Source organism: Chenopodium quinoa, unplaced genomic scaffold (assembly GCF_001683475.1).
Source record: "Chenopodium quinoa cultivar QQ74 unplaced genomic scaffold, ASM168347v1, whole genome shotgun sequence".
Classification (NCBI taxonomy): Eukaryota; Viridiplantae; Streptophyta; class Magnoliopsida; order Caryophyllales; family Amaranthaceae; genus Chenopodium; species Chenopodium quinoa.
In genome coordinates, this window is record NW_018742651.1 from 238,189 (window position 1) to 309,205 (window position 71,017).

At 36.1% G+C, this 71,017-nt stretch overlaps 6 protein-coding genes across 10 annotated transcripts in view; 5 read left to right on the forward strand and 1 right to left on the reverse strand.

The window, feature by feature from the left end:
• The window catches only part of LOC110722042 (CBL-interacting serine/threonine-protein kinase 1-like), an 8,139-nt gene extending 5,379 nt beyond the window's left edge, over positions 1-2,760 (forward strand). The window contains exons 3-12 of the mRNA XM_021901266.1: positions 290-361; positions 480-587; positions 896-976; positions 1,072-1,251; positions 1,341-1,553; positions 1,653-1,754; positions 1,864-1,980; positions 2,101-2,163; positions 2,270-2,344; positions 2,436-2,760. Of these exons, the coding sequence (XP_021756958.1) occupies positions 290-361; positions 480-587; positions 896-976; positions 1,072-1,251; positions 1,341-1,553; positions 1,653-1,754; positions 1,864-1,980; positions 2,101-2,163; positions 2,270-2,344; positions 2,436-2,534 (1,110 nt within the window). The 3' untranslated portion in view covers positions 2,535-2,760. The remainder of the gene's footprint in view (positions 1-289; positions 362-479; positions 588-895; positions 977-1,071; positions 1,252-1,340; positions 1,554-1,652; positions 1,755-1,863; positions 1,981-2,100; positions 2,164-2,269; positions 2,345-2,435) is intronic.
• A 1,750-nt stretch (positions 2,761-4,510) lies between these two features.
• Positions 4,511-6,369, forward strand: LOC110721999 (ubiquitin-60S ribosomal protein L40-like). Its single transcript, XM_021901223.1, has 3 exons — positions 4,511-4,846; positions 6,018-6,110; positions 6,298-6,369. Exons 1-3 carry the CDS (start codon positions 4,511-4,513, stop codon positions 6,367-6,369), a joined length of 501 nt encoding a protein of 166 aa, XP_021756915.1.
• Positions 6,370-14,573: 8,204 nt separating this feature from the next.
• On the forward strand, positions 14,574-24,313 carry LOC110722043 (transmembrane protein 120 homolog). Its single transcript, XM_021901267.1, has 11 exons — positions 14,574-14,916; positions 16,347-16,580; positions 16,673-16,751; positions 16,833-16,927; positions 18,119-18,223; positions 18,309-18,388; positions 19,864-19,954; positions 21,173-21,280; positions 22,540-22,626; positions 23,705-23,767; positions 23,886-24,313. The coding sequence occupies exons 2-11, from the start codon at positions 16,347-16,349 to the stop codon at positions 24,015-24,017; spliced, it is 1,074 nt and encodes a 357-aa protein (XP_021756959.1). The 5' UTR covers positions 14,574-14,916; the 3' UTR covers positions 24,018-24,313.
• A 4,052-nt stretch (positions 24,314-28,365) lies between these two features.
• LOC110722044 lies at positions 28,366-33,305 on the forward strand. Of its 5 annotated transcripts, none has more exons than XM_021901270.1 (8): positions 28,366-28,697; positions 29,768-30,921; positions 31,015-31,268; positions 31,360-31,572; positions 31,651-31,746; positions 31,829-31,930; positions 32,023-32,389; positions 33,018-33,305. In XM_021901270.1, the coding sequence occupies exons 3-7, from the start codon at positions 31,122-31,124 to the stop codon at positions 32,386-32,388; spliced, it is 924 nt and encodes a 307-aa protein (XP_021756962.1). In that variant the 5' UTR covers positions 28,366-28,697; positions 29,768-30,921; positions 31,015-31,121; the 3' UTR covers position 32,389; positions 33,018-33,305. The 5 variants fall into 5 exon arrangements, with proteins under 5 accessions (XP_021756962.1, XP_021756963.1, XP_021756964.1 ...); XM_021901271.1 differs by having other exon boundaries at positions 30,778-30,921; XM_021901272.1 differs by having other exon boundaries at positions 30,847-30,921.
• Positions 33,306-38,495: 5,190 nt separating this feature from the next.
• LOC110722045 lies at positions 38,496-41,764 on the forward strand. The gene is made up of 4 exons (XM_021901274.1): positions 38,496-38,674; positions 40,104-40,908; positions 40,993-41,136; positions 41,366-41,764. Exons 2-4 carry the CDS (start codon positions 40,150-40,152, stop codon positions 41,507-41,509), a joined length of 1,047 nt encoding a protein of 348 aa, XP_021756966.1. The 5' UTR covers positions 38,496-38,674; positions 40,104-40,149; the 3' UTR covers positions 41,510-41,764.
• Positions 41,765-42,653: 889 nt separating this feature from the next.
• LOC110722046 (probable GTP diphosphokinase CRSH, chloroplastic) lies at positions 42,654-47,873 on the reverse strand. The gene is made up of 4 exons (XM_021901275.1): positions 47,266-47,873; positions 44,907-45,839; positions 43,484-43,765; positions 42,654-42,964 (listed from the first exon to the last, which is right to left on the reverse strand). Exons 1-4 carry the CDS (start codon positions 47,641-47,643, stop codon positions 42,827-42,829), a joined length of 1,731 nt encoding a protein of 576 aa, XP_021756967.1. The 5' UTR covers positions 47,644-47,873; the 3' UTR covers positions 42,654-42,826.
• Between the last annotated feature and the right edge of the window lie 23,144 nt (positions 47,874-71,017).

Here is a 71,017-nt window from a genome sequence, read left to right on the forward strand (position 1 = left end):
AAAAATAATAATAATAATTTTATTGTTTTCCCGTGTGGGGTTAGTAACGGGCATGGAATAGTATCTAAATTTATGTGATTTAGCTAGGCTCGTTCATGAATCATTATAAGGTATAGTGAATACTTCATACATTATGAATTTATACATGCTCATTTTCAGTTGACTCAGTCTAATTATTTTTTAAAATGGATAAGAATCAGCATTGTGCTCTCAGATGTATCATATAATTTACATGCCCATGTCAAATTGGACATCAGACCGAGCTAAACTATATGGTGGTATGATGCAGGTCTTGGCAAGCAAAACAAAGATATATATGGTCCTAGAGTATGTGCATGGTGGAGAACTGTTTGATAAAATTGTAAGTGATTTCTTCTATCCATTATCAAAGCATTCTAGCTTATACTAGCATCCTAATTTATATTAAATTGAGTTTTTTTTTTTTCTTTGCTATTCCTTATCAAGTCATGATTTTGTAGGCATCACGAGGAAAACTCCCAGAAAAGGAAGGACGAAGGCTCTTTCAACAACTTATTGATGGTGTTAGTTATTGTCATGACAGGGGTGTCTTTCACCGAGACCTCAAGGTAAGATTGCTGGCTTATTAATGTTTAACGCCAAAATATCTTCTATTTGATGTGAAATTTCACTTCATTTGCTTAAACATGTATGTCACAGTTGAGTTTTTCCACAACATGTGATCAGTTGACATTGCAACTTGTTTATTTGTCATTTTCACTTTTTTGCTAGAGAATTAAGGTCCAAAATTGTTTAGAATATAGACCATCTATGAAGATTTTTGTTGGAGCATGATTATGACATTACCATTAGGCCTTCTGCTAGTTTGTTTTGATATGTCAACTTGCTTAATTGTGAGTTTCACTTTGTTTTGCAGCTAGAGAACATCCTCATAGACGGAAAAGGAAACCTAAAAGTATCGGACTTTGGCCTTAGTGCATTACCACAACACTTCGGGGTAAGTAGCTATAATGATTGATACTAGATGTCAAATTCTCTAATACCCCTCTTCAGCTCCTAAATCTCTGGTAGCTTTTCCATTCTTTTTTATAGAGTGATGGCTTGCTACATACAACCTGTGGGAGCCCAAATTACGTTGCTCCTGAAATTCTCGCTAATAGAGGATATAGTGGTGCTACAGCGGATGTTTGGTCTTGTGGTGTCATCCTCTATGTCATTCTCACAGGCTATCTTCCTTTTGATGACAGGAATCTCGCTGTCCTTTATCAAAAGGTATTTCCCTTTTTTAGATTATAAAATCCGTCATCTGACTCTAATTTATCTTTGGTTTTTTATGATGTTGTGTGTCATTGATGTTACAGATCACAAGAGGAGATGTTCAGATACCAAAATGGCTCTCTTCTGGAGCACAAAAGATGATAAAGAGGATTCTTGACCCGAACCCTGTCACCCGAATAACATTGGCTGAGATCAAAGCAGATCAATGGTTTAAGCAAGGCTATGTTCCTTCAAATCCCGAAGAAGAAGAAGATGATGTATATGTAGATGAGGAAGCCTTCTCGATGAATGTTGATGTAATGACTGATATCCCTTTCTTTCATTTGCATTTCCATAAAATATTACATTCCCATAAAAGATGCTAATAGCTTGCAATTTTAATTTGTATAAATCAGTCTGATGGAGAGAAAAGTCCTGGCCTTCCTAAACACATCAATGCGTTTCAGCTAATTGGAATGTCATCATTCCTTGACCTTTCAGGATTTTTTGAGAAAGAGGTGAGAACACTGATGAATCTTTCGCTTAATTCGAACTTAATGTGAAGACAGTCTATCCAAAAAAAAAGTTTTAAACAGGAGCTAATGGTTGCTTGTTAAATGTTTGCAGGATGTCTTCGAAAGGAAGATCAGATTCACTTCCAATCTTTCGCACATAGAGTTGCTTGAGAGAATTGAGGATATCGTAACAGGAATGGGATACTCAGTTCAGAAAAAAAATAGGAGGGTAAGTTCTGAACCTTATAATTTGACCCCTAAAAAATTCTTTTGCTAACAGAATAACCACATATTTGGTCGACAGGTTATTACAAGTATTTTTTCTGAGTTTCGAATTTATTTGTTTCAGCTAAAAGTGGTGCAAGGAAAAAGTGATCACAGAGGTCCAGGAAGCCTTTCAATTACAGCAGAAGTAAGTATAATTGTTGCTTACTGGACAAATCGATTCTGTCAAGCATATGAATAAGTAAACAAATCTTCCAACAATCCCTGCTCACTTTCTTTCCATGATGTTGCAGGTTTTTGAGATTAGTCCTTCGCTATTTGTCGTTGAATTGAGAAAAACTTGTGGAGATTCTTTAATTTATCGGCAGGTTAATATCTATCTCCCTTTGTATCATCAAGATATTTCCGTGTGTATTGCTTCCAAGTTATAGAACTAACAAACTTTCTCTGTTTGTGCAGTTATGTAATAAATTATCAAACGACCTCGGTGCATCAAGAAGCCAAGAGTTGTTAAGTGCAGCCATATTGAGTGCAGAAACTGTACCAGAGGTTTGCTAGACAACATAGATAGATGCATCTTTAGTGCCATTTTCCGAAAAGAGCTAGAGGAGTCCTCTTAGTTTCAATATTTCAGTAAATTGTAATTATGTAGCATGAATTGTTTTTTTTTTTTTTATACTTTGGACTATATATTCCTTGCAAAAAGAGAAAAAAAAAAAAAAAAGAAAAAAAAAGAAATTCAATGAAAATTAGCTTCGATTATTATATGAAGCTGTACATACTACACAGTTCATCTTCCATTTTCCTTTTATCTACATCCAAAGGCTAAACTAAGAATGGTTTTTAACTAATATAGAGAAACCACTAACTTACTAACCTTTGCTTGAGCAAAAAATACGAGAGTCCACTTCAACTTACCTTAAAAAGCCAAGTTTTCAGTTAATACACCATACAGTAAGCTGAACTACTGTAAGAAACATGCGACTGCATTATCGCCATCAGAAGCAAAGATCCAATCAGCTGATGTCCGAAACTAACTGCACTTAAAAAGAGCATTTCACAAGTTATTTACTGCTAGTATTTTTCCTCAAACAATGGCTTGAATTCAGCTTCACATGTGTACATGGGAGTAACGTACATACTCTGGCTCAAGCTAACTAGATATCTTAGGTATCTTTAACAACCTCCTCTGCATACGTCTCGCATCCAGATATTATCAATTATCGTAGACAGGTTATACAATGTCCTACACGTAAGTCACATTTCTCAATAATCCACAAAGGATTTACTCTGTCTCTCTCGGTTATGCTATGCTTGGATAACAAATTAGAAGGGAAATGGAAGGGAGGGAAATAGGAGGAAGGGGAAGGAAGGGGAAGTGGAGGAAATGATGAGCTCCATTTTCCCTCCAAATCTCTCCAATTTTAAAGGGATGGTTTTTATTAAAGGAGGAGGGAAAATGGATCTCTCCCTCCCCCTCCCCTTCCCTCCCCTAACATATTATCCAAACAAGGAAGTTTGTCTCCCTCCCTTTCCCTTCCTTTCCTTCCATTTTTTGTTATCCAAACATAGCCTAATAGTATAATTTAAACAAGTTGTGTGACAAATCTCCTTCACAATCAATCACCTTAATACCGATTTAGTATATGCAAGGATTTTGAATCAAGTGTTGTAACTAGTCTCACATTACCTACACCCCTCTCTCTGTTTGTTGGCAATAACTTCAACCACTTGTGAGACTTGTCTTCCACGTGGGCCAGCCAGAGCATGACACGTGTCACCCTAAAAGAGCCTAAAGTGGACCTACCAGGGTTTGACACGTGGCAAGCGAATACCCCTATTGGAATTGATGACATTCAAGGCCCATTTCCCTAGAAAGCTACAAAACGGCGCATCCCATCAGTCCTAGGTTTCCGTGACCTAGCTAAGGGCCCAAGGACCCTATATATAGGGAGATTGTCCCATTTTGGGGGCATGTTCAATCAGTACATCATTTATTACTCTCAAAACAGAGTAAACACCCGATCTCGGAGTCCTAGAAGATATTTACTTTTCCGCACATTTTTACTCCGAACACTTTTTAACTTGATCGTTGGAGGCAGAACTCTAACCACTGGAAACTTCCGTTGTTTTGTAGGTACAGGCGATCGGAAACCAGTCTTAGTGACGTAACTCTCCACAGGTACACAAAAAATGAAAAAAAACCCCAAAACATGTCCCATACCTATCTAACGAGGTGTATTGACATTGTCCGAGGCCGATCAAGTTTGCGATCATCTATGTACATCATCAATAATTGTATGTCATGCATTGCATAAATACTTTTTTTATTTTTATTTTTACATACTTCGTATATAACTTTTTTTATATATATAGTGAATTTATTATTTACCATTCTTCTAAAAACTTGAACTCCAAGTTCACCCAAAAATAAAAAGCTTGGCCCCCAAAATTAGGTCATAAAATCAGACTAATAAATAGCAGACTTCTTCACTTCCCAACATTCAGAAAAAAGAGATCATCAAACAAAAAAAATGCAAATTTTTGTAAAAACCCTAACAGGGACAACCATAACCCTAGACGTGGAACCAAATAACACCATACACGACCTAAAATCAAAGATCGAAAACCATGAAGGAATTCCAATACCCGAACAACGCCTTCTTTTTGGTAACAAAGAATTACATGAAGATGACAATGATGAAAGTGAAGAAGAAGGCAACACTTTAACGTATTATAACATTATGAAGGGCTCAACCCTACACCTTACGTCGAGGCTTGGTGGTGGTGCTGGCATATATTGTTTCTCTTGGCATTTAGTACCAAGAGATTTAGCGGCTTTGGCCTACCGTAGTAAGCTTAAGAAGAAGGTATGTCGCAAGTGTTATGCCCGACTTTCGCCTAATGCTACCAATTGCCGTAAGAAGAAGTGTGGTCATAGCAACCAATTGCGCACTAAACATGTTTGGGGGATATTTCGTAATCTAGGATGTTAAAGTATTGTCTCTTACATGTTTGATACATGTATCATGCATGCTAAGCTTATATGGTTTACCTTCTCTTGAAGATTTTGTAATTTGTTTGAAGTCTATGTTTAATTGGGAGTACAACAACATATCAACGCTTCAAGTTTGCATAATTAAAGGCCCTGTTCTCATCAGATTATTTTCAGTTTAGTTCAGTCTTAATAAGTTTACTTCAGCTCTAATAAGTTCACCTCAATTCAGTTCAGCTCTTAATTTCCTTCTCTCATATAAAATATTCAATTCAGCTCAGCTCTAATAATTTCAGTTCAGTTTCGCTCATTTTAGTCAATGAGAACATGCTTGAAATTCGTATAATTATGATACAACTGTGACTTAAATCACCAATGAGTTTTTTTTAATCTCCTTAATTTTTTTTAATAAACCTTCACACCTTCTCTTGTTGTATTCCAATTTTATAATTTTCCAAATCATTTTTGGTATATATAACAACGTTCTTGTTTATCAGTTAGGACCTAGGGCTGTTCATCGGTCCAAGAACGGACTAGACTAGACTGAAAATTTAAGAATTTTTTTAATGTTATGAAAATATTGTGTGGATATCCATTATCCTTATATCATTCCGGAATATTCTAGATCTAGTAGGGCTGATTGTTATCTAAACAAACCCTAGTTATTGTATTCTATAAATGTATACCCCTAATATATGGAATAATATACACAGATCAATTCTCTCTCAATTATTATATTTTCCATTATTTTTACAACATTTAAAAGAAATTCTAAATTTTTAATAATTTCATAGAAAACTCGAAAAAAGTAAGAAAAAACTATATTTTAACTATATTTTACATTTGGGCCTTTCACATATCTATTAGATTAAGCCAGCTTAGCCTAATTAGCTTAAAACAACTTAAAAGATGAAGGTGGTCCACCTTCTTGGGGTAGTCGTGGATTGTTAGAAGGTGGTTTATTGTTATCCAAGGGTGCTCCCTGGAAAGTTGGTTCATGGAATAGACTTAGTATTTTAAATGATTGTTGGCTTCCTAATATTAAGGTGGAGTTTAAGGAGTCGATTCTAGAAGAAATCCGTCCTGCTTACGTTTCGGAGCTGTTTTTAACCAATTTGACTGTGTGGAACCCTTCCATGGTTAGGTATCTTAGCTTTTTCCTTCAGTTACTGCTGATTCTATTCTTGGGTTAGAGAGACCAACGACAAGGATTGATGATTTTATTTACTGGAAATACACTCGGGATGGCTCCTTGTCTACCAAGTCAGCTTACTCTTACATTCTGTCGCAACACTTTGCTTCTCTTTCTGGTTTGCTCCCTCACAGCTGATGGAAATCCCTGTGGGGCTTGCCTATTCTTCCGAAATGGAAGATGTTTGTCTGGAAAATCCTGCATAATGCCTGTAACATCCTAGAAATTCCTTTCCTTTAAATACCCATTCTACTCTTTAAAATACGATTTAGGAATAACTAAGACATTACCGCCACCGTGAAACGGCTAAGGCAATTATCAAAGATACACAGCGGAAGACTCAGAATTAAAAACCGTTCCAACAAGTCAACTCAAAAGTCAACCAAACGAAAATAAAGTTTAAAACCAAACGAACAAAGTCAAATAAAATCAAACTACAACTTGGAACCATTAAAGGCCCTTATTCAAAAACTGTTCCAAAACCAAACCTTTGTGTTAGTCCACATAAAATATGTCATAAATAAAAAAAAAAAAACATAAAACACCTTGTAACCTAATGCAAACTAGTAAGATTCACTCTTCTCTCATGCCCCATCATGATCATGCTTCAATACCTGAAAAGTTTATCTCTACTTGTTTCCACTACTCTCCATTAGAAATGGGTCATCATAGGGCCAAGGTAAAGACATGGCCAAATACACAAACACACTCAATCAGCAAAACTGAGTACATAAGCGTAAATTAGCCACACTAACATGCTTTCATCTATCAACACACACTTACCTCATTGCACCTGTTCACAAGCACACACACCAATCAACAAGACACAATGACTAGACACTAATAAATTCATTTAGCGTTGATTACGCATCGAACGAGTTTCCTCCTCCTAACCTCCCCCAAATAAATTGAGGTTAACTGACACGGAAGCTAACCGTGCCAGCGACAAAACCACTAAAAGGGGGCTGAATTCCTGCGCATAATAATAAATAAAAGGAATGTACAACGTCCTGTACTCCATTAGAAGTTATGGTTAAATATAAAACCCCATAACTCCCCCCATTGTTCATACTCAAGGTATATACGTTCCAAGAGTTTTGGTGCATAATCTCTTTCACTTTACGTTATTTACATGTTATTGGACTTGGTGATGACTCTCAAAACATAATAAATCAATCAACAATAATTATTCAATCAATCAAACATACCAATTTAATTCTTGAATAATTAGTGACCACATATTATTTAATGTTGAACCCTTTTTAATTCTACCTCAGTGTCAAAGACACCTTAAACGCATAATGCGCCAAAAATCCTATCCCTCGGTGTTAAAAACACCTTAAGTGCACAAAGGCACAAACATACAATTTATTCCTTGTGTACATAGACACTTATATAGCTCCTTCCTCATGCTTAAAGCATTAATAAAAATTATTTGAACCATAATAAAATTCCTTTTCAATATTCCAAACATAATTAAACATGTAGCTTAATTAATCATGCCTTCTAACATGCCATAAATAAAAATGTGGTTCAAACACAACATGCCCAAAATATAATTTTCCAATCCATAACCATCACAAATAATTCATGCATCACAATTCAATCACAAACACCATAAATTTTACAATTCCATACATAAACCTTAGCATGATCCTACTTGTAATTGATTGAAATCAAACCTAGCATGATTCTACATCATCAAAATATGCTAAGTACGCGTACGTACCTTGAGTACGTTATTAAAACTGCCACGACTAGTAGAAATTGCTTACTTCAAAGTCTCCTACACATTAAATCCATAATAGAGTATTAATATCCACTCTAAACAAATTCCCAGCAATATATACTATTTTAAATCCTCTCATAATTTAATTAAAATAGCTGAAATTATATTTAAAACACCATAATTAAGTCCCAATTAATGGGTAATTAAAATTTCTTCAAGAAACATAATATCAAGTGTTCTACATAAAATTCCAGCACTTTATTATAATTAAAACTTGCTGTAATTAAGTTTTAAAACACTTAAAACAAAGGCCTACCCTATTATACACCATGATCCTTCAATAACTCATGAATCAAGAAACTAGGGTTTCAAAAATTGGGGCTTTTTAACTAAAAGCCAAATCTGAAAATTAATTAACACAATTACAATAACCAAACATCAAAATTAAATCTCCAAACTCATAATTTACAATTAGATTAAAGCCTAGATTAGTTTTGGGTAATAAAGATTTGATTTTTAAAAAGAAAAACCCCTTCTTTTTTTTCGAAAACAGTGGCTGCCGACAGCAGGCCGGCGCCACTGCCGGTGGTCGCCGCTGCTGCCGGCTGGTGCTGGTGGTCGCCGCTGCTGCCGGCTGGTGCTGGTGGTCGGCGGCCCACAGGTGGTGGTGGTGGCTGTCGGTGGTGGTGGTGCGCGGTAAGAAGGGGAAGGGAAGGAGAGAGAAAAAGAAAAAGAAAGAAGAAAATAAAGAGAAAAGGGAGAGAAGTTTACCTTGGGTTTTCTCCACTCTGGGCAAAGTTGAATTGCCTCATAAGAGGGATATTTATACCCCTTCTCTATCACCCCTTTTACCCTAAACTTTCCTCCTTTAGTTTTTTTTCCTAATCTCTTCCCTACTAAAACTTGTTAAAAATCATAATTTCTTAAAATAAAACCCCAAATTCTATTAATTAATTAATTAAACAAACTTTCCTTTAGTAAAATATTCCCAATTTACATGGGATAAATAATTAAAACATCATAATTAAAATGCTAGAATTATTTAAATACCCTTATAAAATATATATAATTTAGATAAAATACGTATAAAAATACGGGGTATTACAATGCCCTTCCTACAATGTCTGTGCTTGCTCTTAAGGGTGTTCCGGTTGATTCTGTATGTGTTTATTGCCATGAGTGTGTTGAATCAGTGGAGCATTTGTTTCGTGATTGTTCGTTTGCTCGTCGGCTGTGGAATATGGTCTCTTGGGGTACTCTTCCATCTCCTTTTACACCTTTACCTTTTGATAATTGGCTTTAGGGTGTTATCTCTGGCTATAGTTCTTCTAAGAATTGGTCTTATCTGGATTATTTTCTGGGGGTCTGGATTACTCCCCTAGTCATACTTTGGATTTGGCTTTTGACTGGTGTATGAGAAGCCGGGATGCTCGTCAGGTTACTGCATTCCAGATTGATAGGCCTCCTGGTTTCCTGAGCCCTCCTACTGTCTATGCTCTTTGTGGTGATTTGAATGTCAATTGTGACATTTATATGCTCTTTGATGGTGCATGGGAGAAGGAGAATCATAATGCTGGTACAGGATGGTGTTTTCATTCCTCGACTTCCCTTCACTGTGTTGGGGGAGGAGCTAGAGCTCGTATGGCTAGTTCTGCTCTCCATGCTGAATTGCAAGCGTGTCTGTTTGGTCTCCAGAAGGCTCGCTTGCAAGGGTTTTCGCAGATTTTGGTTCTTACTAATTGTTAGGTGATTCCAGATTTAATTCTGCGCCGGGGAAAAGAGGACATGTCGGTTGTTTGGATCTGCAGGAAATCCGTGATATTTTACCATCGTTTGCTACTTGTCTCATTCATAAGGTTTGCAGGTCATCTGTTGCGGAGGCTCATTCTCTGGCAAGAGCGGCTCGTTGTAGGGATTTACTTTGTTTTTCCTTTTAGTTTTTTTTTTTTAATTTTTGGTTTTTTCGTTGTTGTTTCCTTTGTAAAAAAAAAACAAAAAAACCTTAAAAGATGAAATAAGACCCCCTTTCATGCCATCTTGAGCCCATCTTCCTAACTGATAAGCCTCCAAACAAGACTCCCATGTCCAAATTCAAGGTATGTGTACTCCCTTTGTCTCTAGATCTTTGCCCAATTGTAAAAATTTAATTTGGGTCAAATTTTATAAATTTTGACCATAAAATACTCATAATTTATAATGAAAACATAATCATGGGAATCATATTGGATACCTCTTATTGTATATTTTATTAATATCTAGTTTTTATGATTTTTACACGTGTGAAAATGTAGATGAAACTATTTTAGAACGTTTGTTAGAGATCGTGAAAAATTAAATAAAGAAAATATTAGGGAAGGGAGTAGCCTTTAGCATTTTTGTACTTAATCTCTAAGCCGACATCTCTCCATTGTATTGTCCCCACGCTAATAGCTAACTTAGATTCAAAGATGTATTTTTGGACACACCCTCAAAGCCAACTTATGCTCAATTTGTTAAATGTAAACTCCATGGAGTTTTCACCTACTTTAGAAATGAACCTCATTCAAGTTGGTTGTTTTCACAGCAAATGTTCTAATTATCGAAACTTAATACTTCCACATTTTTAGAAGGATAGCAAGGTAAAGAGAAATTATAATAAATCAAGCTTCTTAGATAGAGATGGTGACACCTTAGATATCGAGTCAATGGGTGTGTTTTACTTAGTTTTCATTTATCTTATGTTATGTTAAGTTACGTTATCTTAACTTACCTAACTAATTAAACAAAATTATTTTAGTTGTAATTCTAACTACTTCCTCCGTTCCTAAATTATATTTCTGGTTTTTATTTTGAGTATTCCAAAATTACATTTCTCCTTTCTATTTTTAGTAAGTTTTTTTCCTTTCAAATGTCCCAAATCAACTCTCTTTTTCTGTTGTATATTTAATGTTTTCTCACTCTTACTATCCTAATCTAGAGCTGTCAAAAGCTTATCCGACCCGAAATATCGACCCTAACCCGACCCTAATCCTAACCCGTCTGAACCCGAAAAAAATGGTGACCCGAACCCGACCTAACCCGAGTTGAAACCAACCCTAGACCCGAGTTGACCCGAGTATTTGAGACCCGAACCCGACCATAACCTGACATAGAGAGGACCCGACCCAAATGTGACCCATAAATTATTGACCTGAACCGAACCCGACTCGAACCCGAAAATGACCCAAACCCAATTTAACCCGTCAAAACCCGAATTCAACCCCACCTGTTACTAACCCGACCCGAGGTCAACCCGACCCGTTCCTAACCCGACTCGAATTTAAACCCGACCTGTTACAAACCCGACCCGAAATCAACTCGACTTGTTATTATTCCGACCCAAATTCAACCCGACTTGTTATTGCCCCGACCCGAATTTAAACTCGACCTATTACTAACCCGAATTTAAACGTATTTTAGGCTATATGAGGTGAGTGAGGTGAATCAATGATAGTGATTTTGTCTAATTAAATCAGCCAAATGTTTTTTTTGTTTTTTTGTTTTTTTTCTAAATTTATCTTCAAAATAAACTTCCATATAACTACTTATAATCCTTTTATTGATCCGTTTTTTCAAATTTTAGTATTCACTTGTTTATTTTAATATTTTTTTTAAATGTTTTAAATTATGCAATTTGATTTGGAGCTTTAAAAAAAATTAAAAAAAATTTATTGACTTGAACCGAACCCGACTCGAACTCGAGAATGACCTGACTAGGAAATGACCCGACGTGATTATAACCCGCAAATTATTGACTTGAACCGAACCCGATAATGACCCGACCTGATTATAACCCGCAAATAATTGACTTGAACCGAACCCGACTCGAACCCGAACAGGACCCTAACTCGTTTGAACCCGTAAAAACCCTAATGTAACCCGACCTGTTTTTCACCCGACCCGAATGTAACCCGACCTTTTATTGACCAGACCTAAACCCGACCAAAACCCGATAAGATGTATGACCCGACATGACCCGACTCAAGCATGACCCAACCCGAACCCGACCCGCATAGGTCCCGACATTAACCCGTACTGACCCGACCCGAGATGACCCGACTCACACTAACCCGACTCAAACCCGACCCATTTACCCGAATTGACAACTCTATCCTAATCTCACTCTTATATTTTCTCTTCATTGTTTTTCTCAAGTTTGTACTTCCCATAACTAACTTAATGAATGTAATTGGTTCTTAATTTTCAATTAGAAGCATGCTATTGGTCTTTTTTTGTTTTTGTTTTTGTTTTTTTTTTTTTTTTTTTTTTTTTTTTTTGCAAAGGATTGATGACATGACATTATTAATTATTAATCCATCTTCCAGACAGGTTTGGAACAAGGTGTTGGGTATCTTACATGTTTCCAAGCCTGTTCAGCAGTTTAGTGATGAGATTGATTGGCTGAAGAAAATCTGCAGAAGTTCCAGATTGAAAAACAAAGTGATCCATGTGGCCTTCACTTAAACAGTTTATGGTATTTGGATTCAGAGGAATGCATTTTTGTTCACTGGTTGTTGCAAATCTGTTGATGCTCTAGTTAGGGATATTGTTTTTCATTCAGTTTGTAGAATCCCGGCGGGAAGCAAGTATTTGATTGTTTAGGAGCTTCTCCTGCTTTTTTGGTCTTCTGATGCTGTTGCTGGTTCTTGCTGATTTCTGAGTCCTAACTTTTGAGTTCTGGTTTCTGGTTTTTGGGGTTGTTGCTGTTGCTGTTTTGTTTTTGTTGCTCTCGTGGCTCTATTTTTTATGCTGGTTTCTGCTATTGCTTCTGCTTTCTTGCTGTTGCTGAATTTCAGTTGTTGTTGCTGTTTCTCTTGCTGTTTCTGACTGTTTTGCTCTGCTGCCTGCTCTGGTCAGCAGCTGACTGTGCTGGGTGCTGTGCTGCAGCTGCTGGCTTCAACTGCTGTTGTTGTTTTCTGCTGCTGACTGCCTGCCCTGTTGTACTGCTGAACTGCTGCTGCTCTGCTTCTGCTGCTGTTTCTGGCTGCTCTGCTGCTGTGCTGGCCAGTAGTTTTTGCTGAGGGCTGCTGTTCAGTGCAGCAGCTTCTGCTGTTGGTGATGTGCTGGCTGCTGTTTCAGCAGCTGCTGCTGCTGATGTTGTTGCTCTGCTTGCTGTCTACTCTGCTGCACTGTAGTTGCTGTCAGTGTTGTTGTTCTGCTTGGTTGTTGTTTGTGTTGCTGGTTTTTACTGATTTTGCTGGTCTTAGGTGTTATTGCTGGTTGCAGTTGTTGCAAGTCAGTGTTGCTATTTTTGAATTCTGGTGCTTTGTCTTGTGGCTTTCCCTGGGGTGGTGTATTACCCTCTTTTGTCTAGTCCTGTTGCTTTTGCAACTGAGTCTAGGTGGAGGTTTTCTTTTTGCAGTTTGCAGGGGTGGTGTTTTTTGTTGTTGCTCTGTGTTTGTTTTTGTGTTCTTGGGCCTTGTTTCCAGAACCCTTCCTAGAAGGTGGCTGGAAGCTTGTGCTCAGGGTGTTCTTGTCTCTTTCTCCTGAACCCTTCCTAGAAGGTGGCAGGAGATTGAGCTTGAACTGTTTTGTGTTGGTTGGCCTGTGCTTAGGTCTTGTGGGGTTTGGTGTTTGTTATAACTTAGCTTTTGTAAGTTGTAACTTTTCCTTTTGGTAATAAAATTTCTCTTATTTTCCAAAAAAAAAAAAATTATTAATCCATCTTTGTTTTAATCAAAGACATCATTTAATATTTTGTATTTCCTATTGAAATAAATTCGGGATTTTATCACTGGTACCTTCAAAGATTTAAGTTTTCATTATCAGTGGTGCCCCTAATATTTTCACCTAATTGCTACAGTAATCATATTTGATTAAAACGTTTAGTAAACGTTAAGTGTGGGTATTTCGGGTGGAATATGTCAGCAAGTGAGTTTACGATAATGCCCTCCCAGTCATTAACTCTTCCTCCAAGCCCAACTAACATCATTTATCACAAAAAAAAGGCAAAAAAATTTGATTATCCAACTTCCATACTCTCTCCCCTGTTCTTAAGCTCGCAAGAAAGCCCTAATTGAAGCAAAATTTGTGGAGAATTGCTTTGACAAATTGCGGATTAAGGTTAATACTTAACTTCGATCTTGATTTTGTGAATTATTTTGTATAAATTCTTGTGGTCATACTTTCTTTGGAATTTGTACAACATTGTCAAGCAATCAAATAGGAAAGACTAGACCATAATTTTGAACCAATAAGAGGAATGAAGAGAAGAGAAGAGGGGAATTCTAAAGCAGCAGAGAAAATAAATGGGAGATAGAGGAAAGAGGAAAAAATCGAAAAAAAGAAGGGAAAAGGAGAACATATTTTTAAAGAGAGTTTTTAGGGTAGGGGCATTTGAGTATTTACACTTTCCTAACCCATTAAACCAGCCAAAAAAACCCCAGTTAACGTTTTAATAACCTATGATCACTGTAGCAATTAGGTGAAAATATTAGGGGCACCGCTGATAATAAAAATTTAATGAGGTGCACCATTGATAAAAGTCAAATCATTGAGGGTATCAGTGATAAAATCCCAATATTTTATTATTGTTATTTGTCTTATTCTTTCCTCCTTAATTTCCGTGTAATTTTACAAACAGAAATGTAATTTAGGAATGGAGGGAGTAATTTTTAAATAAATTATCGTATTGCATATTAAATTAGACATTCTCTTCTCTCACTACGCTTGCATTTAAATCAAGATATTATTTCCCCCATTTGAAGATATTGTTTATACATATATAAAACCAAAAGTAATATTTTTCTTTTTTATTTAAAAAAAAAAAACAAAAAAAAGTGATGATGGCATGTATGTACATATATGTGATTGTAATTGACATTTGGAGAAAATTGAAAAGCATGCACAACCTTCCCCTTCTCGGCTTCTCCTACTTCTCCAACTAGTCATTCTATAGCTCGGTCTCCTCAACCTCGACATCATCTAAATCCTCACTCCTTCTTCCATCTTACATTCTTCTTTCTCGCCGGAATTTCCCTCCTCCGGCCACCGCCGGAATCTTCAGGTAAATTTCTCCTTTTTCGTGATTTCGTTCTCTACTTTCATGACTGATCTCAGATATACGGCCGCCACTTATGGTGGTGCTGCTGTGTTATTTTAGATATTGCTAATTTGATTGTGATTATTTCAGCATTTCTATGTTTTGATAATTGATTGTAATTGAGGTTTGAGACCTAGATGTTTGGAATTTGTACATCAGATTTTAGAATCATTACTTAGATTTGATTTTGTGTTTGATTCAACTCTGAAGTATATATAAGTAGTATGTGTAATCATGTTGCTAAATCTTTTTATTTTATTGATGGATTGATTTGTTGTTTATTGAATTAGTATGGTGGTGTTGTGTTGTAAAATGGGTTTGTACTAAGTACTTTATATTATGTAATTATACTCATACTTGGTCCGAGGATTTTCACAACATTGGGGTTGGACCGTCGATTAGGAAAATAGTGGAAGAGGGGTTAGAAAATGATTATATGTGATTAGAAACTTGAAATTGGATGGAAAGAAAAAGTGGTAAGAAAAAAGTGTAGGAATGGTGAGGAAAAAAGGGTTGATGTGATAAGGGAGAAAAAAGTTGTGAGATGTAAGGGGGGACCGAAGTCATCTGGGGCGAGGGAATGTTTTTCTAAAGTTGTATTGTGAGGATATCCCGGAATCATTTCATTTAGTGAATATGGACAGAATTTCGAGATATGTATGTGATTCTAGATGGTTGGATGATTGATAATAATATTGGACGATGCTATTATCTAAAGTGGGAGAATAAAGGGTTTAAGTGTTTAACTCTCATTTGGTATCTCCAAGAATAATGGATATATTGTATATTCTTTATTGAATATTGATTGAAGGCTTTATTGATTGATTTATGCTGCTTGAGGGGTGTGTGCACTAGAGGTTATTATAAGTAAACTATTCAGGGCTTCTTGATTTATTCGTGATAGGCGGGGCAGGTTTCCTAGGTCTATCATTGTAACTCAGTAGGTTGGCAGAGGGGAGTCTTCCAAGATTCGCTAGGATGGAGTTGTGAATGTTCAGCATGCATTATATGTTTATATCTCATCTGATCATTCATGTGTGAGTTATTTAATTTTAAACATGACTACCAATTCTAATTTGTACATACCAAATTAATAGTCCACTTTCTATCTCCACATAGTAAACTGAATTATTAATTATCCCATTGTACCATTAATGTTCAACATTTAGATTTTCCACAACTTCAATAGTTCAGATATGATTTAATATTCCTTGAACCATATAAAGCTGGTTGGTCAGATGATCCTTAATCATATTCAGCTCAAGTCCAGTCTGTTGTACAGTTCTAATTTCACTAACCCATTCTTGGTCTTTCTTTTTTCTCATCCAGTTTTGATTCTATTTTGAATATTCTTAATTTTGAGTTCTACTGAATTTTTGCTACCGATCACTCAGATGGGGGATCAAACGAATCACCCGGAGTCAAAAATTGAGGAGGAAATGGAGAGAGTGGTAGAGCAAATAAAACAATTGCAGGAAGCAGCAACTTCTTTGATTTCCATGTCATCGAGAGAAGAGAAAGTCCTTCAACAACGTGCTCTTTCACTCGATGCATCCATAGTGAAACTTCGTTCCTCCATCAGTTCTCTCACGATGGATGGTTGCATAGATGCCACGCTAGCTGAAAAGGTCTTAATCAATTACTTTATAGTTGAGCTGATTTCGTTGTTTTTGTTGTTTGTTGCTATAATTGTAATTTAATTTTGATTTTATTGGTGCAGCTTGAAGATGAGTTGAATAGAGCAAAATGCATTCTTGTTGATGGAGATGCTTCATCTTTTCTTGCTGGCAAAGTTGACAGTGCGTGTCATTTGTTTTTTTCACTTGGGATCAACTGTTGTTGCTAATTGTGGTGACTTATTAGTTTGATTTACTATATAGGTCGGTTCTTGAAGATGTTTCTTGGTCCAATTAACGTGCGAGCCATTAGGAAGGATGTGCAGTTTAAAGTCAAAGAGGAGTATAATAGCTACAAGGTTGGTTCTTTTTTGCTGATCACTTATTTTTTATCTTTATTAATTAATTCCTTTTTTACAAATTGGAATTTGTTGCAATTGAATTTATTAAGCATTCACCGAACAAGTACATTAAATTGATTCTTTAAATTATTAGTTTTGTTTTTCTATACAGGCTGTACAATTTGTAGAAAGAGAAAAAGGGGAAATAAGTTCCTGGGTGATTGTGTGCCTTTCATCGCCTGTCACACTTACTAATGCATACCTTTGATGTGAATATCTCTGATAATCTTGTAGGAAAATTGTATTAAATTTTGATAATTTGAAAGTATGTATTAAGACAAATCTAACAAGATCTCACATGACTTATTTTCCTTATGTATAAATCATATAATATGGTCAAAGGAAAGGGCATGAATAGTGTACAAGTCAAAATGGTGCAAGTAGCAAAGAATAGAGGAGGTATAAATTATCCTGGAGAGAGGGGGGGGCATGGAGAGTTAGAAAGAGAGAAAATGGTCTCTGTAAGTTGAATTAACGATTTTGGTTGCTGAATTTATTTAGTTATTTGCATACACGTGTCACACTGTTAAAAACTGCTAAGGATTCATGATCAACTCAAATCAACAACTATTGCTGAATGATACAGATTAATATTTTTTGTTCAGCATTGGATGTGGATAGTTAAGGAAGAAAAAATAGCAAGGGATAGGGGTGGTGAGCTGAAAGTACTTTTCTTAATCAAGTAATCAACCACACCTGTGATGCCATTATTAAATCTGTAAGTTTTGGAAGGGGTCCATATTTATGTCAGGGTAGGGGAGCTCACATGTATCAATGTATGTAACCTTGTTTGTACAATTGCTAGAGTTTCCAATAGTACCCCTAACTGGAAAGATACTATTGATTTAACATAATGACTAATAATGAGCCAAAGGCAACTACTGAAATATTATATTTAATTCATTGTATTGTGGTTAAATCTATCATATTGTCATGAAATTTATTTTACTAGGTGCTTAGGTAGTGAAACACATTAACACATGCATGTGTGAATATCAATTTTTTCTATGGGTGACTAAATCTATAGGCTAACAGACTCCATATATTGCCTTTTTGTCTGCTTTCATCTTCTTTCTCTTGTTGATCCCTCTTTTTCTTTTAGGTTTCAGATTTTTTTTTTAATTTAATTGTCACTCTTTGGTTGAGCAGGATAGAACTGCCTGTTTGTTTCTTCTTTTGCCATCAATGCTACTATTTCTTAGATCTTGGATGTGGGATGGCTGCATGCCTGCTTTTCCAGTTCAATTGTATCAGGTACAGGCTAGACTTGGCCACATAAACTGCAATTTTATTTTATAGTTAGCTTAATTTAATCACGGCTATTTGTGTACTTTGTTAGGCTTGGCTTTTATTCCTGTACACAGGTTTGGCTTTGAGAGAAAACGTCTTAAGAGTGAATGGGAGTGACATTCGTCCATGGTAATGCTTTTAATTCTTTATGCCTTGTTGTCTTGTTATATCATGTGTATTAATTTAGTTGTGGTGACCTATTTTCAATCTTTTATCTTGTGCATGAGTTTACTTGGTGTATTACCTAATTATGTCATATGTCCCCTATTTACTTAAAATTGCAACACTTAAAATTGGCACAATTGGGCAAGAGATGAGAGGTAGTTAGTGAGTTGCTAACCCATGTAATTACGAAAAAAGTGAAATATATTATGTGATAGGGGGGATAGAGAAAGAGCAGGACTATAATGAGTAAAGTATACGTATAAACATGTAAAAGTTTCCAAATCGGGAAGTGTCACAAAATTTTGAAATATCCTAAATTAGCAATTGTTTCAATTTTTGTGAAACAAAGGAAATTTGATACAAAAAAAAAAGAGTTTTAAATTCATTTAGCCGGTCATTTTCCTTTTATTTGCTGGTTTATGCTCCCTTTAGTTCTCTAATGAGCATGTCGTGCTTATTTAGATGTACTTTTTTGGAGCTTTCCTGGATCATTTTGTGGTGTTGTTTCTATAGCCAACGTGCCCCACGATATCTGGTAGGTTGATGACTTAGATCAGCTACACTGCTTTAGGTATAGATTATAGTTTGTGTGTACACTGGAAGACTGTAGTTATTATGTGTGGGCTACCTTAACAGGAAAGCATACTATTTGTATGCTCATAAGATGTTGTGCAATAGATGGACCACACACTAAATAATATCTTATTTACGTCCAATAAAATATGTCTAGCAGCAGGGGCTTTATTAGCTGTATAGGAGAAGTTAAAAGAAATTGAGCTAATTTGTAATCTATTTCTGCTGTTTTGAGAATTTTGCCCTCTTTTGTATTTTGATTCTTCTGTTCAGGTATATTATGCTTTTTAAATTAAACCAGTGTATAAATAATATGTGTAACTGTCTCCAAACCTACCAACCCCTTCCCTAGAGAGAGTGCCCCACAATGACTACCACCTGACTGGTGATTGTTGCTGGTGACTATTAAGAATTAACCACCGTTCAGCTGTTCCATTTATGCTTTTGTGTGAAACTTATGATAGAATGAACTTATGCACTCCTTTAATGATTTCGATTGGGTTGGTTCAAATTTATCTAGAATATTGAGGATTTCACTCTAATGAACTTACGCTCTAGAATATTCTTGCTTTTATCTCGTTAGACTCGTTCTTCAATAGGTTTCATACCTTACAAACAGACCTTTGTTGGGGACTTGGGGTTGGAAGGGGAGCTTTTGTATGGTGTTTTGCTGGCCACTGGAAGTTTATTTGTCATCCATATTTACATCTATTTACTTCCAGTGTCTAAATTTATTTGTCATCCATATTTACTTCTATGTGTTTAAACAGTGTCTAAATTAAACAGCACTGTAAGTTGATTTGTCATCCTTATTTACATCTATGTGTTTAAACAGTGTCTAAATTACATTGTGCCAACTTTTGCAGGTGGATTTATCATCATTACTGTGCAATGGTAATGGCACTTGTGAGCCTTACTTGGGAAGTAAAAGGCCAACCTGACTGTGCTCAGAAGCAGGTTAGTTTTTTTTTTTTTTAGAATGCTTCATGTTAGAGACTGTAGAGTTCCATGCATAAGATTTTAGCCTTAAGTAACAAAATTCATCTTTCGTTTGCTCTAAAATAATTTGGTTAGTTGCAGCAGTGAGTATTCCTGCTGTCATCTTTGTGAAGATCTATTACTGCCGATATTGAGTCTCAACTTTATGACTTTTTTTTTTGTCATCTTTCTTTCTTTCTTTCTCCCGACTTTATGACTTACACTATAGAAAATCAAGTACAATTTGTCAAAAAAATAAAAAAATAAAAAATAAATAAGTATAATGGAAGATAAAATGACTCAAGTGGTGGATTCTTACTTATTGTAGTTTATTTAGCATTCCTTTCTTGTTGAGTTCAATTTTGACTAGCCTTACTTATGCTAAGGGTCTTTTAAGCCACACTTTCCATGAATAAACAGCATAAAGACTTTTGATCCTGAATTTTTAGCTTTAATACTTATGTTACTATTATGATAAACAATTTTTTTTTTTTTTTTTTTTTTTTTTTTTTTTTTTTTTGTGTGTGTGTGTGTGTGTGTGTGTGTGTGTGTGATGGGAACTCTTGATCTGAGAGGTGCAATAGGTTTTGTGCCTAGGTTCATGCATTACATAAGCTAATGCTTTTATGTGAATGAAAGTATGAAATACGTAGCTTTGAAACCATAATTGAATGATGATCTAACATCTCACAATTTGTCACTTAAATTGTAGCCGTCGAGTTTGATTGTGCTGTCTAACAATTTGTGAGTCCCCTAGTAGAATTCAAGCTTGAGAGAGCTGTCTAGATCTATCTCTAGTTTGAAACTTAAAAAAAAATAAAATGCAAACATGATCAAATCCTAAATTTTCCATATCTTTGATTTTAAATGAAAAAAGGAATTTTTATTTATTTATTTTTATTTTATATCTTTGACTTCAAACGAACAAGAATCTATTTAAGTATTTTTTGTTCAATTTCTTGAGACTAAGGATTTCATTTATAATACAGGTTGATCACTACTTTTTGTATCTAATTTGATTCCATATTTTTGAGCTCTGAAAGAAACTGTAAAGTTACTTTTTTTGAGGCCAAGGTATATGAGCTGTAGTCAATGATTTCCGTACGTTTTTCGGAGGCTGATCATCATTTACAACCTGATATACATTATCAGGTTTGTTTCTTGTTTGTTCTGTAACACTCGCTCAATTTCATGCAGAGAGGGGTTGAACTTTTCCTACAATGGGCTATGATGCAAGGAGTTGCAATGCTATTGCAAAACCGTTACCAACGGCAAAGGCTGTACACTCGCATTGCACTAGGAAAGGTCTGTGCTTTCTAATTTGAGATAATGCTCATCAGCACATGTACCCCATGAATTTAATCTAAATAAAACTTCTTGGCATAACATGTTTGGATATCAACTTAGATTTGAGGAGTTTGTAATTGGTATGAAACTTGGACATCCATTGGTTTTCTATAGGCTGCATTATGTCTTGACCTTAACTCCATGGAAGAACAAGCTGAAAGGATCAGCTGTGCAACCTCAATTGTCCTTAAATAGAAATAATTTTAAGAAGGTTATTATATGAGGCGCGAGTAAGTATGCTATAGTATAAAAAGCTAACTAAAGGCCATCATCAACTTGAATAGTAATTGATAGTTATTTAGTTGTGTATTATATCAAGGTTGGCATGTATATGATGGATTCTTTGTAACTGCATCCATGAAGTGAGCATATATAGAATTAAGTAGACTTAATCTTTGCATACACCATGAGCTTCCAATGGAGCTCATACTATTGTTTCTGATGGAATGTTCATATTGCTCAGATGCTGCTTCTATTAATTCTATATGAGTAGACTGTTGTCAAAAGAAAGAAAATAGCTGTTGCATTGATTGTGGTAATGATTGCAGATCTGTGGAAGCAAACTTGTAATGTTGTGTGTTATGTCTGACACAGCTTGAATTGACAAATTTGGAAAAATTGGATTCCTTCATTGTAATTTACTAATTTAAGTGGATAATTATAATTACACTTGCATGCTTCAGCGTCTTATGTTCTGTGAAGAAAGTGATTTTATGATGTGACTAAAATATGATTCTGAATGTGAAAATACTAGTATTAGTATGCATGACAATTTTATATTTAAAAGAACCTCTCATGTGGGTTAGAACTAGTCACCCCACATTGAAGAAGAGTAAGGAGGATGACCAGCAATTTAGGTTTGGTGGGCTATTGATTAACAAGTGGGATGGATTAGGTAGCCGTACAATTTCTGGGCTTGTATGTGGCCTGACTCTTTTGACAGAAAAAATGGCGTGTTTTAAACACTTGTTGTGAGATGGATGTTCCCATAAGTCATAATGGTTGGTTGAAAATCTTTTAGCATGAACCTTTTTTTTTTCTTTTTTTTTTTTTTTTAACATGAGTGTACTGCTGTAAGCTTCACTAGGTTTGTAAGTTTGTGTTCAATTCTTCATTATTGTAGTGTGATATTTTGCAAATATTGTTCAGGCAGGAGAGGGGACCCCTTCCTAATGGTATAGAAGTTTCACACTGTTATCTTCTGACATATTTCACAGGCAAAGAGAATGGATGTTGTGTGGGGAGAATCAACTGGAGAGCGTGGCCAGCTTTTGCTGCTTTGCCCCATTCTTTTCATTTTGCAGGTATTTGGTATTCATTGCTTATTGCATTACAAATGCTGCATAATCTTTTATTGTTGCATAAGGCATTATGTACCTATACTTTACCCTATAGTTTTCATTTTGCATTTACTTGGGATTATATTATTACATCAAGAAAAGGATTTTATTATGTTCCCATGGAAATTCATATGAGGAAAGCCCCTTTACAAAAGTTTCACTCCCCCCCCACCAAAAAAAAAAAAATAAATAAATAAAAATGGAGGGATTTGACAGGAAAGAGAAAATAACAGTTGTATCGAATTTCCTTTCTCCTATAAAATGCCTATGTTTGGATAGAGAGAAATGAAGGGAAAGGAAGAGAATAGAAAGGGAGGTAATTGTCATCCCTTATTTGATATCATATGGAAGAAGGGGAGGGAGGGAAGGATCCATTTTTCTTCTCTTTAATAAACTAAATCGTTTCCACATTGAAAAGATTTAGGAAGAAATGAAGCTCACTCTCTCCTTCCCCTTTTTACAACTCCCTCCTTTCCTTTTCTCTCCACAATTGCTATCCAAACATGTGTTTTATCGATGGGATCTAGGTGTCTATATGCTGCTAACCTTACCCATATCAGGCTGCCAGTGAAAGGTTATTTCTAAGAGTTAGATAAAAAATTATACATGGAAAAATACGAGGCAAATGAGAGTGATTAGGAACATATTTATTTGCTACTGAATAAGCCTGACCTTTTATATATATATATATATGATTTAATAAACTAAAATGTACACCAATTAGTGTGCTAAACTACGAGCCCCATCCTTCTAATTAGCCAAAATTTTCTTTTTTTTTTAAAAAAGAAAAAGTATATGTCCACATAAGTATGTCCGCAAATGAAGTTATTGTTGTTTTAAATTTCTTATAAAAGGCAATCAATTTTACTTTGTAATATTGTAATATTGGCACAAGTAGTGTTGATTCATGCTTGTGAAGGGATGGCTTGTTAACTTCTGTGTTATGTTATCAATAAAGCTGTTAGAGTCCTAATTGCCAAGATCATACTCAGTAGAACAGAGTATGCTCATTAATTGTTTGTACCCTTCAAATTTTTTCCAGGGCTTTGAGGCATATGTTGGATTGCTGTTGCTTCGAACTGCATTTGCTGGGGTTGAATGGCAGGTAAGCTACCTGTCTTACAGCCTTTTCAATTTTCCGTAGAAGAGGGAAAAAAGGGTTATGTGAATTCTTCCTGCTTAATATTTCAACAGTATTACTTCGTAACAAGTACCTTTGGCAGGTTGTCTTCTGTGGATTTCTCCTGGTTTTGATGGCAGTCGGGAATTTTGTAAACACGGTGCAAAGTTTGCTTGTCAAATCGCGGTTTAAAGCAAAGATGAAAAGGACTAAAAGTAAGCAGCAGATAGATTAGGAATGAATTTTCTGAAAAGTTTTGATATTCTCATACTAGTTTTTATTTTCTCCTTTTAAAAATGTATATTCTCAGTTCGTTGGTTGTGTGATGCTTTGGTCATTCCGTAGATTTGCTAAAGGTACATCAAAAGAAAAGAAAAGAATAATTAAGAAAAGGATATCGACATGTATGATTGTTAATTTACAACAAACTACTTTCGTTTTTTAGATTCGACTGAAATTGTATCAGTGAATAATGAGATGGGTATATCCCAATATTGACTTTAATGTATTCATTCTTGCTACTTATTTGTACTCTTAGAATTGCTCAGCAGTTAATCTATGCATCGAAAATCCCAAAGGTGCAAGTTCTCATTCTTTAAAATGCTCAGCTAGCAAGACAGCAACTTGGAATCATCTCAACTTCAAACAAAACTACGAATTCAAGTTTCAAAATGTGGAAATGACCAAGATCAACTGGTTTATGGTCTCTCTCAGTATGAATCATCATCATGTAAGTAAAAAGAACAGTAAAGTTGGGGGCTTTTTTTTGTTGAACTCAATAGCCTTACATTTGGAGAACCATTGTTTGCTCGGGAACTCTGCTCGACTTTCATAAAACTGTTCCTAAAATCTGGTTTAGAATTAGAATGTTGATCAACAAACTCGTATCTGTTTCGCTGAGGTGAAGACTGAAGTGTTTAGTGTGCGTACGTACTCTTTACTATCACTATTAATAGGTTACATATGACTTTTCAATAAGGTCATAAGGAAATCACAGACAACAATCTTGGTCCAACAGGAGAAGTCTTAGGGCCTGTTCTGATTGACTGAACTCAGCTGAGCTGAACTGAACTGAACTTATTAATTAGTGATTTTTAACTACGGATTAGTGATCTTTGATTATTTATTGATTATTTATTACTATACATATGTGTATATACAAATGTACATATTATTATTATTATTATTATTATTATTACTAATTATCGATTATTATTATTATTATTATTATTATTATTTATTGATTATTATTATTATTACTATTATTATTATTATTATTATTATTGTTATTATTATTATTTATTGATGATTATTATTATTATTTATTGATTATTATTATTAGTAGTATTATTTCAATTATTATTGTTATTAATATTATTATTATTATTTATTGATGATTATTATTATTATTATTATTATTATTTATTACTTATTATTATTATTATTTATTGATGATTATTATTATTATTATTTATTACTTATTGATTATTATTATTATTATTTATTGATTATTATTATTATTATTATTATTTATTACTTATTGATTATTATTATTATTATTATTATTGTTAATATTATTATTATTATTATTATTATTTTAATTGTTGTTGTTGTTGTTGTTAACAATAACAACAACAACAACAACAACAATAAATAATAATAATCATAATAATAACAATAATAATTGAAATAATACTACTAATAATAATAATCAATAAATAATAATAATAATCATCAAATAATAATAATAATAATAATAACAACAATAATAATTATAATAATAATAATAATAATCAATAAGTAATAAATAATAATAATAATAATAATAATAATCAATAAATAATAATAATAATAATAACAATAATAATTGAAATAATACTACTAATAATAATAATCAATAAATAATAATAATAATAATAATAATAATAATAATAATCAATAAATAATAATAATAATAATCAATAATTAGTAATAATAATAATAATAATATTAATATTAATAATAATAATAAATAATAATAATAATAATAATAATATTTACATTTGTATATACACATATGTATAGTAATAAATAATCAAAGATCACTAATCCGTAGTTAAAAATCACTAACTAATAAGTTCAGTTCAGTTCAGCTGAGTTCAGTCAATCGGAACAGGCCCTAAGACTTCTCCTGTTGGACCAAGATTGTTGTATGTGATTTCCTTATGACCTTATTGAAAAGTCATATGTAACCTATTAATAGTGATAGTAAAGAGTACGTACGCACACTAAACACTTCAGTCTTCACCTCAGCGAAACAGATACGAGTTTGTTGATCAACATTCTAATTCTAAACCAGATTTTAGGAACAGTTTTATGAAAGTCGAGCAGAGTTCCCAAGCAAACAATGGTTCTCCAAATGTAAGGCTATTGAGTTCAACAAAAAAAAAGCCCCCAACTTTACTGTTCTTTTTACTACATGATGATGATTCATACTGAGAGAGACTTGTTGTTGTTGTTGTTGTCGTCGTCGTCGTCGTCGTCGTAATAAGAGATTAAAAGAATGAAATTTGGCTTTATATCATTAGCAATATCATTAGATGTAAATTAAGAGCTGAACTGAACTGAACTGAATTTCAACGGAAGAGAACAAGCCCTTAGTGATCCAATTAGTTTAGTTGGTAGTTGTAATTGCAAACCTTGTCTTCAGTTATGCAAATTAGGCTATGACTCCTATAGTCCTACGTATGTTGTGTCCTGTGTGGTGTGTAACTTGCGTGAATTCGTGAAATCATAGTTATTATGGATACTTATTAATTGTTCGGGGCGGGGACAACCTAAAATCCACCCCCGCCACATCACTCATGACGGGTATGGTTTTTATATCCATCCCCACGCTAGCACTCGCCAAACCAAGACCCATCCCTGCCCACTGGGACTGAGATGGGGCGGGTCTCCTACTTGACCCGCTCTATTGACATCCCTAGTTGTGTCACGTACTCATACATAAATACAACAGTAACAACACTATATGACTTGAAGACTTCATTTTAGATCAAATCATGCAAAAATTTTATAAGATGGTCATGTTTGAACACACTTCCACCCGTGTGTGTCAGAAATTTTTAGCTAAGTCCGAGTAATATAGTCTAGCATTAAGAAATTTTTTTTGTTGTATTTCAACAGAAAGCTAATAATATCCAATCTTCTAGCTAATGGTGTAATCGTAGAGGCCTAGGTTGGTTCATGTGTTGGTGGTTGTGTTGAATGATGGTAACCTTATTATTATGAGTGCGAGACCAATTCATATTATGTGCAAGATCAAACAAATAACAAGTGTAGCTAGAATAAAATCATTCCCCACTAACACTATATATCCAGAATTGAACTATGAACAATGAAAATATAATAGTAAGTAAGAGTAGAATTTAATCAAACATATCCAATTGTTGTGCTTTGATTTTACCAACGGAAAAATACATTCAAAACAAGTCGATACAACAAAATCTACCTGTACTGAACTGATTATTCTTCTAAATTGCCCAACATGTAGATGAGCTTAATATGAACACATGAAGCTCATAAAAAAAAAAAAAAAAAAAAAAAAAAAAAAAAAAAAAAAACCAATCGTTTCTACCTAATTAGATATATATATCAAATAAATAACATTAAAATTATTTATGATGTAAAATTATTTATGAATTAACAAAATTTGTGAAAACTATATTTATAACGTAAAATTATTTATGAATTAACAAATTTTGTGAAAACTATATATATCTATATATATACTAAAATAACAACCGCTAATATCATTACTGCCTACGTGTCACTTTCTTATTTTATTTTTTCCCTCCAAAATGCATCGATGATGTCATATTTTTTCTTTACAACCTATCCTATTTTGCTTTAAAAATTAAATTCCATTTGAATTTTTAAATTTTGGGTTTTCTACAAGTATTATGTTATGTATAGTAGTTATTTACAGTTTGTTAAAAATAGTTAATAATATAAAATAATATAATTTAATTGAAATTTCCTAATTAAATATGAAAATTATGCACTTTTGGAAATTGTATATTCATATTTAATAAAAAATTAATCAGGAAAATGGAAGAAGTAGTTATTTTCTTTCAATATGTGTTAAATGTCTATAGTTCAATTCTTATTATAAAACCGTGCATAGCACGGGATTAACCTAGTTTATGATATGTTTGCAACCATACAAATAAAATAACGCATGGTCAACGTCTTAGACTCTCTCTTGATATCTTTGTGATTAGCCTTGACAATCTTTTCATACAACCTCACTACTAGAAAAAGGTCTATTTACGACCAAAATTCACGACCATACACGTTTTTGGTCGCAATAAATCAGTATCAACGTCGAGTTTATTAAGTGGTCGCGAATAGTATAGTTATTTACAACCAGTTACGAATCTCGTTGTACTTTGTCAATATTCTCGTCGTCAAAAATACCAAAATTTCGCCAAAAGTAAGGCGGGATTCTTCCCGGGTTTGCAATAACAATTACGACCATATGAAATTTATTTACGACTAGTTAGTAGTTGTGTTTGTCATATAAACTTTATTTTTTAAAAAAATGCTTGAAATGACAATACCACTTCAATTAAAAATAAAAATAAAAGTTGAAAATGAAAAAGAAAAGTCAGGAAATAAACCCTTTGTTTCCTTTGTCATTTCATCACCGATTCACCGTCACTTTTTCATTCTCTCTCTTCCAAGTTTGATAATTGCTGTCAAAAGTGATTCTACTTGTTGAGCTTGGATTTTCCTCACTAATCTTAAATTTGGTTAGTATTTTAGTAGATTCATACTCCAAAGGCCCAAAATTTGGATATAATTCGCTCAATTGTTCGATTTGTTCCAAGTTGCTAAGTGTTGAACTGTGATTGTGGGGGAAAAACCTGTTGAGGTAAGCCTAATCTTTTCAATTTTATTTTCGTTTAATCATCTTTATATGGGTTTAATTTTCTATTCATTTTTCTGCTTTCATTTCTAAGGTATAATTTTTTCTATGGGTTTAACTGCTTTTTTTAGGTGGTATAGGGTTAGCAAATTTGTCGTTGTTTTGGGTTTTGTTCTAGAAATTATCAGTAGAGATGGAAGAATGGGGTTTTTATAGTGGGAATTTTAGAAAAGAAAGTGAAAGTTAATTAAATAATAGTTTGAGGAATCCAAAAGATTACTTCATTTGTTAAATAGTTTGGCCTTGATTTAACCAATTATGTTTTGTAGTGGGAAGAACAAAGAGTAAAATATTAGTAGGAGCAGAGTATATGTGATATGACGTCTTTAAGAAAAATTGAGTTTTTTTTTAACAAGAATATGCATCTACATATCTTCAGAATAGGCAAAATTGGATGAATGTCTTTAGAGCTTAACTTTTTCTTGTCTTCTTTGTAAATGATTATGTAGTAAAGTAAGATAGTTGTTCTGCTTCTTTATTTTTATGTAATTTATATGTAGGCCACATACTTTTATACGAAGTATGAGTGATCCCATATAGTGGGTCTTACGATTTAATCATAAAGAATAGATTGAAAATAAAGTGATTAACTTATAGTAATTCTTATTGTTTATTATTGAATATATGTTGTTAATGTTTCATATGTTTGCCCCACATTATTCGTATGACACTAAACTTTTTGCTCTTGGTTCTTATGATTGGTATTTTTGTCTTATATGCTAACTAATTGGTGAAAAATTTATAGTAATTCTCAATTTGTTGGTTTATTTAACTATATTGTTTATAAGGTGCACATAGTATAGCTATGGATGATATTGGATCTTTCTTGTTTGTCCATTTTCCTTTTAAGTCCATTCCTTTGATTGTTACATATTAAAATTATAATTAAATTGCTAAGTTAAATAGTTATTGGTACCTAGGATTAACTATACTTTATTGTACTATATGCTTATATGTTGTCTTCAACAAATCATGGTAAAAAAATCTTTAAGGGTGATGTAAATTTGTAATTTCAGATTATGGCACCTTGTAAACTATGGATGAAACTAGCAGGAGATGATCGTTTGAATATTGAATATGAAACTGGAGTTGAAAATTTTATTAAATATGCATTTGAGAGGACAGGTGAAAAAGAGAAGATTAAATGTCCTTGTGTAAAATGCAAAAATTCATCATTTGGTTCTCAAAATATGGTTAGAGATCATTTGCTGACCTTTGGCATCATCCAAAATTATACATTTCCAAAATTATACATTTTGGTATCATCACGGGGAGAGGGTGGGTGAGAATTTCTTTGAATCACCAACAAGAAATCATGGTGATGAGTTATTAGAAAGTGATAACGAAGCAGAGATACAAACAATGCTTAGGGATATTTTTCCTAATTGTGATATTCCTGAAAATGATATGTATATGGATTCACCTACTCGTATACCTGAAAATCCAAATAATGATGCAATGAGATTCTATAGATTGTTTGATGATTTTCAAAAACTATTGTATGAAGGCTCAAACTCATCCAGATTGTCTGCAATTGTTAATCTGCTTCACATTAAAACTCTTGGTAGATGGAGTAATGAGTCATTTACTATGTTGCTGCAATTTTTGAAAACTCAGCTACTACCAAAAGAGTCATCCCTTCCTGATTGTTTTTATGATGCTAAAAAGACTGTTAAAGATTTAGGTCTCTCTTATCAAAAGATAGATGCATGTGTTAATGACTGTATGCTCTTTTGGAAAGATGATGAACAATTAGAATGTTGTAAAGTATGTAAGGCTGCTAGGTGGAAGCAAGGTAAGCATAGTGGAGAAACTAGAACAAACAAAAAAGGTAAGAGAATACCCCAGAAGGTACTTCGTTATTTCCCACTAAAGCCTAGACTTCAACGTTTGTTCATGTGTTCTAAGACAGCCTCTGATATGAGATGGCATCATGACAGACATATTGAAATTGGTGTGATTAATCACCCTGCTGATGGTAAAGCATGGCAACATTTTAATGAACAACATGCAACCTTTTCTTCAGAACCTCGTAATGTCAAGTTAGGGTTAATTAGTGATGGATTCAACCCATTTTCTAATATTGCAAATTCAGAACCTCGTAATGCTGCCCTTAGTGACTTAATCGATTAGAATGCTTTGCAAGAGTCTTCACCAAACCAAGAGGAAGGTATTTTATTAACTTTTATCCTACAATTTGTATAATGTTATTGCATTATAATTGTTTGATTAAAAAAAATTTAATGATAAGTATGTAACTCAGCAACAAGGAAGAGAAATCGAAGACCTGATTCAAAGCCAAGGGGTGTAAACAAGTGCAAGAAAGTAGCAAATTTAAAAGAAGGTGAAAAGTTGGAGGTTGACTTTTATATGAGTGGTCCAGTTGGTGAAAACCATAAAGATTTGTCACGACACATGGGAAAACTTGTTCGAGATCGCACAATATGTCCTGTTAGAGTGCATTCATGGGATGAGATAGATAATGCTACGAAGGAGCATTTGTGGCTGTCAGTTCTGGTAAAGTACTAGTTTATGATTTATATGTAGTATATTCTGTTCCATTAATACTTTTTTTTTTATGATTGAATTAGTTCATATAATTGTGTAGAACAAATTTGCTGGTAAAGGATTTGAATTAGATCGTAGATCAACTATTGATCATATGAAAAGATTGTGGCAAAATTGGAGAGGCATATTGATGCAAGAGTCAATAATTAAGAAAGGTGGTCTTGAACATGCTTTGAAGCAAACACCTAATGATTTAACTCCAGAAGACTGGGAGTGGCTTGTGAAAGAGCATTTTTCAAGTCCTTCTTTTATAGTAAGTTTGATAATATTTAGCCAATCTTTATAAAAGTGACAATGCTATTTATTTTTAATTTTCTGTTATGTATTACAGAAAGCTAGCTCAAGAAATTCCAGCAACCGAGAAAAACTTACCATGCCTCATCACACTGGTAGTACACCTTTCAGACAAATTATTTGGGAAGAAATGGTAAGATTAACTTCTACTTATAGCCTTAAATTTTGTACTACTGGATAATAATAATATTGAGACGATCTGGTTAACTTTGAAGGGTGGAAAAGAAGGAAAGGATCCACCTCCTATTTCTGCTATTTTCAAGAAGACTAGATCAGGGAAGTCTGGGAACTTAAAAGAGCCTGAAATCGCAAAATATGTATGTCATCTTTGTAGTTTTAAAAGAAACTAACATCATTATATATGTGTGGAACTAGTATAATGATTTTTTTTTTCTAAAAAATTCTGTAGGATGAGATAGTAAGTGTGGAAACAGAAAATCCATCACTCTCACACTTTGACGTTGTTGAAAAATGCTTTGGGCCACAAGATCGTGGTAGTGTAGTTTGTTTTGGCTTTGGTGTAAGACCTAAGGATGTACGAGGCCCTTTACCTACTAGAGTAGATCTCACAGCAAGTCTCCACGAGAAACAGAAAGAGAATAATGATCTTCAAAAGAGAATGGATGAAATGGAAAAAACTCATCAAGAGGAGCGTGAGGCCAACAACAAAAAGATGGACGATTTAGCAAAGAAACTCAATATGTTCATGTCAATGTATATGCAACAAGCTAGTAGTGGTGGTGATCAAGCTAATCCTAATGCTAATTTAAACTAAGGTAAGATGACTTTTAAACATATATATATATATATATATATATATATATATATATATATATATATATATATATATATATATATATATATATATATATTTTTTTTTTTTTTTCTTCTTATCTTCTAAATTTTATTGGCATGTTTGGTGAAGTTTTCTGCCTTTTTATCTGCCTTTTTTTTTTTTTTTTTTTTTTTTTTTTTTTTTTTTATCCTTTTTGTCTATACTTATCTATTGATGATTTCCTTTTTGAACTTGAAACCTCAAGTGATAAATGGTACTAATATTAAAAATTGCATCAGCTTTGTTTATGTTGTGCGCACTTTGAGTATAAAGTTTAATATATGATATGCTAATATATAATATGCTGATTAAGTCAGGGGCTTTTTAGGATAGCTCATTTGTTGTTTGTCTATGATACTCTTGTTCTAGCATGAGGTGGTTCATTACTTTTATGTAGTACGATCTGTATTGCTTGCTTCCTAATTTTGCTGTCATTGGGCGAGCTTTGTAGTTTTCTTTTAGCTGCTGCTATTTTATGTTGGTTGTTATTTTATGTTGGTTGCTTGGAGGTGGTTCTAATATGTTTGATTGTCTATTCTAAATATAACCTATGTTTCAATGGATTGCAGGGATATATAGTAGATATTATTGGAACAACTTTTGAAGACTCGACAAAGCTCAACATGCTCATGGACGCTTCTATTTTGGTGATTGATCGAATCCACTAATTTTAGTTAGATCAATACTTTTGATATATTCTAACTTTAGTTTATTGGAAATATTCTAAGCACATCGTATATATGATGATTTTTGCTATTTTGGACGATTAAAGAATGTGTATCCTTTTGAATATTTGTAATTGACATTGTGTTAAACTATATATGATATCAATGAGCAAGTTTGGAGTTATTATAAGGGTGTGCTAAATTGCAACTTTATAACTATTTTGATGAGTATATTATTTGTGTAGAAATTATATTTAAAATTTATATATAAAAAAATGATGATAAGAAATCTGGTCGTAATTATAAAATTATTCGTCGTAAGTAATTAGCATTAAATTTTCAGAAAAAATAATCACGACAAGTAATCTGGTCGTGAATGTGTACAATTGTTGTCTATGAGGAAAATGACGACAAGAAATCTGGTCGTAATTATAATATTTATTTGTCGTAAGTAATTAACATTACATTATCATAAACATTAATTACGACAAGTAATTTGGTCGTGAATGTGTACAATAACGACAAGAAATCTGGTCGTAATTATAAAATTTAGTTGTCATAAGTAATTAACATAACATTATCGGAAACAATAATTAAGACAAGTAATCTGGTCGTGAATGTGTTACAATAACGACAAGTTTTGTACCTCGTCGCAACAAACTTAATTACGACGAGTCTTCAAAACTAGTCGTCAACTTTTCGCGATCAAGCCTATAGCGACGGCTGACGACCATACGCGTTTCTCGTCGTAAAAGCCCCTTTACGACCAGATTAAGCTCATTTGCAACTGGAAAACTCGTTTTAGATGAACTATTTTCTAGTAGTGTCTCACTTTCTGCCAGTTTTCTAAATTGTTATCTAAATATGGTATATATATTATTTTAAATAACAATTAAGTGGATTAGATAACAATTAAGTGGAATACATTACCCTAAGTAATGATCGATAATTGTTATCTAAAACTGGTATATATATATTATTTTAAAAAATTCAAACAAACCGCATATATATATATATAGTTTTCCCGAGTTTTTGAAGAGGGACATACATAGAATTTAATTTTCTTAGCGCGCCATGTAGAATTATAAATTTTTGTTGTAGCCAATTAAGTAAGAGATTATTAATTTCTTTTAAAATTAAATAATTCAAAAACCATATAGGCAAAATTGGCGAATGAAATTTTTAAGTTTAAATTAATTAATTATTATATATTATCTTTTAATATTAGGAATTTTATCTAAATATAAAACAAATTTCAACACATTAATACAAAAAAAAAATATTTAAAAAAAAAAATCAAACAAACTGTATATCGCACGGGCTTCATCTGGTAATTTTCAAAACCTAACTATTTTTTTAAGTCGTCATCAAATAATTATAGGGAATATAATCCCTTAACCTGTGTCCATGAGAACACTTTAGAAAAACCAATATTTAGATTAAAGGTGACAATTAGTTGGTTTAGATCAGGTATTGGTCTAGTCATATATTTGGATGAATTGGTTTTAGGCTTCGGGTAGGCCATATTCAGCGCAAAACCCCTTAAACAACCTATGAGACTACAAAAAAAAAAAAAAAAAAAAAAAAAAAAAAAAAAAAAAGGGTTCAACTGATCTTCATTCCAAGAATCGTATTACAATTTGCAAGTGGGATTGCTAAGATAGAATTAGGGGAAAGAAAAGATAGAATTAGGAAACTAAATATATCATATTGTTTAATTTCCTAATGTGATTCGTATAAGGTTAATGGAAGTAATAATCAATCAATAATCAATAACTATATACTAAAAGACACACAGACACATGCAATTTTTGTACCTCTCTCTAAGACTCTCAGTTATTTCGTTGAAGCGCACTCAACGTTCTCCATTGAAGAGTTTTTCGTTGAATTTTATCCTTGTTTCTCCCATTGAAGTAGCTTCTAAGGTTCGTTGTTTATTGTTGTCATCATCATATCAATTTCACAATTAAGGGTTTATATTTGATCTAATCTAATTTAATTATCAGTGCTTTAAGTTTAGGGTTCGTAAATTATTAGATTATGAAACATCATATTTAAAAGAAAAGAAAATTATGAGCATAATTTGATTTTTGAATCAAATATCCCTAAAATTAAGTATTTTTCGAGATAGTGATACGATTCAGATAATTGAATAGCCAAGCTCAGCTCAAATGATTGAACAAGAGCTGGATTGATTAGCTAAGAGAAAATCCAAGGAGAAGGGAATTCTCAAGAGGATAACCAATGGAACTAAACAATGACAGATTAGAATTTAGAGAGAGAAAGAGAGATAAGCAGGCCCCAAATCTCCTCTTTAGTATATAGTTTATGTAGTTTTTGCATAGTTTATTGGTCAATAATTGAGTCTCTATTTATAATAGGTTGTGAGTCTCTCTTCATGAGAGTTTGCGAGTCTCTCTTTGTGAGAGTTGTTTCTCCCCTTCTATGGGGTTTTTCTGTTTTCTTTTTCTGTTTTAGGGTTTATGGGTCAAGAGGGACGAAGATAGCAAATCTTCTGCGACGGAACTGATCTTTCTCCTTTGATGCTACACGAATTTGTGAGATTGCTGTATTTTGGGAAGACGTAAGGACATCATCAATGGTTTACAGTCTGTTCTTCAGTAGAGAAGTTAGTAGATTAGGAGAAAAAATATGTTTATGATGTGAGATCTATTCTTTGTAGTCTTTACTTGATTTCTGTAAGTGTCGTTTGACTTGTTTAATTTATGCTATTTCTATGGTTTTCCTTCAAAAAAAAAAAAGTTGTATCAAATATTAAAAAAAAAAAGTTAAAAAAGGGAATTAGAAGGGGAGTTTTGGAGGTAAAAAACAGCACCAGGATGTGACATGTGTCATTCCCGGTGTCTGTTTTAGTGTTAAGTTATTGATTTATTAAGATAATTATAGTTAGTGGCAGATCTTGGCCGAAAATATTTGAGGGGTCGAGATTTGAATATTTTACCTCACCCAAAACTAATCAATATGCCCCTTAAGCAAAATAATTTATGTGGCGCAGGCCCCTAATGGCCCCGGTGGAAGGTCCTCCTCCAATATAGTGAGACAAAGAGCTAAAAAAATGTTTTGATTTTTACAAATAGAATTATTAGTAATTGTTAATTTTTTTTAAAAAAAATTCAGGGTTGTTAATTATATAAATAAAAAGGATCATTTGTTTATTTAAATTACTTTGTAACACTAATTGAGTAACCCCTATAATATTGATGAGGTAAGCCTACAACAATAACAAAGTAACCCTAACGTAACCCCTATATCACTAACAAACACATATAAGAATTTGTGATAGTTTATGGGTACTTATGCATGAATTCAAAATGATTAAAAAAAAAAAAAAGAGTGCATCAACTAATGATGATTAAAAAAAGTTCATGAATTAAGGGAAAAAAAAAAGTTGAAAATAAATTTTTCTACTCGTATTCTGTTTTGTGACTTATGCTCAATTGATTGATCGGAAGATGTAATCTAGCTTGCAGTAGCTGAAACGCTTGTCGCTTGCAATGTCAAATTATTCACTTGAAGAGAAGGTAACACATCAAATTAAATACGGAATTGAATAAAAAATTTGGAAAAAATATGGTAAATTTTTTTATTGAAAAATAATGAAGATTAATTTGACTACTTTTCAAATAATTTTTTAAACATAACTATTTTTTAAGTCGTCATCAAATCATTATAATCCCTTAACATGTGTCCATGAGAACACTTTAGAAAAACCAATATTCAGATTAAAGGTGACATTTAGGCCCTGTTCTTTTGAGCTTCTCGGCAGAGCAGAGTAGGGGTTAGCAGAGCAGAGCAGATTAAATTTCAGCAGAGCAGAGTAGATCAGATTTCAAGATAGCAAAGTCGAGCCGAGCCGAGCAGAGCAGATTTCAACATTATTATATTAATACTATTATTAATGTTATTGTTGTTGTTGTTGTTGTTATTAATAAGTGCATATACGATTTAGGTGAGTGAAAACACGTATATATGTGTACCATATTTAACATATGTTAATAGTAAAAAGATAAAAGACAACGGTTTACTTATATTTATTTCACAAAAGTTTTAAAATAAAATGATTTAATGAGTAATAATGATTTTACTTATAAATTTGTCTTAATCATATATTTTCAACCCTAAAAATAATAATAATATACAAAGTATTACTTGAAAACAACTTTTTTTTTTTTTTAATTCTTAAATTGTATGGAAAGATATGAAAAATAATTCAACTCAATGAACTAACAATTAATACCACATAAAATGTTTCTACACATTGTGATTCTAATATCAAATGTTTATAAAAGAAATTGTTATTATTTATTTTTTGAAAGAATTGTTATAATTATTAGAAATTATTAATTAATAATATTATTAAATATTAATTCATAATAGTTTGAATTATTAAATATTATTAATAATAATAATTATTATGATTAATAAATATTAGTTATTATTAATAATAATAATTATTAAAATTATTTTTAATATTAATAATTATTACAATTATTCAAAATAATAAATTATTATCATTAATACAATATTTATTATTATTATTGAATATAATTATTATGTTGTTATTATTAATTATTATTATTTGAAAATAGAGCAGAGTAGAGCTGAGCAGAGCAGAGCAAAATTCTTTTGAGCAGAGCAGAACGGAATTGATTTGAGCAGAGCAGAGCAGCTCTAAAGAATGGGGCCTTAGTTGGTTTAGATCATGTATTGGTCTAGTCAGATTTGGATGATTTGGTTTTAGGCTTCGGATAGGCCGTATGCAGCCCAAAACTCCTTAATCAACCTAGTTCATAAGACTACCCAAAAAAAAAAAAAAAAAAAAAAAAGGTTCAACTGTTCTTCATTCCAAGAATCGTATTACAATTTACACGTGGGATTGTTAAGATAGAATTAGGGGAAAAAAGATGATAGAATTAGGAAACTAAATATATCATATTATTTAATTTCCTTATGTGATTCGCATAAGGTTAATGGAAGTAATCATCAATCAATAATCAATAACAATATACTACTCCGTAAAAAAAAACACATGCAATTTTTTTTTTTTTTTAAAGAAACACATTCAATTTTTGGTGTGTCTTTAGTTTTTTTTTTTTTTTTTTTCTTTTATAATTTTTTTTGAAACAATAAAACTTTTATATTTTAGGAAATTATTATTATTATTATTATTTGAGAATCTTTAGGGAATTATTATATTATATACAAAATAAATTAATAATTGTCATGGTGGAATGTGTTTTGGCAACATATAGTTACTTAAAAAAAAAAAAAAAAAAAAAAAAAAAATCTTTGAGAACCTTTTTTTTTTAAGAATATAATCTTTATATACTTCACAGAAAAATTACTGAATAAGAGAAAAAAGCCTCTACTCCTATTTCCTACCTCTCTCTCAAAGTCTTAGTTATTTCGTTGAAGCGCACTCAACGTTCTCCATTGAAGCGCACTCAACGTTCTCCATTGAAGCGCACTCAACGTTCTCCATTGAAGCGTTCTCCGTTGAATTATATATCCTTGTATCCCCCATTGAAGCAGCTTCTAAGGTTAGTTGTTTGTTGTTGTCGTCATCATATCAATTTCACAATCAAGAGTTTATATTTGATCTAATCTAATTTAATTATCAGTGCTTTAAGTTTAGAGTTCGTAAATTCTTAGATTATGAAACATCATATCCAAAAGAAAACAAAATTATGAGCGTAATTTGATTATGTATTTTTCGAGATAATTCAATATGAAATCAAACCTCTTTTGAGTTCTAATTTGTTATAACGTCAAAGTAAATTGAAGAGCATCCCCAATCTCATAAACATTTTAATTCAGATTTTGTATGGTTTTTTTTTTTTTTTTTAAAATTTGTTTGTGTTTTCATGAAGTCATTGAATTAAACAAAAATTCTAACTTTTTTTGTTGTAATGGTTTCTGAATACGATTATAATGACAATAAATAACTATAAAGGCCAATCTAAACACTAATAAATGGAATTACTAGGAATTGTTGATGCTAAATAAATATTTGAGGGTTGTTAATTCGATAACACAATTTGCAGCTTGATAAATTTATAAATAAAATGGATTAGTTGTTAATTATTGAATTACATTACTTAGTAGTAATAGTTTTGAAGTACTTCTACTTAAATTAAAGACGATTACAGTGGGAAAAATATCTAAAATTCCAATCAAACGACAATTATAGTGAGAAAAAGAGCTTAAAAAAAATAAGTTTTAATTTTTACAAATAGACTTATTAGTAATTGTTAATTTTTTTTTTTAAAAAAAAACAAAAATCTGGGTTTTTAATTCTATGAATAAAAAGGATCATAAAAGAGCGCATAAATTAAAGATGATTAAAAAAAAAAAAGGTGCATGAATTAAGGAATATAATAAAAAAAAAGTCAAAAATTAATTTTCTACTTGTATTATGTTTTGTGACTTATGCTCATTTGATTGATGGGAAGATGTAATCTAACTTGCAGTAGCTGAACGTTAATTATCTCTTGAAGGTAACACAGCAAATTAAATTCTGTCCTTCATTAGCCCTTTTTATTCTGTTTTGCATGTTAATTATCTCTTGAATCATCATCTATTTGAGGTTTGATTATAAATAATCTAATTATAAGGCTTTGTAAGATTCTAAATTGTTTGACATAAACTGCAATGTTATAAATTTTTTTTTTATAGTGAGCGTTTGATTGCCAATAGATTTTGTTGTTTGAAATTATATATGGCTGGAAATATAGAATACGGAATAAGTATAGATCGTAATAATTATTTAGTGAATGGGATAAGTATTTATTATGGATAATTATTTACCCTTTTTGGGTAATTGAATTCCCCATTGTTGTTTTCTTGTCACCCCTAAGACTCTAATAACCTCTAATTTTTGTGATCAATGAAGAAACAAAATGAAAATGAGGACAGGCTGAGCGAATTACCAGATGATATTCTTGTCTCCATTCTGTGCCTTGTTGACAGAAAAGAAGCAACAAGAACTTGCATCCTTGCGAAAAGATGGAGATCTATGTCGACTTATTTCACAAGTATGGAGTTTGTTGTTCCACGTGCATTGGTTCTCGAATACTTGTGGAAGAAGAAGTCGCTGAAAAAGGTAAAACGAAGGTTAGTGAATTGGGTGGATCAGGAAGTGACTTTGCATCGTGCTCCATTCATTAATGATTTCAGAATATCCCTTCCATTAAATGCGACTTATTCAAAGCGTATCAATACTTGGATCAAATTTGCTATGGCAAAAAGAGTCGTGAACTTGGAGTTGGATTTTGAATACGGGACAACTTGTAGAGATCACCTTGGTGGTTACTCCGATCAATCTTATTCTCATTACTTGTTACCATCTAATGTCTTCACACGTTCTTCATGTAGACACCTAACATCCATATGTTTCAAGTTTGTTGACCTCAGAGAAGAGGTACTAGAACTGCTTTTGTCTCGATGTCATAGTTTAGAACGCCTACACATTGAAAGATCAAACACACTGTCAAATATGAGGATCATAAACTTGGGAAGAAAGTTGAAATACTTGGCAATACACGAATGCTTTTCTTTGAGGAAAGTTGAGATACATGCTGTGAGTCTTGAATCTTTTGAATTCATAGACAGGGATGGAAGGACTAATGTGGTGTGTGCTAGTGTTCCATCACTTGTTGAAGCACGATTCTGTTGGCAGCATTATGGTCTCGGTTACTCTGGCTTGCTTCCAAATTTCTTGCGGACCTATTGCTTCCCTGCACAGCTGTCTAAGCTTTCCCTTGATATGAAACTGGTTTGTAACTAACAACTTAAACATACATCGATCATCATTTTGTTTGTTTTTAAATTATTTATCTACTTATATTATTATTGACAGATAAAGGGTGGAGATTTTCCCATCCCTTCCTTTCCTAATGTCAAATATCTGGAGTTGCGAGTCTTGGTCGATCAACATACAAACCTTCGTCCGTTGATGTGCTTTGCAAAGGGTTGTCCTTTAATGTATGATTTTAAGTTGCAGGTGAATGAGCTATTCTTAATCTGATTGTTCCCAACTCATGTTTTCTACTTCTCTTATTCTATTTTTTTACTAAATTTGGACCTTCTATATATTGTGCTACAATGGGAGTCCTGTGTACTGTGATGCCTTTTTAACTTGTGCTCTTTTTCTGTAAGTTGAGAACATGCCTAATAATGAAATGTTGCTGTTATAATTAAACTAAGCATATTATTTTGGTTGGGTTTTGCAGTTAATATGGCCTGATTGTTGCTGTCCAAAAATGAAACCTAAACAAGAGGAGCATTGGTTGGAGATACAAGAGGGTACTTCACGACCCTTCCTAGCTTACGCAAATTCGAATGGTCTGGAGCATTTAGTGTTCATGATGATTTAGAATATCCGTTGGCGTTGCACTGTGTTAAGATCGCCATCAACCTAGAGAAATTTATTTGTGATCCACGAAATCTAGCATCTGAGTTTCATAGCCCTAAAAATATAGCTGAAATTGTAGAAGGTGGTAGACAACGTGCAAAGAAACTAGCTATGGTTATTCCAAGGCATATTGAATTTGTAATTCTCTGATTGTGAACAATAATGTTTTTTACTCAATCTGTCACATTCTAGTCCTTTGTCAATTTTCACCCTTCAAAATTTCATCTACGTAGTATAATATAGAGGAGTCAAACAAAAGGTTTAATCCAGCTAAAAACTCGTGACTCTTCATTTTACCTTGCAACCGCAGTTAATTATAGGTTATCATCTTTTAATAATGCGATTTAGTTTATGTATTTAAGCTCATGTCAAAAAAAAAAAAAAAAAAAACCCTCAAAGTAGCATGTATAATTACATATCAGCATATGCTACTTTCATTGGCATACATAGAGAGCTATACTCGTATAATTCACCAAAGGTTGTTTCTTTGGATGTTAAGCCATATGAAGTATATATTCCTAAGATTATGATGCAATACAGGTCATGTGCTTACTTTATTTATCTAAGTTTGTCTCTGAACTTACCTTATACATGAAGGTGCATAGACTATTAAAAGGCGCCTGATATCATAAGATTCATAATTGTTACTACATACTACTATACTAGTGGAGTAAATCATGTAAAGAAGTATGACATAATGATAAGCAGGTATTTGTTAAACAATTAACGATGCAGGTTTCCTAACTTGGCAGAAAATGTAAGAATATAACATGCAAGAGCAGTTGTTTAGCCCTCACCTAAGATGAATGCGGAGCAGGTTCTGTGTATAAAGAGTGGCTCAACCATTTGCCTTACCTCAAGGCTTTGTGGTGGTGGCTTATATGCTAATTCATTACTAGTACCATCACACTTAGCGGCCTTAGCCTACCACTGCAAGCTTAATAAGAAGGTATGTTGCAAGTGTTATGCTCGACTCTCACCTCATGCTACCAATTGCCGCAAGAAGTGTGGCCATAGCAACCAATTATGCCCTAAAAAGGTTTGGAGGTATCTTCATAATTTAAAATAATAAAACGTTTTATTCATGCAATCATGCATGTAACCCCTTGAAAAAATAATCTTCATTAACCTTGGAATCATATTTACATGAAAAAAAACTTGCAATATTTACATGCATTTTCATATGTTAAGCAATGATCCGTATTACTTACCTATGTACAATGTTATTTGTCCATCTGTACAAAATAATTTTCGTGGACAATATGAAGTATAACCTAGGCTAACTTATAGCAACTCCATTGCTAAGCTCTTTCCGGTAAATCTGAATTAAGCCACTTTCATCAGCTATGGGAAGCTTCTCCTCGAGCATAATTTTATATTGTTCATCTCTATCATCAATGTTGCGCATCAAGTCGACCTGCAGTTTGGAAGGAAGAGAAAAAATAAATACCGAATTCAGTCACTGTAAAAAAAGGCTATGTTACTTCATATAGTTGTCTTTGTGATAGGAAATCATTAGATAAAGTAGACACAACAAAAGTACTTAAACATACAAGTATATGTTATAGGCCCTTACTTGGCTGCACATTAGACTTTTTAATCACGAGATTCATTATGGTGTACATACTGTGCATGCGTGTAGAAGAGTTGTAGCATCACTTATCTTTTTACATTTCTATATAAAATTATATGCAGTAAACAGTATCTGATGCCAATTAACAAAGATAAGAATCTTACCGAAGAACAAGACTTTAAAAAAAACTTGGGAGTTTATGTTCATAATATGATAAGAAAGTAGGCTAGAGTAAAGAGCACAAGTATAGAGTTTAATTTGATTCCAAACCAAGAGCACTATGGATGATAAGTTGAAACTAGAAACTAGAACTGAGACAGTTTTAAAATTCCAACTGTGGAGAAAATGGGAATCAGCATATACCTGCTTCTGGAATGACTCGAATTCATCAGAACTCAGGGAACCATCACTGTTTGAATCAAGAAGCTGCATCATCTCTAGTGCATCCTCCCTTTGGGCACCAAGCTCTTCCATCACTTCCATTAGTTCCTCAATGCTAATCCTACCATCACCATTTTTGTCCAATAAGAAAAACACTCTATCTTTCTGATGAATCTCAGAGTTATGGTACACAGATGGAAGATCCTTAAGACGCAAAGCAGCCAGTTCTGCTGCAGCCACCATAATGGCTTTAAGCCGTTTTGCCTGAGGAAGTTAAAATTGAATTTAAAAAATCTGTAAGATATTTAAGTTTATAGCTTCAGGAATTCTCTGCTTAACCTATGAGCTTTATAGAGTTATGGAGCAGCAAAAAAGTGCAAACAAATAAGAGACCAGATGATCTTCTACAGCTAAAAATATTGAGAAACTGTTATATATATATATATATATATATATATATATATATATATATATATTTTTTTTTTTTTTTTTTTTTTTTTTTTTTTGAGGAAGCAAAACAGTAATCATTTAAAATCTACAATAAGCTCCCTCCATCGTAGGACAAGGGATGATTTTACATACACAATGTTACCCTTAATCATTATCAATAAAAAATCAACTGTTGGTTTTCCTAAAAATGATTTATTTCTTCATTTATTTTTCCCTGCATATCAATGAACACAAGTTGACAGTCTTGGTATTCTTCCTCTCCTCCCCCTTTGTTTAATTTTTTGGATAAAGCCCAAAATGTAGTCAACTGACAAACCTAGGCCCCTGCTCATGATGTTTTAGTTACTATGAAGTATTTATTATGTCCCCTAGACAAATAATGACATCAGCATATTAGATCTTTTCTTGAAAAAAAATACACCAGCTCCAGAAGGAGATGGCAAAGCAGAAACCTCTACAACCAAAAGTTCCAACATGATTTCTGTAAAGAAGTTATGTAGTGATATTGAAAGTTGTATTAATGTATATAATAACAGCAAGAACAACCACCAGCACACATCCCATCATAGGAAGGAGAGTGTAGAGACTCGGAGTAAGGTAACTCAATGTCACAAGTCATAACCATAATACCCCTGTCAACCAAAGAGGCTTTAATTTCCTGCATCAGCAATGTCATACCGTATAGAACTGCAATAGTTGCTAATCAATCCAGAAGGAAAATAATTTATGACGCAATCCCATTGCAAAGAGCTTGGAAGAATAATCAACACGCGACCAGGAAGAAGGGATAATGAGTTTTCAAAACTAAATGCCATTGTTAGATTGTCATGTATAATGAAATGTCACTGGTGTAGTGGTGTGTGTGTGGGCTTGGACTATCTAGGTTGGTTAATTAATCATTACTATGTCATTTTTAGAGTACAAAAGACTGCCAATTAATTCTAAGACAGCTTACCTCTTCTGGACCTGTAAGCCCACTTTTGTACAAGGAATGGGATGCTGTTCCACCAGAAGCTAACATATCCATCTCTGTAGTCCGTATCTGTACTTCCATCAGCGGAACTGCATGACCATCATCACTCACATCAACAGCCATGTGCAAGCTCCTGTATCCATTAGCTTTTGGTTTAGCTATATAGTCTTTTGTTCTATTAGGCATTTCTTTCCATAAAGAAAGGACAAGTTCTCGAGCCCTGTAGCATGCCTTGTCTCCCACTTCTGTCATATCAACACCAGGCTTTGGCTTCAACACTACTCTCAGGCCCATGACATCATTTACCTCCTCAGGCTTACGGCCATCTTTTAGAAGCTTCTTCATGGTGCTATAACGACTTTTATATCGACCTTTGACAGAAATATTATCAACAATAGTCTGCAACAATGGATCCATAGTCAAAGATTCAAGTAAGCGATCTCTACAAAGATCTATTAAATCCTTGCTACCCTTCTCATACCTCTTCAACCATGTATCAACATAGAGGTAAGAAGAAGGAAACAAGTATCTGAATGATAAATCCTCTAACTCCAGTGATAAGAAGTATGTTCCCACAGCATGAGCTAAAGGTGCGTGTATTTTCATGACCTCAAGACAAATAATCTGCTGCTGATATCTAGGAAGGTAATCTAGATGTCTCATCATATCTAGCCTCAAGACAAGATCTATAACTACAGCCCTGATGTCATAATATGTCAGACAAAACCTCCTTATTGCAGCTGCATTATCATCATCCAGAAGCTCAGCTCCAAATGGAGCCTTTTTCACACGCAGGCTTTCATGCAGTAAATGAGCAGTACCAGTACCTATCCTATCTCTCACTTCATGTAAAGTGATTGCACCAGCCTCCCAAACTTCTCTAAGTATGCCGGCTGCAATTACCTCTGCATCCATCTGCAGCCATCAGTTGAAAAAAGACTTCAGTTGCTGCACTTTCAATTTTTCCAGGACTCAGAACAATCTCATGATGCATCATAGATCACAATAGCCAAACACAACAAATGACAATAGTCCGCTTACAAACTATAAGCTTAATCAAGTTTGTTATGCTAATGATAAATTGATCTCTTATTATCATTTACGACCAGTCAAATGGGCCGATTGGGTCTGGTCAGGCTGGTCAACTTAATTTCCTAGTTTCGTTCATAACTTGAATGTGGCGGAGGTGCCTATGGTATATTATGTGTGTGGCCATGCAAAAAAAGAAGTGGTTGAGGAATAAATTAATAAGGAAGAAAGTAGGGGTTACCCCTATTGAGCATAAAAGGAGGAAAGTAGCCTAAGGTGGTTTGGCTATATAAGACAAAGATTGAGTGATGCACCCATTAGGAGGCTTTAAGAGTGGCAAAGTAATAGCATCGTGAGGGATATGAGAGCGGTATGAGTCTATTGGGGATTAAAGAAAATTTGGGGTGGTTGAGAGCGGTATGAGTCTATTGGGGATTAAAGAAAATTTGGGGTGGTTGAGAGCGGTATGAGTCTATTGTAGATTAAAGAAAACATGCAATTGGAAAGGGTGGAGTGGCAGGAGAGAAATCTATACAATGACATAAATTGACTTTATATATATACTTGTTTCTTCCCATTCCTTTTCTTATACTCATTGTGTTTTGCAAACATTTTCTCCCTTAAGCATATATTATTTATGACATGCCATTAACTCCTTGATATTTGTATTCTTTGAAGAGAATTAAAGATCATCCATGGCTCATTCAACAACTAAATTTCTAGATTTTATTAATTATTTCCACTTTCATCCTAGTATTATTTTCCAACGCATTTTCTCATCCTCAATTGCTCTTACCAGTTATAAACATCCCATTTAACTTTTCACAATTTCTAATGATAAAAAATTGAATAATGGCCAATATCATAATTTCAAATATATTAATGATTAGAGATATAAAACTCCAACCTTAAACAGTCAAATGCGAAATTTATTAATAGACATAGGTAGTAGTATCATCATAATTTCACAAGTATTCACAACAACAATGTTAATCAACATACTTTCCTATAATAATTAACAATCAACTAATTACCCTCTAATCTTCTCTAAATGCAGGAAATCTCAACAATCAGCTATTGAATAATAGCGCAAAATTAAAGTGTCACAATTCACAAACTCACAGATACTCCTAATAAATAGGCTGAAAATAGTAATCCCAAAAAAACTCAAAGAATATTTTTTTACTCATTTGAAACTCTCACATACCACTCAGGCACTCACAAGCATTAAATGACCAATGAAAAAAACATAACCGAGGTACACCCGAGTATATAATAAAAACCGAGACCATGGAAAATATATGAGCTGAACCTGAAGATCGGCGAGGAGAACCGCAACCGTCAACGCCTTAGAAAGAGGTGACCTACCATCAGGAGACAAAGGAAGAGTCTGCAAAATTGGAATTGAAATCTTCAAAGCCTTAAAAAGAATCCGAGAAGAGCTAGTAGATAACACATTATAGTTCATTCTTTCAGTCAGCTGATTGAAAGCTCCAACGAGCTCCGCCACCATTTTTCCACCGGGTTGCTCCAGCGCCGTCGCCGGAGTTTCCTTCGCCGCCGATGCTCGGACGCAGGCGACGGTTTTCCGGCGCCGGAGAAGGGTGGTTGAAGCGCGGAAAATTGGGATTAGGGTTTTGAGATTGGGGATTTTTGAGTGGAGGATGAAGTCGTGAGATCGGAGCTCCATTGAAGGATGAAGAGAGAGAAAGGGAGATGATTTTGGGCGGGTGATTGAGTGAGAGTGATAATGTGTGTGGAGTTGGTTATTGTGGTGTTTTGTGGTCGTTATTTGTTATGGTAGACATTGGTTAATTTTGAAATGTGGGTTTCGGCTAGCCACGGATGGCGGCGATTGTAACCAATTAAGGTAGTTGACATTTATCAGCGATTTTTTTTATTGTCATATTACATTATTACGTTTGTGAAATTATCATAAGTTGTTACGATAAGGTAATGGAAAATGAATTTAGAAGACTCTATTTGATTAGGGGATTTTGCTCCCACCAATCGGAATGCGCCACGTGGGCCAATCAGGTCCTGCCAAGTGTCCCCCAGTTGGAACTGTCAGGGCTTGCCACGTGGCACGCGCTTATTCGTCCACCTTGAACCTATTATGTCATGACATGTGGCATACTCCATGCCTAATGGAGAAACCGGCCACCCAGGCCCAACTTCCGAGGGAAGCCCAATCAGCCCTAGGTTAACCTAAACCTAGGATGGGCACGTTTCCCAAGGTTATAAATACCTCCCTTAATCCTCATTAAGGGAGAGGACATTAATTACACACCGAAATAACAGGCTGATCTCGCTAACAAAGCAGATTACCTACATTAAACACTCTCACCTAGAGAGACCCAATCACTTTAATTTCCGCATTAATTACTCCTTAATCAAGTACTAACTTGACCGTTGGAGGCGGAGCTCCCACCACCAGGAGTCTCCGTTGTTTTGCAGGTACAGGCGTCCGGTTCCAGTCTCGGAATTGTAACTCTCCCGCAGGACATCAGAAAACCCCGGAACATTTGGCGCCGTCTGTGGGGAGAGTACTTCTGAGATGACCTCCAAGTCTGTACCGACTCCTGAAGAGAGGCGTACCCTAGACGACCCTCAAGTTCAGTCGGACCATGATACTGAGAGTGAATTTGAAGTTGAAACTCACACAGCTTCAGACGGGACCCTAAGGGCCCGACGTACCCGTCATACCGAAAGAAGGGAACGGGAACATCTTCAAACTGGAAGCGAGCCAGCAGGCGCACCGCCTGTTCGGCAGCAGCCGACTGATGGGTCTGCTCCCATCACAAGGAACGAACTCATGACCTTCATGAGGGACTTCAAGGGAGAGATTCAAGAGTTGATCAACAAGAAGCCGCCTGCTCTGGTCAAGGAGCAGTCGGCTAAGAAACCCTCCACTTCACTGAAGAGGAAGCCAGTTCAAGGGCGAGAAGCGACTCCTCATCCTAAATCTAGGAAGCGGGAGCCACCTGCCCTTGATTTCACAAAATTCCGTTTTCCTACAGGAAATAGGAAACCTGTTCGTCATATTCAGGCGGACGGGTCGAAGCAAACATTCACAGACGCTCGGCTACTGCTAGAGCAGAAGAAGAGTGACCGATTGTCAGAGTCGGCCTCTACTTCAAACTTCCAAGACAGTCTGCAAAATGCCTCGATGAGGCATACTCAGTCGTATCATGAGAGTCAGTCAGGCGGCACCTCCCGTCAGTCCGGCTTTCATAGCGACCAGGCGGTACCAAACTTACCGTTTGTGCCGCAACAACAGTATTTTTTGCAGCCACCTCCGTTTGGTGGACATGCAGCAAAAAACGTCCAACCTATGGACTGGCAGCTACGGTTGCTTAGACTTGGTGAACAGCCGTCGGCCTTCTCCAAGGAAATTACTGAAGCCTCTCAGCCGGCCAAAGTGAAAAATGTACTAGTAGGCGCCTATGACGGCACTACTAACCCAGAAGACCATCTGATGACATTCACCAACCTGATGTACCTTCAAGGGTTGGATGATCCCACTTGGTGCAAGTGTTTCCCAGCGACTCTCAAAGGAATTGCACAACAATGGTTCGGCAACCTGCCGACTGGTTGTGTAAATAACTTCAGGACGCTTGCTTACTTATTCACCTCCAACTTCGCGATGAACATCCCTGCGAAGAAGACGACCCTTGATGATTTAGGAACAATTCAGCAGGGCGAGAAGGAGGGGCTTCGTTCTTACATCAGGCGTTTTAACCTGATGAGAATACAGATTCAAGGGTTACCGGATGAGGTAGCCTATACCGACTTTTTCAGAGGTCTCAAGGACGGGTCTACCTTCAAATTTGACTTGGTCCGAAAGAGGGTGGCGACTCTTCAAGAGGCCTTGATTGAAGCAGAAGCCTATATACAGGCGACTGATCTTTGTAGTACGGGAAAACAGTCGGACGGTAAAAGGTCCGACAAAAGAGAAGGACGACAGAAGCAGTCGTCCAACAAAGACGAGAAAAGAAAAGAGGTCTGGGCGGCTGATTCCTCTAAACAGCCGGCCGAGACAAAGAAAAAAGAATTCAAACCATACTCCCCAAAGTATGTGTTTAACAAGGATAACCAGTTTATCCTAAAAGAAATCAAGGGACGGATCTCAATTGAGAAGCCGGTCCCCATGAAGGGTTCTGCAAACAACCGGAACCAAGAAAAATTATGTGCTTATCATGAAGATGTTGGCCATCACACCAATGACTGCATCAGTCTCATGCGGTATCTGGACCGCCTGGCTGAGCAAGGTGATCTTGACACTTATGTCAATAAATCTACGGGGAACACTTCCTCGAAAAAGCAGTCGGCCAAAAAGAAACAACAGGCCGACAGCTCCGATACAGATGATGCAGTCGTCTACACCATTGCAGGCGGCTTCTCAGGAGGCGGCCCCACTATTAGGGGCAACAAAGACAATATCAGGCGGTTAGATATAAATTCCGTTCACCAAGAACGGCCGTCCAAATATTCATTTCCTGAGATTGTCATCACTGAAGAAGATCTTGGAGGGGTAAGAGGGCCGCATGACGACCCTATCGTCATTGAATGTAAAGTGGCCAACCAAAGAGTTGGCCGAATTCTCATAGATACCGGAAGCTCCTCAGATCTCATCAGTAGCAAATGTCTGTCGAAACTAAAATATCAGACTAATTGCATACATCCGGCATCCCACCCTTTAGTAGGGTTTGGAGGAGGAGTCGTCCACCCACTGGGACGAGTGGATTTACCCATCCGCCTGGGCGAAAAAGGGGAAGGACAACACATGGTAGTCCGGTTCCTGGTAGTAGAAGAACTCTCGGCCTACAACATGATTCTGGGACGACCAACCCTGAATAATTCCAAGGCTGTTATAATCCCATCTCTTATGTTGCTCAAGTTTGAGAGGGATAATGGAACAGTCGGGTCCCTAAGGGGAGATCAGAGGATGGCCCGAGAGTGCTATCTCTCGGATGTCAAGCCCACTGTTATGGCCACTGGGTCAAGTGGTGAAAAAACAGACCTTGACAATGTCAAGGAGAGTGCGCCTGTTCAAGAAGCAGGCGGCAAGAAGAGAAAGGCATCCCAGACAGGGGCCGCAAGAAAAGACAAAAAATAGCAATCATTGGCAGAGGAGCGGTCGGATGAATTCCGCCCTCAGCCGGCTGGTGAGCATACGGACTTGATCTTAGACGACTCACGTCCTGAGCGAACAGTCAAAGTTGGGACGACTGCTCTGAGAGACCTTGGTGACGACTTTCACAAACTATTGAAAGAATACAAGGACATCTTTGCATTCGAAGTCCATGAAATGCCAGGCATTAGTCCTGATCTGGCGGTACATAAACTGGCCGTGGATCCGAAAAAGAAGCCGGTACGGCAGAAGAAGCGGAACCATGGCGAAGAAAGAAGTCAGGCGGCAGCCGCCGAAGTTAAAAGATTACTTGATGCAGGGTTCATTCGGCAATGTTACTTCCCAGACTGGGTTGCAAATGTGGTACTTGTTAAAAAGCCAAATGGCACTGGCGAATGTGTGTAGACTACACAGACTTAAACAAGGCGTGCCCCAAAGACAGTTACCCTCTGCCTAAAATTGATAACCTGGTCGACTCAACAGCCGACCATGCTTTGATGAGCTTTATGGACGCCTACTCTTGTTTCCATAAAATTCCTTTATGGAAGAAAGATTAGGAGAAGACGGCCTTCGTCACTGATCAGGGGTTATACTGTTACACGGTCATGCCGTTTGGTCTTAAGAATGCCCCGGCTACCTTCCAGCGAATGATAAACACTGTGTTCTTTGATCAGATTGGGAGAAACGTCGAGGCATACATTGATGATATGATTGTCAAGACTAAACTACAGAAAGATCATCTGTCGGACCTCCGAGAGACTTTCGCCACACTCAGGCGGCACCATGTCATGCTCAATCCCAAGAAATGTGTCTTTGGAGTTGAGTCTGGGAAATTTCTCGGATTCCTTATCAATCAGAGAGGAATTGAGGCGAACCCTGAGAAGGTGCAGGCGGTCATTGACATGCAGTCGCCTCGTACCATCCGAGAGCTTCAGAAGTTAACAGGTTGTCTGGCGGCCTTGGGAAGATTTCTAAGCCGATCAGGCGACAAATGCTTATACTTTTTCCAGGCAATTAAGAAAAAGGCAAGGTTTGAATGGGGGCTGGATGCTGAGGCCGCCTTCCAGAAATTGAAAGTTCACTTGCATTCCTTGCCGAGGCTGGTCATCCCTTTGCCCAAAGAAGTACTCTACATGTACCTGGCCGTCTCTGATCATGCGTTAAGCGCTGTTCTCCTTGCTGAAAGAGACGGCTGTCAGCTCCCGGTCTACTTTGTCAGTCACCTACTGAAAAATGCCGAGTTGAGGTATCCCTTAGTGGAGAAATTTGGTCTTGCACTCTTCATGGCTGTTAAAAAATTGAAGCCCTACTTTTTGGCACATGCAGTCAACGTGTATACAGACCAACCTATCAAGCGACCATTGACCATCATGGAGTCGTCAGGCCGAATGATCAAATGGGCCATAGAATTTCAGAGCCTCGAAGTTACTTTCGAGCCTAGAAAAGCAGTGAAGGGACAAGCCTTTGCTGACTTTATTGTTGAGATGACTCGTCCCCCTGACTCTCAAGTTCCAGACCAAGTCTGGAAGGTATATGTGGACGGAAGCTCTACTTCAAATGGTTGTGAAGCAGGCGTCATATGTCAGTCGCCAGAGGGCGACAGGTACGAGTATTCTCTATGCTTCAGATTTCAGGCCTCAAACAATGAGGCAGAGTATGAAGCTTTACTAGCCGGAATCCGCATGTGCAAGGCGGCAGGGGCAAGAAAAATAGACGCCTGTTCCGATTCACAATTAATAGTGAGTCAGTACAATGGCGAATACGAGGCAACCCATCCGGCCATGATCAAGTATTTACAGGCGGTCCGACAAGCAGTCGGCTCCCTTGAGGATTTCCATCTGATCCAAGTGCCGAGATCAGAAAACAACCAGGCGGATGCACTGTCAAAATTAGCATCGTCCGCCTCCTCTGATACTCCTCGAACTGTTTTTTGGGAAGTAATGGAGAGGAGAAGCATTGAGGAAGAACTTATTGCAATCCTAGACAGAAGCTCAACCTGGATGGATCCAATCAGGGCATATATGACAAACGGTACCCTGCCGGATGATCATCAACAGGCGGCAGCATTGAAAAAACGAGCCACCAGTTTTGAAATAATAAAAGGAGAACTTCACAAAAAGGGGTACCTTCAACCCTTCTTAAAGTGTGTTACTCCAGAAAAGGGTCGAGAGATACTAGACGATCTTCACTCTGGTTACTGTGCTTCTCATATAGGCGGTAGGACGCTTGCTCAACGGGCAAGGCGGCAGGGCTACTTTTGGCCTACTTTAGAAGCAGATGCAATGGAGATGGTGAAAAAATGTGACAAGTGCCAAAGGTTTGGCAAGCTAATTCACCGTCCGGCTACTAACCTCACTACCATTCATAGCCCACTACCGTTTGCTAAGTGGGGCATGGATATTCTGGGTCCATATACGCCTGCTACAGGCGGAAGAAGGTACATACTGGTTGCCGTCGACTACTTCACTAAATGGGTAGAGGCGGAGGCTGTAAAGGGAATCAAGACGAAGGATGTAATTTCATTCATTTGGAAAAATGTCATCACTCGGTTCGGGGTTCCCATGTCTATGGTTTTTGATAATGGTCCCCAATTTGAGACGCCTGTTCTCAAAAGCTGGTTGGGTGACCAAGGAATTGCACACTACTTTGCATCTGTCGGCCGTCCACAAGAAAACGGCCAGGTAGAAGCCTTTAATAAAATCATCTCAGACGGTCTCAAGAAAAAGATTGAACGAGCAGGCGGCCTATGGGCGGATGAATTACCACATATTCTCTGAGCCATTAGGACGACTGAAAAAGGGGCGACTGGAGAAACTCCATTCCTCCTAACTTACGGTGCGGAAGCTGTTCTTCCAATAGAACACTACGAGCCGACTCTTCGAGTAATGCTATATGACGAAGAGGCAAACTGGGAAGCCATGCGCCTGGCATTAGACTCACTTCCTGAAAGGAGGGGCAATGCTGTCTTGCGCCATGAAATCTACCGCCTGAGAATGACTAGATCATACAACAAAAAAGTGCACAGGCGTCCACTCAAAGTGGGGGACTTTGTACTTAGAAAAATGGAAGCAGTAGGTAGGGCTAATGAATCTGGCAAACTAACTCCCAACTGGGAAGGACCCTACCGAATCTGTGAAGAGGTCAGGGACGGTACCTACCGGCTGGAAACACCATACGGACAACCGTTGCCTCAAACTTGGAATGTAGATAATCTTAAGAAATATTTCTTTTGAATGATGTAAATAGTCAAGAGCTACTTAATAAAACTTTGCATACTTAATATTCAATTTGGTACTAAGAGGGGCACGCCTACTGACAAACAGTCGGCTACTCTCCATTGAGTATCACTATCTTCAGAGGGGCATGCCGCCTGTACCTTTACAGTCGGCTACTCTCCATTGAATATTTTACTCACCATAGGGGCATGCTGTCTGGACATATAGTCGGCTACTCTCCATAAAAGAGGGCCGACTGGTTCCAAACACACAGCCACCCCCTTATACTTAGCTAAAAAAGATTAGGGCCTGGCCGACCCTGTGCCTAAACAGGCGGCTACCCTCCTCTTACTTAGCACCTACGTTCACCAAGAACTAACCAAGGCCTCAGGTCGAGTGATCAGACCAGGCGCCAAGCCAACTGATCCAATCTTCAAAACTAATACGACCTGTCCCAACATCATAGCAGGCGTCCGGCGGCATCCCTCCGGATGAAATTCGTCGCAGAGAGCAGCTCCCTTTTGGGTGGAACATTGCACTATAAACTAATTACACGACACCTATACGACTGTCCCCAAGGGCAACCACGTAGCCGTTTTTGAGACAAGGATAACTCTATCACTAACCAAACCAGTGGTAGCAGTTGACATCTGAGTCAGATGACCGCCTGTATTACTTGGGATAAATGCAGGGGGTACCTCTTGAGTTAATAGCCAACAAACATTGGCGAATCAAGGGGAATCAGCCGGCCTCCGCCGCTTGATACCTCTACTACTCAATCTAGAGAGTGACGGCGACTGAGTAACTCCAACGTTAACTCATAGTCACTCCCTCAAACTTGGTATGGAACCTAAAAGGTTTGAGTAGACCGCCTGTTTTTTGGCAAACAGGGGCACTCAAACCCCTATTCCTACTAGGTAACCTCTTGAGTTAATAGCCAACAAACATTGGCGAATCAAGGGGAATCAACCGGCCTCCGCCGCTTGATACCTCTACTACTCAATCTAGAGTGTGACGGAGACTAAGTAACTCCTATGTTAACTTATGGTCACTCCCTCAAACTTAGTATGGAGCCTAAAAGGTATGAGTCGTCCGCCTGTTTTTAGCAAACAGGGGTTCTCAACCACTACTCCTGCTAGGTTAACAAATTATGAGTTAAAAGCCAACATTGGCGAATAAAGGGAAACAACCGGTACCCGCCGCTTGATACCTCTACTACTCAGTTCCTTAGCAACTAGGTAACAATCATGTTTACTTGGTCAGACAACTTTCCTACTTGGTTAAATTAACAATTGACAGGACCGCCTGCCTAAAGGGGATCCAGTCTTTAAAATAGTTTGAATACCGATTGGCTAAATGGCCGACTGATCGTCTAGCCTGGAAACAGACAACCAGTCGTCCAGGGGCATAGGCGGCGTGACTAACTATCCGTACCTGTCTGCAACTATCGGCCATGTAAACAGTCGGTATAGTGAACAATTGGATATCAGAATATTCAATACTTAGACAAATTTGAAGTTGAAGCTCAAAATTCATTAAAAAGAAGCCGGTCATTAAAGACCGGCAAAATATTCAATATTAGCACGGGTAAATACAAAACAAACGGCACGCAGGCCGTGGAAAGAATACATAAAGCTTAAGAAGGGGGCAGATCTTCAATATTAGCAGCTGCCGCCTGGTCAGCACTCTTCTTGCTGGACTCGGCTTCAGCTGCATTCTTCTTTGATGCATTACCCCCAAGCGGCACAAGCGCCACTACCGGATCCTCCTACTCCAACGCTTCCTCTAACGCCTCTTCCTCAGCAGCCGCCAGGATCTCTTGATTATATGTGTTAAAACACTGGCGGTACGTTTTTTCCCATGAGGCAAAGTCGGCATTGGGGAAGAGGCGGCCCCAAGTCATGCGCTGGATTTGAGCAGAGTCTTCCATCATCTCCCGGACCAGCTCTTTCTTTTCTTGCTCGGCCTTTTCCGAGAGCTCCTGAGCAAGACTCTTCTCCTGGGCCACCAGGCGTACCTTTACGCTCGCCAAGGATTTCTCCAAGGTTTCGTATGAGGACATTTTTTGGCGAAGAGGTCTCAGCTCGGCCTTGAGATTGTTGATGGTCGCCTCCAGCTCGCTATTCCTCTGCTGGGCCGCCTCTAACTGAGCCCGGATAGCGGCGGTAGCCTGCGCCTGGTAATAAAGAATATCAATGGTGAGAACTTCATTTTGGGCAATTTGAAACATTGCCTTATCACAGTTAGAGGCGGCCATAGCTTTTGCAACCTTTACCTCTTTGTTCTTCCGGTCAAGCGGCTTGCGAAGGCCGTTCACTCGGAGCAGGGCCTAAGTAAAAAGGAACAGGCGTCAGTTTCCAAACAAAAAAGAAAACAGGCGTCCAGGAATTCAAATACTCAAAAATATGCTAAGTATACCTCGGCAAGGACCCCTGCAATCCCGTCTAGGTCAAGGGTGCCGACACCCCTGACCGCCTCCCTTTCAGCTGGAGGAACGGCCTTGATCATAGACTTGGCCACCTCGACCAAGTCAGGCTCCTGAGGGCCGGCTGCATCAAGCATAAACAAACGGATTAGACCTAGTAAAAAAGGGAGCAAGTCTAAAATTTACAAGGACAACTTCATACTTCTAGGCGGCCCAGCTGGAGTTTTAGAAGAAGTGGCCGGCTGTTTCTCAGCCGCCACATGTTTCCTGGCAGAACCAGGAGAGCTCGCAACAGTCGTCCTCCGGGCCTTGGGGTCCGGCTGTTGGGAAGAAGAAGCTCTTGGAGCACCCGTCTAAAAAAGAAGAAAAAGTCAGTATATGCATAAACACAACTCCAAAAAGAGGGTGAAAGGTTCGAAGCCCACCAAGGGTGCCCCCTTCTTGGGGGAGTCGGTTGAAGCTTGTTGCATGATGGAGGCCCGCAACATGGCCGCCGCAGTCTTCGAGGCGGTAATTTTGCTCATGGCGTCCGCTGCAAAAACAAACAGCAAAGTTAATAAAAGTTGTAACAAAATGCATGAAACAACAGAGTATTCGACAGGCCGACTACCTCTTGAGCACCGACTGCTGAGGCCACAGGCGGCCAAAAAGTACTCGCCATAGAGCCATTTGAAGCTCGGGACGCAGTGCAGGGGTACTTGCTCTCGTACCCCTGAAGTAGAGTCGACCCTTGACTCTACTTTAAAGAGTCCTTTATCAAGGATCTCTTTCTTAGCCTTGGGGGGAACAGGCGGCATGCTACGGCCGCCTGCAAGAAGGGGCGGATTCCTGTTCCACCTGTTGAAGCGCTTGTTCAGCTTTGTGTCTGAACTCTCAATGATGAGGAAGGTGCTCCGCCAGTCCTTCCATTTGTTTGCTTTACCTCTCGTCATGAGGTAGCCCCTGTGGCTCGTCAATTGATACCAGCCGGTACCGCCTGCCTTAGGGGTCCGGCTGAGATAGCTCATGTGGGCGAAAGCCTCGAAGCTCGTCAATTGGTTATACTCCACCCCGTGCAGTTCGCACCCGGCCACATAGCCGAGTACGTTGACCCAGGAGTTCGGGGCTAACTGCCATAACCCCAACTCATACCCATCCAAGATCCGCTGAACAGCCGGATGTAATGGGAAGCGCAGCCCAGCCTTGATGGCCGCCTCGTAGCAGCCAAAGCAGGCGCTATCATAACTGGTACCAGCCGGCCAGACGACTGTGTCTTCTGGATCCGGCACGAACACTAAAAAGTCGGGGCCCATGGTGTGGTTTGCAATAAAGCTCTCCACTTTCTCTTGCATGGCTGTGATCCGGCCCCGAGGTACCGTGCAGAAGTAGGGGGTATTTTGCTCTCGGTAAGAGGCGGATGGCTCCGCCCAATTGTCCCCCTTCTCAACTGCGTGAGAAAGCCTCGCCTCTTGCAGGCGACTGTTTTTCTCTTCTGTGTCCAGAGAAGCATGGCCAGAAGAGCTAGACTCGGAATCGTCCTCTGACGAGTCCGAAGAGGACGACTCCTCCCCTCTCCCGGGGGGGCCCGCCTCCTCTCCTTTAAAAGGAGCAGGAAAGAAAGAAGAATTGTCAACTGAAAAATGGGAAGGGGTCACTTTGACTCCTCCCTCAGAACTGCCGGCTTCCAAGCCGCTTTGTTTCACCTCCACATCTGGCGCCTGGTCAGATGTTTCACTAATCGGCACCCTGTGGGAAGAGCCGTCTGAGTTTGAGATCCTGGCAGTCTTTTTTGTTCTGGCCATCATGCTCTGCATAGACACAGATACAGTCGGACTTTGTATAAAGGGCAAAGATGGGTCCGGAAAAGGGCAGGCGACACTCCTAGTCCTAGATTCAGCCGTCCCCGGTGACCGGCTGATCACTAACCTAGGTCGTGTCGTGTGCTTCCGTGGTGCCATTTCAAAAAAGAAAAGAATAAAAAGAAAATTAAAAAGTAAGAGAACCGACAGTTACCTGAACGAGTGACGATTGATGAAGTTCTGAAAATCCTTTGCAGTCGGCTTGTCAGAACAGGCGGTAGGCAGAAAAGGTCCAAATTGTCAGAGCAAGTTCAGGGGTCCGAATGTTCTCTCACAAAGTTCTCAAGTGTGAAAATGACTGAAGTCAACACTCCCTTATATAGGCGAAGTGAGAAGGCGAAGGGTCACTTTCAGAATTCAAAATTTAGGCGGGAAAATCTCTCGGCCTTTCGCCGACTGACACCTGTAGCAGGCCGTCGCCTGTTACAGTGCGACACCTGTCACAGGTAACACGTGACCAGTCACGTGCCACCTGTGAGGGGCAAATGATTAGGGGATTTTGCTCCCACCAATCGGAATGCGCCACGTGGGCCAATCAGGTCCTGCCAAGTGTCCCCCAGTTGGAACTGTCAGGGCTTGCCACGTGGCACGCGCTTATTCGTCCACCTTGGACCTATTATGTCATGACACGTGGCATACTCCATGCCTAATGGAGAAACCGGCCATCCAGGCCCAACTTCCGAGGGAAGCCCAATCAGCCCTAGGTTAACCTAAACCTAGGATGGGCACGTTTCCCAAGGTTATAAATACCTCCCTTAATCCTCATTAAGGGAGAGGACATTAATTACACACAGAAATAACAGGCTGATCTCGCTAACAAAGCAGATTACCTACATTAAACACTCTCACCTAGAGAGACCCAATCACTTTAATTTCCGCATTAATTACTCCTTAATCAAGTACTAACTTGACCGTTGGAGGCGGAGCTCCCACCACCAGGAGTCTCCGTTGTTTTGCAGGTACAGACGTCCGGTTCCAGTCTCGGAATTGTAACTCTCCCGCAGGACATCAGAAAACCCCGGAACACTATTCATGAGGGAAACACCTAATGCATGGAAACAATGGAAAATAAAGTAGAGTTATTACAAGGAATAAAACTAATTGAAGATTTCCGTACATAAGATATACAAAGTATAAGACATAAGTGAATCATCTTGTCCCAAGCCTCTAAATGGTTCAAGCCATTGCTTTAAGCAATCAATCAATCAATTAAAGCTTTAATCCCATAAGTGGGGTTGGTTACATGAACAAATTTTATTATTCTGTGTAATCATCGACAAAGATCCTTCTCCTTCGTCCCTTACAATCCAATGTCTCATTCTCATGCAAATCCAAAACAAAATATAAATGTTAGGCAAGAGAATTGAACCCGTGACCTTTGATAAAAAAAACCAATACAACATACAAGTATTAAAATAATTTTTTAGCATATACATTGTGTTACTTGTGATCATTTTTCTCATTTATATCTATACTATATATTAAAAGGCGTTCCTTTTAAAGAAACGGTGTCACGTGGCACTCTTCAACGTATATGACAACATATCATAATGCCACGTCAGCGACACGTAAGCTTCCGACTTCATTTAACAAAATTAATAAAATATGGTTTTATCTAGATTCGAACCCTCAACCTCAAAAAAAAAATGCTACACACTTACAATCTCAACCAACTTTTATTAGTATTTTAAATTTCACATATCTAACATTATATATTTCTTTTAAATTAGAGGTTATTTAATTTATTTATTTTTTTACAAGATTAGAAATAAATACATATGAAGTAAAAAAAAAATCGTAACATCTGAGACAACACCCAAATCACACACTAGCTATACAACAGTAGAATATAATTATCAAATTAAAGAATTACAAACTAGCAATCCGAAGCATCGCCCGGGATACACACTAGTTTTATTATGAAAACATGTGTTTTTATCCCCTTCCATTAGCAAATTACAAAGTTTCATATGTGGTTTAACCGCACCGTGTAGCCAGTGACTTGATCAGGGTTTACTTGTTCATGGGTTACTTGGACAGTCAAGGATTACTCATCGATTAGGCCGGGTTATTTGGTCAAGGGTTTCTCGGTCGGTCAGGGGGGTTACTCGACCAGTCAGGGTTACTTGGTCGGTCAAGGATTATTCAGTAAGTGTTTTACTGTGTGTCAGTTACTGAAAATGCGTTGAATGTTATTTTTTTTTTTATATATGTTACTTAATCTAAATATAATTTAATTTATCATTTTCATGACTAAATCTAATAACCTAAATTTAATTAACTCTAAAAAAACCTCAAATAATACTGCCTAGAGCAATAATATTTTAAAACCCTAAAATAATAATACAATCTATCAATACAACAAAAATAATTTGACAATTAAAATCATATAATACCACATATTAACCATATATACAAAACTTGATCATGTGAATAAAAAAACCACAAATTCTAAACATACTAATACGTAGTACAACAAATACAAAAAAAATTATGATTAAACAACTCCAATAAATTAATAGATAGTGTGATTACAAGACAAAATAAAATATATAAATATATGAAACCAAAATATTTATAGGCCCTATTTTTTTGAGCTTCTGGGCAGAGCAGAGCAGAGCAGGGGTCAACAGAGCAGAACAGATTAAATTTCAGCAGAGCAGAGCAGATTTAAGGATAGCAGAGCCGAGCTGAGCAGATTTCATCATCATCATCATCATCATCATCATCATCATTATTATTATTAGTACTATTATAATAATACTCCCTCCGTTTCTTTTTACTCGCAACAAATACTATAAATAGCCGTTACACATTACTTGCAACAAACTATTTTCTTTCCTTCTATAGTATGTTTTTTTATGATTTTACAAAACTACCCTTACTTTTGTTTTTTAACACCCTAATTAAACTACTGATTTTATTACATTAACTTAAACTCTACACTAATTAACTTAACCATTTCCACCAAAGTCATTTCCCTCCCAATTAAATTCATCCTTACTTTCAATTGCCAACCACCACCACTACCATCACCACCACCTCCACCACCACCATACCCAGATTCTCTCTCTCTTTCTTCACCGATCTCCCTTCGTTGTCGCCGCCTTCCTTTCATTTCTTCCATTTTCTTTTCTTTTCTTCCTTGTCGCTGCCTTCCTCGTTGTGGGCTTTGAGGGTTTTGTGGGTCGAAATCGATGGTGGGTCGAAATAGGTGGTGGGTTTTGTTTGTCGAAATCGGTGGTGGGTTGTGGAAGAAATAGGTGGTGGGTCGAAATCGGGGTTGTAGGAGAAATCGGGGTTGTAGGAGAAATCGGGGGTGGTGTTGAGTCTGGGTCGAAGGCGTGGATCTGGGCAAACTTGGGGGTGGTGCTGGGTCTGGGTCGAAGGCGTGGATCTGGGCGAACTTGGGGGTGGTGCTGTTTTGGGTCGAAGGCGTGGTTCTGGGCAAAATCGGGGGTGGTGCTGGGTCTGGGTTGAAGGCATAGTTCTGGGCAAACTCGGGGGTGGTGCTGGGTCTGGGTCGAAGGCGTGGTTTTGGGCGAACTCGGGGGTGGTGTTGGGTCTAGGTTGATGGCGTGGTTGTGGGCGAAATCGGGGGTGGTGCTGGGTCGAAATTGAGGGCGGTGCTGCTAGGTGGCGGTGGTGGTGGTATGGTGTTAGGTGGTGGTGGTGTTGCTGCTAGGTGGTGGTGGTGCTGCGGGTGATAGGTGGCTGTATTTGATTTTGTTTTGTTTTTGTTTTTGTTTTTGTTTTTGTTTTTTTTAATACTAAACACATGCCCTTATTTTTTGTTAATTACACTTACCATCTTTTGCCTAAGAATCCGCAAACTACTAGTTTGTTGCGAGTAAAAAGAAACGGAGGGAGTAATTATTATTATTATTATTATTATTATTACTAATTTTATTATTATTATTATTATTATTATTATTATTATTATTATTATTATTATTATGTTTCTCGTTGTTGTTGTTGTTGTTAAGTGCATATACCATTGATTTAGGTGAGTGAAAACATAAATAAATGTGTACCATATTTAACCTATGTTAATAGTCGAAAGATAAAAGACAACGGTTTACTTATATTTATTTCACAAAAATTATAAAATAAAACGATTCAATGAGTAATAATAATTGTAATTATAAATATGTCGTAATCATATATTTTTAACCCTCAAAATAATAATGATATACAAAGTACTACTTGAAACAACCTTTTTTTTTAATTCTTAAATTGTATGGAAAGATTTAAAAAATAATTCAACTCAATGAACTAACAATCAATACCCACATAAAATGTTTCTACACATTGTGATTCTTTTTTTTGTTTTTTAAAGGAATCTATACATTGTGATTCTAATATCAAAGGTTTATAGAAAGAAATTGTTATAAATTTTTATTATTATTATTTACTTTGTTTTTGAAAGAATTGTTATAATTATTAGAATTATTAATTAATAATATTATTAAATATTAATTCTTAATAGTTTGAATTATGAAATATTATCATTGATAATAATAATTATTATTAAGCATTATTATGATTAATAATTTTTAATTATTAATAATTATTAAAAATATTTTTAATATTAATAATTATTATAATTATTCAAAATAATAAATTATTATCATCAATACAACATTAATTATTATAATTGAATATTAACTATTATTATTAATTATTATTTGAAAATAGAGCAAAACAGAGCAGAGCAGATTTATTTTGAGCAGAGCAGAGCAACTCTAAAGAATGGGGACATAGTGTGATTACCTCTAAATCAATCCCATCCATAATCTACACTCAACAAAAATAAATTGTGAAAGCCTAGCTTGGTAATTGACTTTACATGAGATGGTGATAATGGAATCATGAGTATAAATATTTACTACTTGCATTCTTTGATGATCGCAAAGGATTGAATTCAATTATTGAAAGACAATTGCTCAAGATTGCATGATATTGATACTCAATTGTAATAGACAAGAGCTCATTCACGACCAAACCATTACAAAAATGATGGCTTCATATATATGTCTCTGTTATCATACATTTAGAGAATAAGTAGTTAGGTTATATAACTTCTAGTTTTTGTACCTATGGATATGTGTATAGGGGCGGATCTATTCATGTGCATGGTGAGTCACATCAAAAAAAAAATATTTTTATTTTTTAAAAAAAAATATCAAAGGGACCCCCTATTATGGATAGGCGGTCTCTTTGCTACTGCTATTAACCGCCTACCCTAGTTAGGACTTTGTCAGATTTTTTATTTAAATATCAAAGGATCTGTTATTTAGATAACATGTCTCTTTTCTGCTGACATTGGAATATTTGTTGCGCTGCTTTTTTTTTTTTTTTTTTTTTTTTATTAAAGAGACCTGTTAAATAACAGGTCTTTTAAGTTATTCACTATATATATATTTTTTTGGTTCTTTGTATAGTTTTTTTAATAATTCTTGTTTCTATTTATACTATATTTATGCAACCAATTTTAATATTTTCTCACAAAACTTATCAATTAAGTAAAAAATCATAAAGTTAATTTAATGTAATAATTTTATAGTACCATTGTTTGTAACATGTTATTTATTTGGAGTACTTACTTTCGACTTGTAAGATTGAATTTTTACGTACTATTGTAGTATGAATTTTTATTTCCTATTTTTTGATTGAAATCATTTTGGTGAAATATATTTTATATAATTGAAACAAGTGATCAATTATTGAAGGTGACTCAGCTGTTTGAAAATCCTGGATCCACCACTATATATGTATAAGTGGTGATGTAAAATTTTAGTAGTTAAATGAAAACAAAAGTTACAAAAACTACTAGTACTCTTTGTCATGTTTTTCATTTATAGTACTCTTTGTCAAAAAAAATAAAATAAAAATGCTGAGACATTTCATTCCGCGCCTGAATGCCTGATATTCTATAAAAGCGTCCCGGCGAATAACAATTTCTCTTTCTTCATTTCTCCCTTAGCTTAAATGGCGTATGAGCTCAAGTAAGCTCTCTTCCAACTGAAAATTCGCTAATAATCTGATTACGTTTCAATTGACAATTGCTGAAGGTTTTTTTTTTTTTTTTTTTAAAAAAAATTTCGCAGTGAACAACAGAAGCTGAAGTTGTTGCCGGTTGAAGGACAAGCAATTGAAGTGGATTCAGAATTTTTCACTGACATTGAGAAATGTATGATTCTATCTCTAAATTTTATAGAAGTTACTTGCATTTGGCGTGTTTAATTCTAGTTACATGAATTTGGAAAGCTAACCCTCTGTTTTTTTTTCATTTTAATTTCATAATCGCTGATTTAATTAAATTGTTTGAATTTTTCCTCTAATTTTTCGCAATTTTTGAAGATTTGAAGAAGTTTAATGAGCAAGCTGAGTACCTTAAATGTTTACCTGTAATAATGCTTATTTGGTATACAATAGTAGTATAACAGTGTGATGATTTGGTTTTTGTATAGCATTTAAAATAGAATGACCTTTAGATTTTAAGTGTTTGCTTGTAATTCGTGGTAAACTGTGATGATTAATCACACTTTTTGGAATTCTTAGGTTTGATTTATAAGACATTGTTTGGTAAAGTGTTGTTCAGAATTTTAATATTATATCTTAAAATCTCAATAATGCATTTCGATTGAAGAAACGTAAACCACTTATCCGACACACTGACATTTTAAATTGGTCATAACAAATTTAGTAATTTTTAAAAGTGGGTTCAAATTAATAAATGTGTGCGAACCAAATAATATTAAAATTAATGATAAATTAACAAATTACATGACAATGTGTAGGGGTGTAAAAAACTTACCCGACACGAAAATTTTACCTAAAACCGAACTGTTGTCTATTATGGGTTAATTTTAATAATAATAATAGTGAATTTTAATAATAATAATAATAATAGTGAATTTTAAACTTACCCGACACGACCAGAAATGCACTTTTCGAGGGATTTTTCGTTTTGACGAAAATTTTTAAGTCTTTCTAACCTTGAAAATTCATTGCATATTTATGGTGGTTATGTATTTGGTTTTTTCCTTCATTTATATACAATTTTAAACTTCTTTAGGCATAATTACTTGGTGGTAATTTATGTTTGAAATCTTGGTTTTATTTTTCACATAATTGCAAATTAATTGCATTAAGTGTGAAATGGTTGTTCTTTGAGGCTTCTAAGTACTAAAGATTCACTCTTTAATTATGTTAAGTGATTGAAATTTTGAGTTACTAAATTTCATGTTTTTTGGTTAAACTTTGTTGATTTAATCATTTTAGTTGATTGGAATCATAAAGTTTAAAACTTGTGATAGAAATTTGTTTATCTTCATATTGGAAGATGTAATTTTTCAAGGATTCACAAGTACTAAAGTTGGATTTTTTATTGAACGTATGTTTATTTTTCCAACTCCCTTTTATTTTGTCAAAATCTCAAGATTAATTTAAATTGATTAAATTAATAATGAGAATTGTCCTAATTTATTTTGTTACACCAAGTTTAAACCAATTTTGTTAAAGAATGGTTCTTGGAAATAATTTTGGTTAATTGCACTTGGATGAATTTATTTAAGTTGGACTTGTTATTAATTGCATTTTCCTTCAAATTTAATTTAGAATTGATTAATATTGTCACACACAAAATCGGAAATTTTTTCGAGGCATAGGCACACAAGTCGAGGCTTAAGAGCCCCGAGCTTGCTCTCGGCCAACTGGGCTGCTCACGCAGCCCACATGAGGTTGTCAAGGTTGCTGGGCGCCTCATGCGTGTGTGCGTAGTGCTGTGCGAGGGAAGGCTGAGGCTGCTGCTCGCTGCCAGCATCGTGGCGCGCCAGCCAGTAACAAGCAGCATCATGGCGCAGTAGCAACATGGTGTTGTGCGCGCTGTGCGTGCTGCTACGTTGGGCTGAGCGTGGATGGTGCGAGCTCAAGCAGCCGTGTGCATGCTTGGTGTTGCGGGGAGTGCGATTGGCTACGTGCTTGTGGCACGATGCGCACAATCCCATAATTAGCACTTTAACCCCGGGTTTTAAGGCAATGCTATTTTTAAGAGTTTATTAGTGCGTTGCATAATACGGGTAATATGCGTAGACGATGCTTGCGTAGCAATGTAATGCAATGAGTTCATACAACATGGCCATCAAGGGCCACGTTATTGATGCGTGAAAGTTCGCTGATGTGGACGGTGTAACGCTCAGCCACATCGGGCCACTCCCACGTTCATTGAGCATCAAACGGTTGTGCAGGGTGTGAGCACTCCAAGTCTTAGTGATAGGCACTTAGACATTTTGGACTACGTAATTTTTTGCTTAAATTGTCGTTTTAATTATTTTGTTTATTTAATTAAAATTTTGGAGGCTAGCCCTCGGTTTTTTGAGCGACATTTGCAAAATTTAATTTTGCCAAATATTTGGGTTTGCCGACTTAATTAATTGGATTAATTAAGTTGGATGCGGAATTTAGTGGGAGCTTCATTTATTATTTTCATAGCTGGTTTAAACAGCTTTGACTAGTTTTAATTAGGCGTGTTAATTGGATTAACCACCTAGATTAGTTACTAGTTCTCGCGTGTTTATGCATTGTTACTTGTTTATCGTTGTAAAATGCATGGGTCATTCACAGATAGTGAATGGATGAATGGAATGTATATTCTCTCACAGGTTTTATGAAATGGCAACTAGTGGGGCCCGATTAGGATAGAAAATACGAATTGTGATCCGTGATGTATTTTTGTAAATCTAAATACGGTCTGCGAACCGTTGAGTATTTTTGTACCTTAATATTTAGATTAGTCCTAATCGTAGATACTAGTAGTTGCATTTATTTTGGTCAAGTCTTGGAAGACGAAGTCATGAAGTTGCAAATGAAGACCTTATGAAGATTTGAAGATCTCAAGGGGTCATGCTAGTTGCCAAATGCATCTCTATTTATGTTTTTCGATATATATATATATATGTTTATGTATATGAATTATATGTTAGATGCATGTTTAGGATTTCGAATGTTGTGATGATTAATTAAGTTCACTTAAATCAACCAACATAGAAACCCTAGGTCCCTAAATATTGAGTAAAATTTGCCATTCCAAAACAACACTTACCAATTGAACGAGGGTAGTGGTGGGATACGCCAAAGCGAGGCATCACTACTTCTCCAAGGAACGTAAGGCATACCGGGTATGCAAGTTGGTTTTGGTTGTACTCAACGATATGAGTGATGGAGTCCTAACATGTCGTGGCAAAGTGAATGAATGGTTGAGAGAGCATTAGATGCGACGATTTATTCAACCAAGAGTGGCTTGGAGCCATTAGCAAAGCGTTGCTTCGCTTAGGAGATTGAGTGTTAAGACAAGCCAAAGCATGCTTAACCACTCTTTGTTTCTTTGGATCTTGGAATCGACTTATTCTCACCCAAAATGGGGACAACTTTTAAATGTGTGAATAAGACGTTTTAAAAAAGTTTGATTAAAATGCATGAATTTAATCTTATTTAAGTATTATGAATGGTTTTTCATTAAAATTTCTTTCAACTGTAGAATCATGTCTTCAACTAATGACAACAACCTTATGCTCCCAGAATTGCCTGAAAAGTTGTCAATTTCTCTGAACTTGGTAAACTTTAAGGAATGGGAAGATGAACTCTGAAAGACCCTCAGAAATTGCTACTTAGAGCACATTCTGGACACTCAAATCCCGAGTTTCTACTCAAAGGGGATTATGAGTGATGAGGCACATGAGGAATGGAGTGTGGATTGCAAAAGAGTTTCCAGACTCATGGCAAACTCCATCCCGATACAATGGAAGGAGAAGTTCTCCAACTATTTTCCGGACATGATGAGATCAAAGCTCTTGAGGATGTAGTTAATTTGAGGGTCACTAAGAGTACCAGAGGCAACTATGATGGACTTGTGGAAGATGTGACTAGGTCACTCTCGAACATGAGGATCAAGCCATTGCAAGATGGGTGTATCACGAAAGAGAGACAGGAAGTATGGGCTAAGGTCTATAGTGCAAGACTTAGACCCGGGATGCCACTTCAAGCTCATGTCCTCAACATGACAAGGCTATTCACCCATTTGGAGCTAATTGGCAAACCAATGGACAATGAGCAAGCGGATCACATGCTACTAAGCTCACTCCACTCAGGGTATGTTGCATTAAAGATGCGACTCACGGCCAAACGGAACAAACTGTCGTTGACGGAAGTTGTCCAAGAACTCTAGAAAACCTATTCTTGCAAGAAGGCTAAGGTTGCTCTGAGACCAAAGAAGGAGTTCAAGAACAAAGCTAAGATGCACTACTTCTATTGTAGTAAAACCAGACACTACAAAAGAGAATGTAGCATGTATCTGGAAAATGAGGCGAAAAGAAAAGTGACCTCAACATCAAGTATCATCTTTACACTTGAAAATAAGCAATTTGTGAGGTATTAGATACCAGAAAATTAGCTCACTATATGATCCTATTTCAGGAACAAAGTGAGCTTTCTTTTCAAGTGGATATGAGTACACAAGTGGAAAATGAAGATAATCTTTCCAAAGAAGGCTTGTAATCTCATATTTTTTTCTAGATTTAAAACTTGTTTAGTTTTATCTACCATATTTTGATCTTTTGGCATTAGACGTCATTTTGAATTTGATCACAAGACTTTTCTTGTTTATATTTATGGAATGACACAGTTGTGTGGTTAGACAAAATTGTTTATAATGATAACAAAAGAGCTAAGACCATGGAGTCAAATCAGACTTACTTGTGGCATTGTCGTCTTGGCCACATTAACATCAAACGCATCAAGAAACTTCTACAGAAAGGTGTTCTTGACTCTTTCGATTTAGAACCGTTTGAGAATTGCGAGGGATGTTTATTAGGCAAGATGATTAAACAACCATTCTCCAAGTTGGGAGAAAGGGCAGGAGACTTATTAGGGCTAATACACACTGATGTATGTTGACTAATGAGCTCCACCACAAGAAATGGACACCGATATTTTATCACCTTCACAGATGACTATAGTAGATATGGTTATGTCTACCTAATGTCGCATAAATTTGAATCATTTGAAAAGTTCAAAGAATTTCAGAGTGAAGTTGAAAATCAGCTTGGCAAGATAATCAAAGCCCTTCAATCGGATCGAGGTGGTGAATACTTGAGCCAATCATTCGATGACCATTTGAAAGAAAAGGGTATACTTTCAGAATTGACACCTCCAGGAACTCCACAATGGAACGGAGTAGCGAAAGGAGAAATCGGACCTTGTTAGACATGGTACGATTAACAATGGGTCTTAGTGATCTTCCAATCTCTTTCTGGGACACGCACTTCTAACTGCGGCACTAACACTAAACCGTGCACCATCAAAAGCTGTAGAAAAGACTCCATATGAATTATGGACGAAGAAACCTCCTAGGTTGTCTATTCTAAATATATGGGGATGCGAAGCATATGTCAAGAAATTGATTTCTGACAAACTTCATCCTAAAACTGACAAGGTTTACTTTGTGGGCTACCCAAAAGAAACCAAAGGGTATTACTTCTACAACAAATTGGAGAACAAAGTGTTTGTTGCTCGCGATGGTGTCTTTTTGGAGAAGGAACACCTTTCCAAAATGACAAGTGGGAGGAAAATCGAACTCGACGAAGTTCGTGAGGATGAGCAACAAAATCAGAATGGCAGTCAAAGTGCTCAAACAACATCTGTTGACGCAGGTCAAAATGATCAAAATGTGCAAAGTCAAACCGACAATGCAAATGCTCAATCCATTACCCTATGTAGGTCTTAGAGGCCGAGATCTCAACCTGATAGATATCTTGGTTTAGTATTAACTGAGAATCAGGACATTTTGATTATGGATGGAGATGAACCGGAAACCTACAAGCAAGCGATGGCAAGCACCGACTCTGCTAAATGGCACGAGGCTATGATATTTGAAATGGATTCCATGTTTGAAAATCAAGTCTGGGACTTGGTTGACTTACCCGAAGGTTATACACCTATCGGATGTAAGTGGATTTTCAAGTTAAAAACCGACAAAGATGGAAATGTATTCATTTACAAAGCTAGATTGGTGGCAAAAGGTTACAAACAAGTTCATGGTATTGATTACGATGAAACCTTTTCACCAGTCGCAATGCTGAAATACGTTCGGATCCTCCTAGCGATTTCTGCATATTACAATTATGAAATATGGCAGATGGACGTCAAAATCGCCTTTCTTAATGGTATTTTGGAAGAAACTGTGTATATGACACATCCTGAAGGTTTTGTCGACCAAAACAATGTTGGGAAGGTTTGTGAGCTTAAGAAGTCCATTTATGGACTAAAGCAAGCAAGCAGAAGTTGGAATCTACGATTCGATGAAGCCATCAGCAAGTTTGGTTTTATCAAGAATATAGATGAATCTTGTGTTTACAAGAAGGTCAGTGGGAGTGACATCGCCTTCCTAGTCT

What these genes read in the sequence shown, in the direction of transcription:
- LOC110721999 (XM_021901223.1), top strand. Translation starts at nt 4,511, where the DNA reads ATGCAAATTTTTGTAAAAACCCTAACAGGGACAACCATAACCCTAGAC. An exon ending in GTAGTAAGCTTAAGAAGAAG is followed by an intron (nt 4,847 to 6,017) that starts GTATGTCGCAAG and finishes CCTAATATTAAG; the next exon opens with GTGGAGTTTAAGGAGTCGAT. An exon ending in CTGTGTGGAACCCTTCCATG is followed by an intron (nt 6,111 to 6,297) that starts GTTAGGTATCTT and finishes GCTCCCTCACAG; the next exon opens with CTGATGGAAATCCCTGTGGG.
- LOC110722043 (XM_021901267.1), top strand. Translation starts at nt 16,347, where the DNA reads ATGGGGGATCAAACGAATCACCCGGAGTCAAAAATTGAGGAGGAAATG. An exon ending in GGGAGTGACATTCGTCCATG is followed by an intron (nt 18,389 to 19,863) that starts GTAATGCTTTTA and finishes CAACTTTTGCAG; the next exon opens with GTGGATTTATCATCATTACT. An exon ending in CTGACTGTGCTCAGAAGCAG is followed by an intron (nt 19,955 to 21,172) that starts GTTAGTTTTTTT and finishes AATTTCATGCAG; the next exon opens with AGAGGGGTTGAACTTTTCCT.
- LOC110722044 (XM_021901269.1), top strand. Translation starts at nt 31,122, where the DNA reads ATGAGTGGTCCAGTTGGTGAAAACCATAAAGATTTGTCACGACACATG. An exon ending in AAATTATTTGGGAAGAAATG is followed by an intron (nt 31,747 to 31,828) that starts GTAAGATTAACT and finishes TTAACTTTGAAG; the next exon opens with GGTGGAAAAGAAGGAAAGGA. An exon ending in AGCCTGAAATCGCAAAATAT is followed by an intron (nt 31,931 to 32,022) that starts GTATGTCATCTT and finishes AAAATTCTGTAG; the next exon opens with GATGAGATAGTAAGTGTGGA.
- LOC110722045 (XM_021901274.1), top strand. Translation starts at nt 40,150, where the DNA reads ATGTCGACTTATTTCACAAGTATGGAGTTTGTTGTTCCACGTGCATTG. An exon ending in TTTCCCTTGATATGAAACTG is followed by an intron (nt 40,909 to 40,992) that starts GTTTGTAACTAA and finishes TATTATTGACAG; the next exon opens with ATAAAGGGTGGAGATTTTCC. An exon ending in TGTATGATTTTAAGTTGCAG is followed by an intron (nt 41,137 to 41,365) that starts GTGAATGAGCTA and finishes TGGGTTTTGCAG; the next exon opens with TTAATATGGCCTGATTGTTG.
- LOC110722046 (XM_021901275.1), bottom strand. Translation starts at nt 47,643, where the DNA reads ATGGAGCTCCGATCTCACGACTTCATCCTCCACTCAAAAATCCCCAAT. An exon ending in TTCTCCTCGCCGATCTTCAG is followed by an intron (nt 45,840 to 47,265) that starts GTTCAGCTCATA and finishes TGATGGCTGCAG; the next exon opens with ATGGATGCAGAGGTAATTGC. An exon ending in GGCTTACAGGTCCAGAAGAG is followed by an intron (nt 43,766 to 44,906) that starts GTAAGCTGTCTT and finishes TAACTTCCTCAG; the next exon opens with GCAAAACGGCTTAAAGCCAT.